Source organism: Coptis chinensis, chromosome 1 (assembly GCF_015680905.1).
Source record: "Coptis chinensis isolate HL-2020 chromosome 1, ASM1568090v1, whole genome shotgun sequence".
NCBI classification, from domain to species: Eukaryota; Viridiplantae; Streptophyta; class Magnoliopsida; order Ranunculales; family Ranunculaceae; genus Coptis; species Coptis chinensis.
Window position 1 is genome coordinate 39,341,401 of NC_141456.1, and position 72,089 is coordinate 39,413,489.

General features: G+C 38.2%; 3 pseudogenes; all 3 read right to left on the bottom strand.

Annotated features, from left to right (window-relative positions):
- Positions 1–13,687: 13,687 nt before the first annotated feature.
- Positions 13,688–18,882, bottom strand: LOC147523929 (uncharacterized; annotated as a pseudogene).
- A 5-nt stretch (positions 18,883–18,887) lies between these two features.
- On the bottom strand, positions 18,888–36,460 carry LOC147523930 (uncharacterized; annotated as a pseudogene).
- Positions 36,461–69,432: 32,972 nt separating this feature from the next.
- LOC147523931 (small nucleolar RNA R71) lies at positions 69,433–69,528 on the bottom strand (annotated as a pseudogene).
- Between the last annotated feature and the right edge of the window lie 2,561 nt (positions 69,529–72,089).

Here is a 72,089-nt window from a genome sequence, read left to right on the forward strand (position 1 = left end):
AAGTGTAGTTAATGACCCATGTGATTATGAACATCATCAATGGGGATCCATAGTAAGTCTTGTCATGTCAGATATCCAAATACAATTAATGAGATGGTTCAATGTTAGAAAATACGGAGGAAAGTTTCACAGGGTAGTTAAACTTACACGTAATTTCATAAATGATGATCATAACTTCGGTAATAGAATATGGATAGAATAATCGATGGCGGCATGTGTGACAAGTGTTATCGTACCTTGTAGCGTCTTGCGATCTTCTCTCGAACACCATGTGTATCAATTAATTATTTTGGTGAGTTTTGGATGGCCTTTTTCTTTGTTATGGTTTGTTTTATTTATTTATTTTTATTATTATTTTATTATTATTATTATTATTATTATTATTATTATTTTTTTTTAGAGAGGAAAAGACAACTAATATACACAAATAGTTAATAATACTAAACTTCTCCATTTAATCGTAACCCATACAAATGTGTGAGAATTATTTAACACACCATACTAATATACAAAATGAAAGTCGAGAAAAAAGAGATGGTTACATAGATCTAGATGTTCGGATCATGTTATGCATGAGTGTGGAGAAGAATGATAAACACATTGTTATCGCGAAATTGTGATAGCCCATTAGCGTTGCTCATTTTCCCATTGCTCTATTTGATTCATTATGTTCAAGAAATTGAGAATTTGTGAAGAAGAATTTGTGAAGAGGAAAGAAGGGAATGAGTGAAAGTGGAAAAGGAGAGTTGTATTTATAACTTGATTTCGACCGTTGGGCATCGACCGTTTGGTTCGGGCTTTGAGAGCAGGCCCAATGCATCAAGGGACAACTAATATAGTAGAAATTACAATAATTGCATAACATAAATAATTTCTCATTCAAACCGTCTGGAGATACAAAATTATAAGAAATCAACCGATATATAATATTTTTATCACAAGAAAACTAAAAATGCAATGCATAAGGGAAATAAACAGCTACTGGGAATCCTCCGGGTTAGTAGAAGATGAACCCGGGTTTCTACGTCGTCGGACCACGACGAACTTCTAGCTGAGCTGACTGGTCTGGAATGTGGCCTATAGACTATAGCAATTGATCTTGGAATTGAAGTTGATTTGCCATCATCATTCTCTGGAAACGGCCTTGGCAATTTCGCATTTCTTGCTGGAAGTCATTTTGGGAAGTAATCATCTCTTCCTGACGAAGAAACATCCTGTGCATACTAGTGTTCATGTGTCTCAAGGCTTCCATGGGAGTGTTGATTCGGTGCATGGTAGCCTCATTAAAACAGTCGGGTGGTGAAGGGGGAGGAGGAGGTACGTTATCACGCTCAATGTCATCTCTAGCTACTGGGTCCCAGTGGTCCAGAACACAAGTCTCGAAAATTCCGAAATTCTCGAAAGACCTTGTTGGAATGAAAGGAGTAGCGGACTAGACCCTAAGTTAAGCATAAGCTGAGTAACAAGTACAGCAAGAGGAGCTGACCTGTTTGACACGGTTGTAAGAATATGGCCCAGGAAATGGACCATACAGAAAGTGTGCTTCTTCTCCTGGAGGATCCACAGCAGGTGCAAGAATGTCTTGTTCACATCAGACGTCTTTGAAGTTCCAATGACGTTGCAAGCCAGCCATTGAGTGACGACTAGTTGGTTTCGTCTGAGCGAGTGCTGGTACACGTAGTTCGAGCCATCATTGTACTCTCCCTCGAGAAGCGTGTCAAACATTAAATCCCTCGTAGTCGGATACTCGACAACAACTTGAGTCGGACTATCGAGTTTATCGGAATCATGTCTTTGTATTCGATATTAACTCCAGCGTGAGTTCACGTTCCAACCCATCCGCCGTAATCCAAAATTCATCACCCCGGAAACCTCCATTGTTGTAAAATTTCAACACTAAATCTTCGGAGTACTGAGATGGAATTCGATGCAATAGATATTCCCACTCTCTACTAGCAATTTCTTCATCGAAAAATGGGTGAAACATCCTGGAATTGTAGAGATTTTCGAAATTTCTCTCAACTGTGATTCTCCTTCGTGCTGCCATAGCGCGGTGTAGATGATATTTTGAGGGTGGAAATATCTAGGATTGGTGGAGGAGATGGTCTTTGGAGGAAGGATTTTTAATTTGGTGGAGTTTTTGGCCAGCGTCGAATGGTTGAATTCACACTTTCGCCGAAGAGCGTCTTGGGGAGTGTGAGGAGACCAAGATCCGGATTTTTAGGGGAAGAAATGAGAGGGTGGGACGCGTGGTTGCCCCGCGTGTGGGTTTTGTAGCGGGTCAGTGATTTTGGGTTAGGTCAATTTTTGCCCAAGCCCAAATGATTTCCAGAAATTCCCCTTATGTCCTGAATTGTTCCGAAATTTCAAACTTGGAATTTTGATTCGTTTTAACTCCAAATTAAACCAATGAGATATCAAAACGATCGGCATTAAAAATTCCATCCACTGGAATATGACATAATCACATTTTTTTTTTTTTTTTTTTTTTTTTTTTTTTTTTTTTATTTTTTTGGTTTTATTTATTTACACTTTTATATACAAATGTACAAGGCGAAAGGAGCGTGTCAACAACACCGAAATCCAAATAAAACAACACATCACAACAACTTAACTTCGGGCAACTTTCATGTCGGCTCACGAACCTTAATCAATCCGGCGTGGTGGCTTAACCTTTATGTTTTGGGGGCTTAGGGGTTGGGGCGGTACCATCCTAACTAATGTGCAATGGTCTAGTAATAATATTACCCTTAGTACATATGGTATAGCCTCAAACCGCCCCTTGATCTGATCACATAGAAAACCGATCGGGGTTGGCACGGTGGAATCCATTGCCATACGAACTAGGAAATGTCGATGTTGCATATCACGACTCTCTTTGGGCACCATGCTTGGTGCTAAGGGAAAAACGAGTATATACATGTTGAGTCTTTTTTACGTCTTTTAACGGATCCTCAAGGCGAATGTGAGTCTTTTAACATTAGATCCTCAAGGCGAATGTGAGTCTTTTAACGTGTGGGAACAACGGGAACAACGGACGACGAAGTTTATCTGGCTGAGCTGGTGTCGGATAATAATATACCTTATACCGGCTCATCTCGGATAGAAGATCAAGACACGGACAGAAAGGAGTTTGGCAGGTTCATACACCACCCCATCCTTTTCGCCCGTCGCTTTCGAGCAAAAGTACTACGACCATTACCTATTCGAGATGGGTGAGATTTGGACCAAATGATGAGTTGGAGTTCGCGAGGAAGAGAATAGAAAAGGGAGGAGAAAGAAGGAGTTGAAATTTTTGGTACCCATTGTTTTCCAGGAGGCACGTTTGCTCGATTATCAGAAGACATTTATACTCAGTTTTGAAGTAGAGTTTTTGTGGACTATGGTTCTGGCACTTGCAACCACACACTCTAGGGATTTTTAGAAAAGAAAATAGAAGAGGGCCCGGCTACCCAAATGGCGTACTTTCTCTGTTTAAACACATGGAAAGAAGTACACCATCGAATCTATTAGTCTATGTAGACTGGGTCATTGAGAAGAGTCTCTTTGACATCTGGAGAACGCAACTCATGATAATGTTTAAGGCGTTGGCCATTTACTTGAAATTCGTTGTCATCATTTACGTTTTTCAAAGAAATAGCCCCAAAAGGGGTGACAGGAGAGAGCGGTGAAAGGACGGACCATCGAAGTCTTTAATTTTCTGGAAAAATGTGTAATCTTGATTTGTACAACAAAACTTTTTGACCCACTTTAAATTCTTTTCTCAATATGTGTTTGTCATGCACTCTTTTCATGTTGGCTTTATAGGATTTCGAGAGATCATAGGCATCACTCCGAATTTCCTCAAGCTCATTTAACTGCAATTTTCTCTTCGCGCCTGCCGCGTTAGTATTATAATTGAGGCTTTTGATGGCCCATAGAGCACGCGGTGCTCAAGTTCAACCGGCAGATGACAAGGTTTTTCCAAATACGAGGCAATAAGGAGACATCCCTATAGGTGTCTTAAAAGTCATTCGTATGCCCACAATGCATCGGATAATCGTAGAGACCGATCTTTTCTAGATGGATTGATGTTTTTTTTTTCCAAAATGGATTTGATATCTCTATTAGAGACTTCTACTTGACCACCTTTGGTTTGAGGATGATACTGAGTTGCCACTTTGTGCGTGACTCCATATTTCTTTACTAATGATTCAAAATTTTATTGCAGAAATGTTTTCCCCATCACTAATTATATCACTAAGAAAATATTTTCATTTTATGATCGTTAGCATGACATGCCAATGCCTCAATCCATTTTGATACATAGTCAACTACTACTAGAATGTATAGGAAGCCATGTGAATTTGGAAATGGACCCATGAAGTCGATGCCCCATACATCAAAGATTTCCACAATTAAAATGGGATTTAAGGGCATCATATTTCATTGAGTAGTAATGTCGTCCAAGCTGCTGGCAGCGATTGCATGCATGCTTTTTGCAATGCTCATGTGCATCTCTAAATAGTGTTGGCAATAAAATCCACATTGTAGAACCTTGGCGCAGTTTTCTTACCACTAAAATTACCACCACAAGATTGTTCATGGCAGAAGGATAACCGTCATTGTGTTCCCGGTCGGGGAATGCAGCGGATTAGTTGGTCGAAACAATACTTGAAGAGGTAGGGATCATCCGAAATAAAATTTCACAATGGATAAGAACTTTTTCCGGTCATTCTGAGACCAAGATGAAGGGACTTCTTCGGTAACTAAGTAATTTACTATGTCGTACCACCAAGGGATGAAAAAATAGAGTACAAGTGTTCATCCGGAAAGGAATCACGAGGATAGGTTCGGTATTAGTATCAACATCATCGACAAGTCGTGATAAATGGTCCGCAACCACATTTTCACAACCTTTTTATCTCTAATTTCTAGAGTAAACTCTTGCAAAAGGAGAATCCATCGGATCAACCTTTGTTTTGCATCTTTTTCGCTAATAGATAATGAAGTGCCGCATGGTCGGTGTAGACAATAGTTGGAGAACCCACTAGGTAAGGGCCGAAACTTATCCAAAGCATATACAATGGCGAAACTTTTTCTCGGTGGTGGTATAGTTACGTTGAGCTTCATTAAGGGTTTTACTCGCATAGTAAATGACAACTCCGGCTTATCTTCACCGGCGTTGCCCTAGTACAGCTCAATAGCATAGTCGCTCGCGTCACACATTAATTCAAAAGGTTTAGACCAATCGGTGGTTGAATTATGGGGCGGTAGTTAATGCGGTTTTAAAATTTCAAAGGCTTGTTTGCAATTGAAACTGAAATAAAAATGGCATCTTTAAGCAGGAGAGATTAGTTAAAGGTCGAAGCAACCTTTGAGAAATCTTGAATAAATCTCCTATAGAAACCCCGCATGTCCTAAGAATCGCGAATGTCTTGAACTGATTTTGGTATAGGAAGTGAAGAAATTTTTTCTATCTTAGCTTTGTCGACTTCAATTCCGTCTTCTGAAACGATATGTCCTAAAACTATTCCTTTTGTAACCATGAAATGACATTTTTCCCAATTAAGAACAAGGTTTTTCTCTTCATAACGTGTAAATACCTTTTCAAGATTTGACAGACAGCTATAGAAAGAATCTCCATATATTGAGAAATCGTCCATGAATACTTCCATAAAACGTTCAACCATATCACTGAAAATGTGAAGCATGCAGTGTTGGAAAGTACCAGGTGCATTGCAAAGGCCGAAAGGCATTCGTTTATATGCAAATGTACCAAATGGACAGATGAACGTGGTCTTTTCTTGATCAGCAGGGTCTATGACTATCTGAAAATAACCTGAATAACCATCAAGAAAATAGTAATATGCATGACCCGGCTAAAGCGTTCGAAAGCATTTGATCGATGAATGGAAGTGGAAAGTGATCCTTACGAGTGGCGGCATTAAGTTTGCGATAGTCAATGCATATTCGCCATTTCATCGGGATCTGGCGGAAATGCATTCATCTTTATCATTTCTCACAACTGTAATGTCATATTTCTTGGGAACAACGTGTATTGGACTCACCCAAACACTATCGAGATAGGGTAAATAATACCCACATCGAAGTAATTTTAAAACTTCATCTCGTACCACATCTTTCATGGTAGGGTTTAGCGCGTATTTGCGGTTCACGCGACGTCTTAGCATTTTCTTCAAGGTGTATGCGATGGGCATTACACGAGTAGGTTCAATGCCTTTAATGTCATCGAGGGACCATCCAATAGCGTAACGATGTTGTTGAATGACATTAATTAAACGAGCTTCGATCGTCGGTTAATTTGAAGAAATGATAAGCGGGTGGCGACCATTTGGATCAAAGGCATGCGTATTTTAATTCGAAGGAAGAGGTTTTAAATCAGGGGTGGGCGGCGGTGGGTATTAAAGATTCTTGAAGAAAGTCATCATCCATGCAATAAACAGATTGATGTTCATCAAGTTCTTGGACATCGGTCGTAGAGGTCAAATAATGGTATTGACTCTAATAACTCATTTACTTCTTGTGTATAATCATCATCCTCAAACTTCGGATTAAGCTAAAGGAAAGAAATTGGTACACTTCATCTTCGGAAACGAGTTTGTTAAATACTCTTGCGGAATGATGTCAACCCTGTTCACCTCACCATCAATGTCAGGCTCTGGAATTTGTTTCATCAACTTGAACACATTTACTTCTACCGATAGATTTCTGAAGGACATGGTCATTGAACCATCCCTACAATTAATAAGAGCATTAGCAGTTGCTAGAACGGACGTCCTAAGATGATAGGAATGGAATCACATGCAACTTCTGTATCCAAAATAACAAAGTCTACAGGATAGAAAAAGTCTTGGACTTTTACAAGGACGTTTTCCACAATTCCTTTTGGATACTTAATGGAACGATCGGCTAATTGTAAAGTCATGGTGGTAGGTTTGAGCTCATGAAGACCTAGTTGTTTAAATAAGTAATATGGAAGTAAGTTCACACTAGCTCCTAGGTCTAGTAGCGCAGTAGCCGTATATTTGTCACCTAAGGTGCATGGAACCGTTGGTCTACCAGGGTCTTTGTATTTTACTATACCATTGTGTTTCGGTGATGGATGGAAACTGTCGGGTGAGGAACGCTTGTTGAGGAACATTAGTTCTCCTTTTTGTGGTGCACATATCCTTCAGAAATTTTGCATGTTTTGGTAATAGTTTTAAGGCATCGAGAAAAGGTAAGTTGATCGTCAAATTTTTAAAAGTCTCTCGAATTTCAAAGCAAAATTCTCATCGGGTTTATTCTTTGCCAAAGCGTGCAGGAACGGTGCCTTAGGGGCGAATTTGGAAAAGGGTCTTCTTGCTTATTTCCTAAATTCTGAGATGTTAACTTTGTTTGATCTAGTGAATCGTCCGTAGGGTTCATTATTAGAAATAGATTCATTGGAACCTTCGTTCCTTTGGTTGATCATCCGCATAACGTATTTTTGATTGTCTACCATTTTTCAGATCGTAGAGTAGTGATTGCATGCACCTCACCTTGATTGGAGGTGCTTGTACCAGGTGCATTAGTAAGTTCAAAGGCTGTGTTTGCTGGTTTAGGGTTTGGAACTGCTTGTCCAGGAAACACGCCTTTTTGACTCTTTTCTTGCACCAATTGTTGAAGTGATTGTTGGATAGACGTTAAAATTTGAGACTGTTGGTTCATGTAAGCTAAAAAAGTCTTGTTTGTCCTATCCAAAACGGGTTGCTTGAGGTCAGGCAGCGGTGTAGTAGTTCACGATTATTCTTTGAGAAGTTGTTGATTATAGTTGGGATCTGGATTAGCTGGAACAAGGCTGCGGTTGGTTTGATAGTTAGCATTGGAATTATTTTGAAATTGACCTTGTTGGTATTGTTGATTATTTCCTTGGCGGTATGGAATAAAGTTGTTGCATTGGTTGGTCGAATAGGTGGATTAGCGAAACCTGGAGGAGCCCCCATTTGTTGGTTATTTTGGCGCCAAGCGAAGTTTTGATGTTGTCTCCACGGTGCATTGGGAATGTTGAAAGCACATGCCTCCTCCGACTGTTGAGAAGGGGAGGCATATAACAAGGGACAATAAACATCAGGATGGTCAGGACTGAGACAAAGAACACATGGGGATGTGTCAACGTTCAGGACCTGTTTTGGTATTTGATCGTTTACTTGAACTGCAAGGGCATCTACTTTTTTAGTTAGGGATTCTATCAAATTTTTATTTTGGGATCGGGTTTTACTTCAAAAATAGATGTGGCCTTTGTAACATTGTCCTTTGATGACCTAGGCGACTTCGGTGTTACCCAGTGTGTACCTTTTTTCGCTTTGTTTTTCAAGAAAAGTATATGCTTCAGTAGCTCCTTTGTCCATGAAGCAACCTCCGTTCATTATATCAAGAGTTTCTTTTTGATGATCGAGAAAAGACCATTAAAGAATGAGCGAACAAGGACAGCTTTATCCTAGTTGGTGATGAGGACATTCTAACGTAAGATCAAGAAACGACTCCATGCTTCCGTAAAAGGATTCATGAGGATTTTGACGAAAAGAATTGAATTTTTGAAGCATTTCGGTTGTTTTCTTCGAGTGTAAAATTGAAGCATGAAAGCTTGAACTAGTTTATTCCATGTGTCTATGGATTGTGGCTATTGTCTGCTAGCCAAATTGGACGCTTTTTCGCTTAAAGTGAATGGAAACAATCCGAAGCAAGAGTTGTTCCTTAGAGACTGCTGGATGGTGAAATGTTGTTGCCACTTGTTGAAGCCACGAAGATGATTGTAAGGTTTTTCGTGCTCCAAACCATGATATATAGGTAACAAACTAAAACGCGTTTGGTGGGATACGAAAATCACCAACAATGTCCTCAAGTTTGATGCACGGGGAAGAAGGTCCTTCCCTGTAATGCAAAGATAGAAGTCCGAGAGGGGCTTCTCAGCTGGTGGAGGATCGTCGGCCATAATGACAGTAGTTGATGGCGACGAAGGATCGTGATGAAGGTAATTAACAGAAGAAAAACAATTTTTAGGTGAGAACTTACGCAATTGCTTATCGTATTTTTTTCGATGATAGGTATGTTCAATTTCTATAGTGGAACCAGACCTTAATCTCATGCAAGCATAAAATTAGATCTAATTTACAGAAGGAATTTAGTAGTACTCGAATTTTATTATTATCTTAAGCATTAGAGCTGAACAACATAGGCCGAAGCTGCTGCTAACGTAGCAGTGAAGCTAGGAATACGTGTGCATAAACCAACAGCTAGGTCACAAGACAGATATGAGGGAGGCTTTCCGTGTGAGCACGGTTCTAATTAAGTAACCTCAATCTTTCAAGTTTCCTAGAAACCGTTGGAATATGATTAAGATTTATGGAAATAAAATTTATGCAAAGGCGGTATTAATTTTAATTTAATTTGTGTGTGTTTTTTTTTAAAGATTTATGCAAGGGTTAAAATACAAACATGCAAATACGATCTACTCATACAATACTAGGTGCAGTAGCATGTGAAGATACTCTACTCATACGTATAGCTATACGAATAGGCAAACTTGTGTCATTGATAAATACTTCCATATGTACAGGCAAATATACATCAGCAATACGTATATGTACGCTAATTTGTAAATCGATATTACTTAAACATATATCAATAGTAACAGGCAAATTTGAATCACTCATACGTATCTAAATACATTAGCATGCGAATATAGTATACATACGCAGATAAATACGACAAAACTAAACATACAAGGTATTATACATAAACTAAAATATGACTCTTGTATTGCATAATAATTCGATTTCGACAATACTCATTGAGATTGCGAGTGTCATATAGAGAGCATCTTCACCCCGTAGGATTTAGAAACAACTTACCCAACTCAGATTTTAACCCTCGTTGGAATGTTCTCCTCTTTCTTGACAAAATCGACTTATTAGACAACACCGTGTGCGAATACGTAGAGAAATACTAAACATGCAAAAATAGACACTTATACATATAAATATAGATAACCATGCAAAACAGTACCATTGGTATGTACATATACATTAATATGCAATTCATACCCACTTAATCGCATATAAATATTTACGGGCGTATTAACATGATTCATGCATATTTCTAGCCTAAGACGTAAATAATAATCCATAAACTAATTTATAATAACTACGTACATGACATTCATGCAACAAAATAAAAAAAAATAGTAAAACTTTGGAACCTGTAGCTTCCCGCTATTCCGCCAAAAAAATTGAAAAAAACGTTTCAATTCGTCGACGTGATTAATCCCAATAGAATAGTCGAATTTTCAATTACAGGTCCAGAGATTGAGGCCTGGATATGGATCAAGATAGATCAGGGGATGCTGGAGGTAAATTATTAGCACCAACAGAACAAATACACCCGCGGACGCGTGTCCAATACCGCGCACGCGTGTCATTGATGTCACAATGAGTTCAACTTTTCACAGAACTCTTATAATCGCATGAAGTATACTTTCCCAGTCCTAACTTTTGGTACTTGGAAGTACAGCCAAAATCCATGAGCCGAATAGGTTGTTTTGAGACAAAATGAAAATAAAAAAAAAAAAAAAAAACGTAAAAAAAAACGAAAAGGAAGAAAGGAAGAGATTGTGGGCTCCCCCTTGATGCAACTTCCAATCTGTAGCACAAGTCCTATGCTTTTAGAACAGCAGCGGCGCCATTTTGATATAAGCTTTTTACTACGTTAGAGATTGACTCTCTAATTGATGAAAAGAGTTTAATTCAAAGTTTCCTTACTCACGATCTTCATGTTCATAAAGTTGAAATAAGGATTCGAACTAACCTAAAGTCTAGGACAACTACAATTTGGTTTTTACTCTTAGGGAACTAGTGAGTAAGTTAATAGAAATACTAAGTTTCTTTCCTACACAAACATTAAAGAAGAACATTAAGATTATAAATCATGAAACTAAGACAAAATACAAATTGCTAAAGAAAAAGGTGGAGAGCCAATCCTCCTCATGTGAAACTAACTTTTTGATGTTAATTTGAATAGGTTCATTTGATTCTTCCTAGACTCATAGACAAGCCATAATGGAAGAAAACTTGATCCCTAGCATGTATGACTCATCTCTAAGCTCATACATGTTAGCAAGTGGAACCACGCAATGACTTATCTCTAAGCTCATCACTTTGATTCCTAACTAGACACTACACCAACTATCATTTTGGGATAGGATGTAGGTCTAGTTGTTCTTCCTAAACAACTAACCAACCCAACAACAAATATTTTCCCTCACATGAGTTGGATTAACTCCCCTAAAGGGAAGTTAGCTCATGATCCTTGGGACAAAGGATTACTAGTTAGAAATACAAAAAGAGAGAGAGAAAGAGGAAAAAGAAAACTAACTATCTAAACTCACTTGATTTTTATTTATTTCTTAGAAGAAAACCAAAGTTTCCTCCATTAAAACTATTACAAGCTTTTCTTACAAAACTAAAACTAAATAATAAAAATGCCTAAGGAACTAAAATAATACAAGGTAAGGAAAAGAAGTCAAGGGAGTAAATGGAGTGTCCCCCACTTGTTTTGTTTTCTTCTCCATATGAAAGACATCTCATTTCCTCCCATGTGAAACATCAAACCACATTTACTTCATTTTTATCCACCACATTAAAACAAAGTGACACCTTGCCTTTTTTTTTCACTATTAACACCTAATCTAATTAATTACATGCAAGGTGTCAACTTTGCACCAATAATTTGTCATTTTTGTCTTGACATGCTCCATGATTGATGACGCATCCAATCTTGGGGCCCGCATAGTGGGTCTTATGTGTAGTCTAGTGGCGGTCCGGTCTTTGGGCAATTTTACAACTTCCCGCCTATGCGTAGAGTTCATCGCCCTGATTGTCTGAGCAGCTCACTTGTTGCATTCAGAATCCTGGTTCAAGAGGTAGGAGCTTTAGAAGTTTGATGCTTCTGTGCGGATTTGGAAGAATTCATATATATGTCGTTCCTCGTGCTTTATCGTAGGTTTAAACCATATTTCCATGTTTACTGCGAATACCTGCAAAAGTATGAAAACATATTTATTTCATGATTATTAAACACATAGTTAACCAAATTTATATGTCTCAACGGGGTTTCATAATACACTTTTGGGTGCTTATCATTGAACTTGTCCATTATATACAAAAAAAAAATTAATAAATTATTACATTATAATAAAAGTATATGAGAATCAATATACAATTTCAATCCACAAATCCCCAAATTTTTCGAGCTAAATAAACTAAACAAAAGGGATGACTCAAAGGGAATAACTTTGATTCTAATAAAAACACTTACTGAGACAACCTAACAATCAAGGTTCCTTAAAAGAGCTTCAATTTATTCTTTGTCTTCGCTTTGATATTCAATTTTAGTTTTAAGGGTTCACACTTTCTTGGGTACTCTTTTTGGTTCAACACTTTACTCTCTATTTTTTTCGATTTTTTTGGGTATATTTGTTTTTGGTATTTTTTTTTGGGTATTTTTTGGGTATTTTTTTTTATTAAGTGGAAATTTTATTGATCATGAATGACAATGAATTTTACAATTAATTATGACAAGCGTGAAACAAGCTGCGTCGCAAGTCCTTTCTGAATAGCAAATCCTATCCTTCTAAAAACAAACTCGTTAGAACCAGCTGTCATAATGTTACAGTCCATAACTTTTCAAGTCTCTTGAGTAGCTCAACGTGATTTGTTGTTCCAAGAACCCAAAAAGTGTCTAAACTGAACGGAATAAAACAATGCTGATTAGCCCTACAAGCTTCCTCATGCTTCTCCATCTTTCCTGTTGCTGCCCTCTTAGCAGCTTCTCCTACCTCAAAGTCACCATTCCCCAACCCTACCAACGGAGAGACTCCAGTTACATCAACACATGCATGCTTTCCCTCGGACCAACTGTAAATCAAGACATCCGCAGGTCGAAGTGTCGATCTGCCCTCATTCGGATCAGTGAGAAAGTTAACAGGAGCCTATTTCTTCACTTGTACCCCAACCCTCCAAAATGCATCACACAAAATGTCTCTAACATGATCATGTCGGTATTTAAAACCAGGGAAATGTCTACAATGTACTGCATGGTCCCCAAAAGCATCTAATCTACTTTTTTTGCATACAGGGCAAAGACCCCCGTCAGAGTACAGAGGAATCATAAGACGGTACCTGAGAATGGCACGATACTCTACCTGTGACATACGTTGTCCAAGTCCCTCCATTGGAATAGCAAATAGAAAATCTTTTGCATGTTCCGACTGCAAGCATCCCATGACTGCTTTCTGACGAGTAGAGAACTCAAACTCCCTCTCAAGACTAGCAACAATCTTACCGTAGAAAGCTTCCGCCAAAACTTTTTGTGGTTTTGAGGGGACGGTAGCATTCACAGCCAGAGAATCAAGGTCAAAATCAGGAAGACAGAGACGCAATACACTAGTAGCATCACTAAGGATCTAACCCATAGGCACTGGACCACAACTCCTAAGAATGTGGTTCTGAAGCTCTAAAGTCTGAAAACGGGAGGCCACAAAAGCAAAAGCAGAGACATCAGAGGCACAATAGATACCTAACCTACCAAGGCGCAATGGAAGCGTCGCTAAACGCCAGCGCAAATCACGAAGCCGGGACCATCGAAACTATAATGCCCTGCAGAACCATTAATGATCAAAAGTCTTAGCTGCCTCTCTAAAAAAAAGTGGTGGACAAGTACGAACTGCAAAAACCAACTTGGAGAGCCCAGCACAAGCTCGTAAAAGTGCTAACTCACACTGTGGATCCTCCAATGCAGCTAAACGGTCCATCGAAGTCATAGCCTTTTCAACACGCTTACGAGCAAGACTCATGACAAAAGAAGAATCAGTGCTAACCGCCCCTCCAAGTAACCTGACCCCCTGCTGAGGACAAGATAAATTTGAAGGAAACAGACCAGGAGTGGAACGACGCGGATCCAGTGATGGCCAAAATATCTCAGTCTTGGCCACATTAAGAACCAACCCATAAGAAGGCCCTTCTTCCTGAATGATACGCAGAGCTGACGCCACTTGTTCTGTATCCCCAACTAGAGTCCCATCATCTAAATACCAAGCTTGGAGCAATAACTGACAACTTGACTGGATCTGTAGAATCAGAGGGTGTAACACCAGTGCAAAGAGAAGGGGACCCAAAGGATCACCTTGTTGAACCCCCAGAAGCAGACCATATGTAATCATCCCCCAAGTATAATCTTGCAGGCTGACAATACAAATACTCGACCCAAGGGGAAATAGCGGAGCAGCAAATGCGAACCTCTCTCAACATAGTAGTCTGATCAACCATATTAAAGGCATTCTGAAAATCTACTAGCAACATAGAAAGAGATGTACTGTCACCGTTAGCATATACCATGCGATTAACAGCATGCAAAATCGCCTCTGCTCCTCCAGGGACACCGACTCCATACTGGAAATCCTGCAAGTACCCTACCTCCTCTTTGGAAACCCCTTTCATTGCAATTTTGGAAACAAGACGTCGCCAAACCATACCTACAGCTATCGGATGAATGCTATTATCCGGCTTAAGAAGTGGAGTGAGCGGAGCACTCGCTATGAATTCTGCTAACGGCTACGGACATTGTCCCTCTAACCACAGATTCACCACGGAAGCCAAGGCATCTAAAAAGTCAGACGATATAGCTGTTGCAGCACCACTCATGACATCTAACAAGTGCTGAGCACGGAGACCATCACGACTACAAGAAGTACCTTTCGGAAACGACTTAATACATGAAAATAAGGTGTCTCTCTCTACTAATAAAGGGGGCTCAGCAAAAGGAACAGTTGGTCTCACAGGTGGTTGTCGCATCGGGTGTTTCTCCTTTAATGCATGTACAGTCTCTGCATTATTGGAGGCAACCCCTGATGATGATAACACTTGTACCGCTGCAGCAAAATGTCCATCAGCAACTTTCTATAAGCATCGACGCATATTCTGAGTGGGGACGGATTTCCTAGTTGACTGGATTGAAGGAGGCTCTATTATAGACTCTAAGAGGCGAAACATCCCACTAGGCTCATTCCATGTCGTCAAAGCATGGAGAATCTGTTTCTGCTGAAGATTTTTTTGAGTACCAGAACGGCGTTCCTGACGATTCTGTGGTTGAAAAACTTGCAAAGTACAACGTGGCAGCAGGAGAAGACGAACCCAAGACATAACTGAACCAGGATCAATCGTAATATCCCAGAGAGCAGATTTAAGTGCACCAGAAAAAGCCAAACGACAAGCGCGTGGTATACTTTTCACGCGATCTAAAAGGTATAATGGAATGCACTATCAAGTAATGTCTCATCAAGATGCGAAACAACACCAAGCAGATTAGGGGTATCACCGTCACCCCTGTGTGCCGTGGTGTAAGATTCGTAGTGTTGGGCTTAAAGGGTGGCTGCGGTGTTGGGCTTAAAGGGTGGCTGTGGTATGCCCACAATAACACATGTGAGTTCTCCACTCTCCATCAAAACATGTGGTTCTATGGTATCATCTGGGTGACGACATGGTATACCAAGTGCGTGAATGCAAAGACAAATGCCACAAACCCATTTGTCAACTGACTTTAAGAAGTTCTCTAATGACAAATACAAGTTACGATCATCCTTAATATCATCTCGTACCCTTTCGATACTCAACTGGCAATCCAAGTGTTGTTTATCGAAATGTGTTTTTTTTTGGGGTTTTTTTTTTGGGTTTTTTTGTTGGGTTTTTTTTTTTTTTTTTTAATGTCCGTCGTAACTAATTGGGCTAATTGAGTTATTTAGCGCTAATTAGAGAAACCTAACTCACGTGCTTAAACATGTGAGGTCCCCATTAGACAAATTGGATGGATTGAGATGGAAAACACACGGAGGTACTAAATTGAAACAAATTAAGAGTTCATGGTACTAATAGGCGAGAAACAAAGTACATGTACCATATAGAAAAAAAAATGAAAGTACGTGGTACTAAATAGTCATAAACTCTATATTTTTACATATTAGTTTTTGAAACTAAACATATCGGTAAAAACTTAGATAACCTATGAAAATTTATATTTGCATAGTTGTTTAACCTATGCAAATTTGTATTTATATATAAAAATTTATATGTTCATAGTAGATTACTAAAATAAAGTAATTCTAATATCGGACGTATGCTATGAAAATTTTAATTACACAGAAGATTAACCTATGAAAATTGTAATCCGCATAAGATGTAGGAGTTCCTTTTGTTCAAGATGGATAATGACTATTGAAAAAATTAAAAGGTTTACAATAATAACACTTTCTTTTTGAAATTTGACTACATTTATTTCCACAAAGATGAATAACAAATACTACTCATGAATCACCATTGTAATCATACAACTTTCACCCAAATCAAATGCTTAAACCCTCGCATTTTCTTTGTATGTGATGACCTTGGATTTTTTGTTGTCAATTTCTCCTTTGTTAGATTCCCAATAATTTAAGCTTACGCGACATACCGAAAAAACTCAACATTAGCTAAGCATTGGTACTATGTAAACTTAAAGATGCATAGTAGTAGTATTATGCAAACTTAAAACTACATAGTAATATCACTTTGAAAATTTTAATTTGCATAGTTTAACTCTCTAATTGTTGTGAAAGCTAGAACCAAAAAGAAAAAGATCCCTAACAAACCCAAACAACCAAACACAAGTTTTTTTGCAAAACTTTTACAACCAATGTTAACATTCAATCTTTAGTATTTGGATTTCTCAATCTTTTTGAATAGGAAATCAACAATGTCTATAATTAAATTTTCATTATCTTCAACTTGTTTCAATCTTGGAAATCGTCGTTCGAATATGAATCTACAACATTTTTTTAATTCTTCCATCCTGAAATCGAGATTAGATTCTTTGAATTTGGGATAATTTTGGGTAAGACAATACCATTTGAGATGGAGATGAGTTTTTTAGGGAGTTTTCTTTGGTTTATTTCTTTTTATGGCGAGAAGTCCACAAAGAGAGAGGAAGCTGGCTCGGATTGTTTTAATTATGTGAGCATTTTGGTAAGTTAGTTCCAGACATAATTTTATTTTTGAAAAAAATAAGGGGATTTTATTTGTTTGTTCGTGAGGAGGGAGGGTGCATTGACCGGTTTAAGGACCAGGGAGATTTACCTCAAATCTTGGTTTGTTTTCATAGTCTACCATGGCTCCTTGTCTGCTATGGCCCCTTGGCATACACCACCAGTAGATCTACTTGGTTGTGTACAACCCTGGTGTCCTAAGGCTCTCACCCAGCACAAATGTGCAATGAACGCTTCTAGGAACTAGGAAGATTACCAATAACAAATGCCACAAAAGATCATACTTCGACGAAGGTGTCTGCACTTCAACTTACAAAAACCGAACATGATGCACATGATGAGGGCCCTAACCCCATGTTCACGTTTTCTTGTATGTGGCCAAATGTTGTAGAAATCAGGAGTTGAATTAAATTTTGAGCTATTTAGATTTTGGGCCACATTTTAATTGGATAATTTGCAGTTGGTCACCAATTGATCATTTATTATTTGCAATTGGGCCAAAATGGATGGTTGACTATGTTGACTTTGTGTTGACCGTGACTAAACCAGTGGTTTGAAAAACAGACTAAAACACCCAGGGGCGAAGCCAGGATTTTTATCCGGGGGGGGGGCGGAGTTTGGGTTAACAAAAAAACTTATAACAAATCACATACATTAATTATATAATATATTCTAAATTAGTCAAATAAGTTTTCACAGACATTGATAATAGTAAGAAAAATAAGCTTGTAACTCAAAAACATTCAACAAATTATAAGCATACCAAGAATCATAAATGGCCATGTCTAAATGCAAAATGAAGGCCAACAAAAAAACATCAAGTTTTAACTTCAAACTTAAAAGAATTTTCCTTTACGAGACTTGACATCAAAGTCTATAAATCAATGAATCAGTGCTAAATTTTCTTGCAATCTCTTTTTCAATATACACTGTCATACTGTCTACAAGAAATTCATTCCCCATCTTGTTCCGAAGCCTAGTTTTAACCAATTTCATTGTAGAAAATGCTCTTTCTGTTGTTGCCTGTAGAAATTGAAAGAGTCAACACAAGACGAAGTAGTCGATCTACTAGAGGGTAGATTTTTTACTTTCTCGTCTTCACAAGTCCTTCACAAAGCTCTACAATTGTTGCCATGTCTTGTAATTCAGCACATTGATTTAAATCTAATTAAGATATAATGTGGCAATTGATATCTTAGATGAATTTTTTCTTGACTTGAAAAATCTTGTGGATAGAACTTCTCCACCAGAGTACAAATATCATCAACCTTAAATGATTTATAACCATCTCTCAGGTCTAAGGCCGAACTAAGAAGAAAACGCTCCAATGTGTGCTCATTGAATCTGATGTTTAACTCTTGTAATTGAGAATCTATTGTTGTATAGAAAATGTCGACTCGATAATGGTGTTCAATAGTGATATGGTCTTGCTTCTATCTGCCCCTACCAACAATATAACTGTTGCTCATATCCGGAACATCAATATCATGTCGGTTGCAAAAGCATATAACATTTTCAAGTAATGTACTCCATCCGCTATCTCTTAACTCTTGGATAAGAAATTTCGTAGTTTTCACAAGTTGCAAGGCATTTAGAATATCTTGAGACTGACTTTGTAGTGCTTGGCAAAGATCATCAGTAATTCTCATAATATCCCGAGTAAGGTGCAAGATAAAGATGAACTCAAAGGATGTCATGGCATTGTATGCTGCATCCACATCCCCTCTTGAAGAATATGTGCACCCATCTTTCATAATCTTAGTAAGAACTGTGCAAGTTGCATCAAACATGTTTATCAAACTGCAAATAGAAGTAAAATGAGAGCTCCATCGGGTATCGGCTGGCCTTTGCAAAGTGCCAATCTGATTAAGTCCCGAGCGGCCGAGCCAGACTCAATTTCATCAATAGCAAGTAATTATTCAATTTTATTTGCTTGAGCAATTTGTAATTCATCGCGATGTTTGCAAGAAGCGCCAACTATATTGACAACAAAAAGTAGCTTAGTGAAAAAATGGTAGACTGGCTTCACTTCTTTGGCTGTAGCTACTAGTGTTAGTTGCAAACGGTGGGCTAAGCAATGAACAAAATAGGCATATGGGTAGTCCTTAAAAATTAAGTCTTATAAACCATTCCATTCCCCACGCATGTTGCTTGCTCTGCCCTCGAATATTTGAGACGCTAAGATTCAAGTGAGAAAGAACTCTACATATTTCAATCTTCAAAGTCGCAGCACAAGTATCAGAAACATGAACAACATGGAAGAAACGCTCATGCAAAATGCCATCTCTATCCGCAAACCTTAAAATAAGAGCCATTTGCTCTTTCATGGACTCATCCCGTGTTTCATCAACAATAATACAAAACTTTGACTATCCAATTTCTTCACGAATGGCATGTCGTACTTTTCTTGCAAGATATTCAAGATCTCCTTTTGGATCTGCGGTGAAATGTATTTACAATTCTTCTTAGCTTTTTCCAAAACAACATTAACAACATCACCATTGTAAGAGGCTATGATTTTAACCATTTCAATGAAGTTACCACGATTTATAGAGCCAGGCTTCTCATCATGGGCTCTAAAAGAACATCCATGATATGTTAGCCATCGAGTACTATCAATTGATGTCTTGAGTTTCAACCTATCATCTGCAATTTGTTGAAAAGTTTGTCTCTGAAAAACTCTCTCAATGTTATGTGATTGTCGCATTAAATCTTTACATGCTCGAACAGAAACATTATGGGCATAATTAGGATCTCTCCCAATATGAGTTAAGAAAGCATAGTTTATACCATCATGGACCTTCTTCCAATTCTGAACTCCTCCCACACTGAATACATGAGACCCGAAGCGATCATTCGTGTTTTTGTTGCAAATAAAACATGGATGACAAAAGGCTGTGTTCTTAGAAGGTGAATACTCTAACCATGGAAACTGCATAAACCAATTATAAATAAAATGGCAATGATACTTTCCCGTTCCCTCAGTGGATATGAATAAAGCTTCGGTTGATACAACCTAAGTATTAGATAATCACATCGAATTCCGTAACGTTGATCTGCAGGATACTCATATATTTGGCGACGCAATCTTGGATCACGCACTAGAGAAGAACTATCACCATCTATAACCGGTACCTCGAGTCTTGGAATTTGAGGAGTAGTTTCATGACTTGGCACCCCCTCAAGTCTCCGAATTTTAGGAGCGTGTTCTTGAGTAGGCACATAAGGGGAAATAAGAGAGGACGAAGTGGCCTCTGAAATTTGAGGGGTACATTTCCTGAAAAATGAGTCTATTTTGGATGACCTTGACGACCATGGTTAACTAACAATTCAAACTCCTAATTAAAGAAACCAATATGAATAATATATTAGTTAGTAATTTAAAATAAATTCATTCAGCATGAGAAGAATACTTACCTTGAAAATTGAAATAATGAAATCAGATGCTATTAGAGTAATGGAGTTGGGTTGTTACTCTACTAGAGCATGAGAAGACGAGATCGAGTGGGACTTTGAATATTTGTGGAATTGTGGGAATGAACTGAATAATGGCTGGACTTTGAATATTTTGGACTTTAATTTTGAATATTTTTTATGCCAGGGGCCCATGGATTTCATTCTCACTTTATATATGTATATATATTTCATTTTTTCTCTTAAAATTTTTAGAAACTGAATCCCTCAAGACGCCACCCCCTTGGCTCCGCCACTGAAAACACCCCTTGCATCTGTCTATCACGTGTAATTTTAAATCAAACAAATAACAATTTAATCTTAGATTCGATCCAACATCTCCAATTCAATCATATAGTCGTTAGAAGTTGTCTTATTCCACTTTCTATATATACTAGTACTTGTGAGTGAGTGGACTGTTTGAGTGTGTACTTAGTACAACATGAATAAACATGCTTTTCTAACATTCCTATCTAACAAAAATAGAGCTACTCATCCACAATTGATCATTCACAATCACTGGCAAAAGTGAACTTCCATAACTTAGCCATAGGTTTAAAAACATACAAACTAACAAAAATAACATGCCATTATCACCAAATTCAACAGTTAGTGTATCTCCACCATCAAAATGAAATGACATAACACAAAAGCATCATTGGCTAACAAACAAAGTATCTCAAATAAATAGATCTAGTTAGAATGATCGAAAGAAAAACAGGTGAGAATTATGTATGTGAGAGAGTTTTGTCTGAAAGAAGTGAGGGTGAGAGAGTGGTTAACTAGGTGTTTTTCCCACTAATAGGGTCAGTAGTGATGATAGTTGGGAATGGATTGTTACAACAAACAAACATTTTTCGGTCAAGTCTTTCTACCCACTACTACAATTAAGACACAAGAAATGATGTGAGCAATATATGATATTTCCTTACAAGATAGCGTGGGAAGCCGACGTTCCCATGAATGTAAAGTTTTTTATATGGAGCTTCCTTTGGGATAGAATACTCACAACGGACAAGCTCATTGAAAGAGGTGTGACACTCAAAATCCAAGGTACGGTTCCTCCTAATAGTTTTTGTGCTTTATGTAATGCTATGGATGAATCTCTTCCCCATCTTTTCTTCTCTCGTCCAATCTCTATCATTATTTGGAAGTCTCTTTTGGGAGATTATGTGGAAACGGTAAACTTGGTTCTTACATCCCCTAGTGCTAATAAAGGATTGTTGATGAATTGGCTGAATATAAATGTGAGTGGTTTAGGATCATGCATATGGTAGATCCTTCCCTACGCAGTTTGTTGGACACTTTGGAATACAAAAAATGAAATCATCTTTTAGGATAATAAACGAAAGGTCAGTCAAGTGGTCGCTCGAATAAAAGAAACAATTTGGGGTTGGTTATGTTTGAAAGCGAAAAGCTATGAATCTAGAAAAGAACACAACTTCAAATATCTCATTTGCAGGGGGGAAGAATTGCTTAAAGCTCAATGAATCGTGGTGTAATGATGTAATGGGCGTTGAATACATACTTGATGGATCATTGATAAGGTTTGGGTGTCTCTACGAATGTGGTTATTGGTGATAAAGTGGAATTAGTATAATAGTCAATCAGATGGATTTTACTTGGATTGTCACCTTTGTTTCACTCTTAGTATCATTATACTTGACACTAGTTGAGGATCTCCCTCATACATAGATCGACTTCCACCCAAGCCATAGAAAAAGGTTGTGATGACCCAAATGATCTATAACAACCCCAGTTTTTAAACAACATAAATTACATTATTTGAATTGAAAATAAATATTATACTATGAAGTCTAGCTTGTTCTAGAATTTGTTTGGTTGTTGTTGATTTTTCAAAGTTATTTTTATTTGAATTTGTTGTTAGATCTTTTGTGGGTATTTTAGAATCATTTTGGGCTCCAAAACATTATTAAAATGTACCCATTCATATAGGTATGGACCTTGGGTGTTTTTATACCCATTTGAGGCCCATAGGTTAACTTAAACAAGCTTAAAACATTGAATAAACAATAACTGTAAATTTCCTCTATAAAAATTATTTTTATTCAAAAACAAAATCTTAACCTCCATTAACAAAAGAAACTTGGTGATATTTTTGATTGAAATAAAGAGAAAAAGAAAAAGAGTAAGGATTAGAGAAAATGAAACATTGATATTCATTTACAAATTCAATTTCAGGTGAGTAGACATATTTTTATCAAAAAATATATATAAATCATTTTTCTGTGATTTTTATCTTGTTTGCTTCATAAATGCTTCATTATCATTTTATAAATGCTCCATCTTTAATTATGAACATTTTCTATTTGTTTTGAAATTTTAATTGTCGTTTGGAAAGATGATATGTTTGAAGAATTCTGCACAAATATTGACTTGTGACTTGAATTCGACTAATTAGATGATGTAACTAATTTTTTTGACATAACTAAATAATTTTAGTTATCTGAGTCATCTTTCATTTCCAATTAGCCTTGACTTGTGATATGAATGTTAATATTGGCAATATATTATGCCAGATTATGTATACCCGTGATGGTTGCAGTGAAAGCTAGTGAAATACATGTATACTTTAAAGGATTGCGTTTGGGAAATCTAACTTTGTTTTGAAGGAGGGTAGGATTTATTAACTTTTTATGCAGAGACGTTGTCCTACCATAACACGTAAGCGGTTATAGGTAAGATTTTAATTAAGTTAATTTACTAGATATTGGGATTGAAATCTTACTTGGGAAGAAACTACACGCCGTTTTGGAAAATGGAACTATCTTGTCTTCCAAGTTGAAATGGTTGGTAATGTTATATTTATTTATTAGAAGATTGAATGTAGTATTGCATATTTTAGTTTAGTCTTACTCATACTAGCAAATTTAATTTGCTGACCCATGTTTGCTTTCTTTTGCAACGTGGGTGTGTTATTGGAAACATAGATGGTAGAATGCAGTGGATGACGACGCTTGATTTGGATTCGCTCTTGGAGTCTTAATGGTTTAAGTTTTCTGGAGTGGACAGTTTTGTTTTGAGACAAATGTAATAGAGTTGGTTAGTAATTCTTGAATTCGTGATTGAAGAGTTGTTCTTTCGGTTTTAATTTGATCTCATTTTTAATGTCGTGTTTGATAATTGGTTATTAGGGTTTCGTTTCATCCTGGGTTTTCAGAACATGGAATATATAGGGTGACGATTGAGATAATTATATCTTGGATAATTTTCTATTTTAATTTTTTGGAAATTTGGGGTGTGACATGATCGATAGCCCGACTGATAACGGGATGATGGGGAGTGCATGGCCTACGGAAGGGGGTAGTGTATACTTGTGTTGCCCATATTTAATGTACTATGTATATGTACTATCTTGAGTGGATATTAATGAAATATTTTTACTTTCATCAAAAAAGAAAAAAGAAAAAGAAAAACGAGATTAGGACGCGTGTCAAAAATAAACGGTAGAGATAAAAAGTCATGGTGGCCGTTGATTTGAAAATAACTTTGATCTTAGCCTATTTCAATCACGTGCAGTACGTGTGCAAAGGTAAATGTGCCAATTTATTAGAAAATATGGACGGATCACCGTCAATTTTGGCCCAATTGCAAATAAACGATCAATTGGTGACCAACTACAAATTATCCAATTAAAAAGTGGACCAAAAGCTAAATAGCACTTAAATTTTTTAAGAAAAAAAAAATTGTTCAACAAAAAAATAAAAGAAAATAGAAGATATTGTTGACACCATGTGTCACACCTCGAATTTCGACAGAATTCGGAAAAACAATATTTGTTCCCGACTCTTCGATTTTCGAGGTGTGATGCACTCCCAACTTCCAAAAACCCATAAACAGTTTAAATATGCGGATAATTAAAAACCAATAAAAATTTTAAATTAAACAAAAGTCCTCTTCATTACAAAAATTCACAAATAAGATTAGGTTACAAATCAATTTTCAATAACTCTTTATTTAAAATTAAAAATGAAAATACAAATAATGTTGTCTCAACTGAAAATCTATTTCACCTCAAGAGAAAACAAAACCTATATTGAAATGCGACGCTAACGCAAACCACAAGCAGCAACCAACCTTCTTCAACACTAAACCTGTCAAGACTTATCAACTATGTTCATTTAATGAACACACCCGATAAGCAAACATGCAAATCGGGTCAGCATTATAAAAACGCTTGTGTGAGTAGCTCTAAAATATAACAGATACATATACATACACAATCCATAAGGCAGTTAGTTCCTCCACCGATGCGCCATAACTTCCAACAACTAATACGACATTCTTAACTACAATAAGTAAGGCAGGTAGTTCCTCCACTGAGGCGCCTTAACTTCCCACTAACCACACAATAAACCATACGCATAATAAAAAGGCATTTAGTTCCTCTATGAGGCGCCTTAGGTTCTAACTAAACTAATAACCAGCCAAGCATATTCTATACTTACCGCATTTCATGCTCAATTACAGAGTGGGTCGTCTCCGCACAAGTAATTAGTTTGACCCACACTTCTGCAAAACCATATACAATCATCTATCTAAAGATATATCATTAACCAACATATTACCATAATTATATTATTTAAGGCTTTCTTTGCGTGTCCCTAAAATCACGTCATATCTATGTCTTACTTAGTTTCCCTAGCTACCACAATCGCTACCAAACGCCGAACATGTACATCCACATGCCTCCCCTCACATAATGAACCACTCCGTGCGTAGCTACCCTAAGCGGGATATCGCATACTAGGTAACCCTCACACGGAAGCCATTATGTGAGTACTGCCACTATTCCGCATAAAATATCGCGCGTCTAGTTCTAATTTTGCGAACGGAATAATCAAGCCACTATTCGGCTATGCCAGAAGGGCCATTCAGATTTACTGAAACGCCAGAAGGGCCAATCAAATTACTTTCGCCCAAAGGGCCATTCAGAGTTACTGAAACGCCAAAAGGGCCAATCATATCACATACGCCCATCACAAGGGCCAAATCACATGAGTTGTGGTAGCTAGGTTCTAGGATTTTCGTTACGTAATTTATTCAGGTGTCATACCTTCATGTCTCATAACCATTTCACTCTATCACGTGCCAAATAAATTATTGCACTAAGCCACCATATTTGAAAATATCTCAATAATAATACTTGTTCTATCTCATGTCAGTATACTTTATTGGACTGAAGCTCAACGTTTCTCGTTATAATAAAAATCCACATTATCACGTGCCAATGCTATTCATTGCACGATATCCAAGCATCTCTATATCAAATCTCAAAACTTATTATTTCACGTGTCAATCATATATTGCACTACACCGTATGGAAGGTATCAAGCCTTCATAAATACTACAATTCATTTAAGTAGCAACTCATAGTAGTAATCAATCATATAACGTATTCGTTCAATATATTTATGTGAACTCAATTCACAATCAAAGGCACACATTATTTCCATTTGTGCACAATATAAATAGTATATAAATAATCAAAATATATGTCCATTATACCAATGTCAAAATGAAACGACTTTAAAAAAAGAACAACTCAAGTCCAAATATCACGCATAATTATTCGAGTCCTAATCACAAGTCAAGTCAAACTGATCAACCGTCAAAAGCCCAATACTAAAGTCCATGAATCTGAGTCCATATGTAGTTTAATTTTCATAAAAACGTATATATCAAAGTCTTATAAGAATTCCACTCTTGTTACGTGCCAATATTTATATGCTTTACACACTACTTACGTCAAATCTTAATTAGATAATGACAAGCAAAGTTATACAATTTTTGACAATATTTTATTACTACATTTGTCCATATTTTTAAATATGTGAAAATCTGGAAAAAGTCAACATTCCATAGTCAACGGTCAATGGTCAATGTCAAAGTCAACCTGTCATTGTCAAAGTCAAACTGTCGTTTCCATGTTCAACAGGTTCAGGGTCATAGCCATGGTTCATGGCTAAGGGCAAAGGTGCATGGCTCATGGGCTCATGACTAAGGTCATGGTTCGGACCTAACCAGCCAAGCCCATGACTCAACCAAATATTCAAATAATGTTAGTCGGATCCACATAACAATAATGAACCAGCCTAAAGGAAACAAAATAGAACCGGCCCAAAGGAAAACCAACTAAGCCCAAGCCCAAGAGAAACCAACAGGTTGTCTTCTTCAGCTGGTAACCAGCTCTCCTCCACCGCCAGCAGCTCAAGTCTGGCCACCACAACCTCCACTCGTCCCCACACAAAACCTAACCGAAATTTCTCCAAATCAAAACCCCTACCACTTTAATTAAGGCAAAACTCTAATTAATGCACTCGAAAATCACTCTCCCAGATCTCGACTTCCATTCACCACCGTCCGACGGCTTCCCACAGCCCCACTCGACAGCCCTCACACACCCCCACTACCACCCAACATCCTCCAACCAAAACAATAATAGTTCACCTACTTTAATCTACTGGGCGATTTTCTCTAGCCGCCATTAACACTTTTACAGAGCTTCAATAGAGCTTGAACAGCCCCACTCCTCTCCAACACTCAATCACCCAAACCAAACATCAAACCAACAATCCACAATCAATACAACAATAGGAATTTAAAACCATAACAAAAAGAGTAAAAACTATGCAGGACGATTTCTGTCTCCTGGGCTTGCGCCACCATTAATGGGCCTAATCAAGCTTCTTCGACAGTTCAATTATCATTTCTGATATTCAACAGAGTTTAATAATACTACAGGACGCCGAAAATAACAGGAGAATGAACAGTAAAAATGGACGGAAACATTGGACAAACAAATATGTCTGTATACATGTAAAACTAAACTATAGGTTCGATGAAAAATAGCAAAATAACTACTCACCTGTATCGCGAAAAACGTATCTAGAATATGAAAGAAAAACGATTCCGAGCCAGCTAGAAGAAGCATGATCCGTGCTCCGTTCTTCTTTGTTTTAACTTGTCTAGTTCTAATGAAAAATTGGTTTTTCTTAAAAACCTCCATTTTTTAAAAACCATACCATTCTAAAGAATTTTGCCATATTTTACTTTAAGAAACTTTCCATATTTTCTCCCATAAATTTCAGAATCATTCTCTCCCTGTTTCCTTATTAATACAAACTATACACATTATTTTAAAACTTAAAAACTTTCCTATTAAATCATTTTTTTTTAAATCAAACAAACTATTTTCCCTCTTTTTTTTCCAAAAAATCAAACATACATATTCACTCCACTTAACTTAAGGCTTAATCAATATTATATTATTATTATTATTATTATTCTGCAAAATAATTAATTTTGGACATTTAATAAAATGAGGGTGTTACACCATGATATAACAAAGGGCATACTAGAAAACTGAAATGGTCCTGGGATTACCATATAATTGTTTGTTCAATTAATGCCTCTAAGTCAGACTTCCTTTATTTAGCCGCCAAAAAACAAAAAAAAAATGATGAAATGGAAATGTGAGGAACTGAATTATATATGACTCTAGTCTCTGCTAAAAACATAAATAAGTATGAAGGAAAACTTATCGCCGATCAAGGATTGTGCTAGGCATGATTTTTTTAGGATGAAAAACGTCACAGGTATGAATGTTGTCTGCTGTAGTAGCCATATTCATAGATGGATCATATGTGTATTGGGCTAAGAGATAGGGCCAACACCATAGTATGTATTGGGCTCAGAGAATAGGCCCAAGACCATACTATGCCCTATGAAGTAAACCTAAAGAGAGAAGGTGAGGGGAGGAGAGAGGGATATAAAAGGGATGAGAGGAGAATAGAAGAGGGGGCAGCTCATAAGAGAGGCAGAGAGGGGTGAGGGGTGAGGAGACCGGAGTGAACTATGACGACTTGATCCTGAAATGGATACGTAGGCAATCTAATTGGTGCAGTCGATAAAAAATAGAGCTTTAATACAAGTAAAGTTATAGGTCGCAGTAAATGGGTGCGACAAATGGCGCCGTCTGTGGGGAACATGAAAAATAAGTTGGTGGTCGAGAAAGGAGAATGTAGTGGTGGCAGAGATCTGGTGGTGTTAAAGATAAAGCGGCGACAGTTAATAACGAAGTTCCTGTTTTTCTTAAGTTTTGGTTCTCTAATATTTCGTAAAGTTCGGTTCTCTATGAAGTTGATTCGTAATAGCTAAACAGAAAGGAATATTGGGTATTCTCTTTGGTGGTTGAAAGGAAACATTTTCTCAACAATGGCACAAGATATTGTTCAAGTTGTTTCAACAGATCTTCTCGGTTCTCGGTTGTGGGCTTGAGGTGCGATGGGACCTTCGTTGGGTCTCCCTTTTCTTCGAGGCTTGTGAGCATCATAGTTCGAGCTCAGGTCGTGGAGGAGGCATATGCAAGCAGTGGATCCAGCTGACTTTGCCTATGAAGGCGATGAGAGAACACAGAACCAAGGATCGAACCAACCTAAAACAAATGGGCAGCACAGGTGATCCTCTGGTTAAAGTGGATGTGATGACGATAAAGTTGTTGCAGGCATTTAGAGTTAAGGTTGGTGGCGGAAACTGTTGAGGAAGGAGAAAGATACTGCCCTATCCAGTGCTCTCGGATGTTGAGAATTTTTTTGAGATAGTTGGGTTTGGTTTAGTTGTAGGGCCGATTCCTAAGTTGTTGTGCGCTGGGGCCTTATCACTTGAAGTGGAGAGAGGGTGGGAACGAGTGGTGAAGTGTGTGGGTTGGTGGAGTAGTGTGTGGACTTATGGAGTGTGGGTGATGACATAGTGTGGGAACTGGGGGTAAAGTGTGGGCATTAATTGGTGGAGTAGTAGGGTGTGGGTAGTGGTAGCAAGATAGGTGTACCACCTCAGGTTTGTGCGGGGCTGTTAAAAAAGGGTTGACAATCACGCTGAGTATTACTAGAATGGTGACGGGTCAAACAAGGGGCAGCATAGTCCCCTCCTTTGTGTTATTGGTGATTTTAGTTTTTGTAGAGTATTCAGCGTAACAATATCGACGGCAAGGAAGTTGAAGACAGAAGAACAATGAGATCAATAGATTGGGGCTGAGATTAATGACTTGGAGCATCTGAATATGGATGGTAAGATGATTACAAAAAATGTAAAGAGGTATACACCGCGGCAGGTAACTCGTTTCTTTTATCATCATGTACATAATAGACTGACGAGTAGTGACTCGACCGTCAACCATAGTTACACTGGGGGCAAGCAAGCCTTGTCCCCGTCCTTGGCAGAGATGTATGTGGGGACAGATTGGGATTGTCCCCAGACCTCATGGTATTCCGTAAACCTATTCGCTCTAGGAGGTCGCAGGCCATGATTGAGAAACATGGTTGTACACTTTTAGGTAAGACAGATTGTACACTGTTTGGAGCATATGATCGCCATTATATTTGTATGCAAATACTTATGCTGAATTAATGTTCTTCATTAAAACTCACGTGTTATTTGTGCAACCTCAAGTATGAAAGTTTCAGGTTACAGAGAAAGAGAAAGATCCGCGGTATAACGGAATAGAGCTGAGTCGATTAAGCTAGTATTGAGAGATGGATCCATCTCACCTCATTTACTACCTTATCTGCATACACTATATTGCCATCAAAGAGTTTACTTTCTGCATTAAAGGTTTATTGCATGATATAACATTGAGTAAGACCGGGGTCGATCCCCGTACTAGCTATACAAGGAACCTCAGAGTCTGCTGGTGTCTCTATGTAGTGGTGAGTTACAGTTCACATTAAGGGCATGATATCTTTGCATTGAGTTACATACATGTACACTATTATCTCTTAATGCCTTGAGAATTTGTCCGCACATATTTACTAGTGGATGTTTGGTTTACTCTTATGTGGGAAGAGATAGAGATGAGTTGCCTCTAAGCCAGAGAACAGGGGGGATGAGCCCTTCGTGGACCGCAGTGTCCGAATCAAGCTTGGGGAAAAATGAGCTGCCTTTAACCTAGAGAGCAGGGGAGATGAAACCCTTCGCGAACATGATGTAGAGTTTTACAGAGCGCCTAGGAGAATGGGATGAGACCCTTACGGAGATGTTGAGTGTTACTAATAAGAGCGAAGGGGTTGGGACCCTTTGCGGATATACTGTTGAGTTCTATAAAAGAGAAATAGAGGGGATGAGGCCCTTTGTGGACGGGATATCGAGTTCCATGAGTAAGTGCAAAGGGGATGAGACCCTTCGTGGATAATATATTGAGTTTGAAGAATGAGAGCAAAGGGGATGAGACCCTTCACGAACAATATGTTGAGTTTGAAGAGTGAGAGCGAAGGGGAGGAGACCCTTCGTGGATACACTGATGAGTTCTATGTATGGGAGCCAATGGGTTGAGACACTTTGTGGAGATGACGGTTGATTGTGAAGAGTGAGGGCTAAGGGGAAGAAACCCTTCGCGGACATGATGTCGAGTTTTAGGAGTAAGTGTGAAGGGGATGAGACCCTTTGCGGACAAGATGTTAAGTATGAAGAGTGAGAGCGAAGGGGATGAGACCCTTCGTGGATACAATGTTGAGTTCTACGAAAGAGAAACATAAAGGTGAGACACTCTGCGGACATGGTAGTGAGTTTTATGAAGGAGAGCTTATGGTTGGGCTAAGACACTCTGCGGACATAGTAGTGAGTTCTATGAAGGAGAGCTTTTGGCTGGGCTTAGACACTCTACGGACATAGTGGTGAGTCCTTGAAGGAGAGATGGTGGCTGAGGTGAGACATTCCACGGACATGGTAGTGAGTTCTGAAAAGGAGAGCTGGTGGCTGGGGTGAAACTCTCTGCTGACATGGTAGTAAGCTCTGTGTGAGAGGTGTTGGCTGGGTTGAGACACATCGTGGGGATTGTATTGAGTTGAAGAGTGAGTGCGAAAGGGAATAGACCCTCCGTAGACATGATAGTGAGTTTTATAAAGGAAAGATGGTGTCTAGATCGAGACACGTCGTGGACATGGTAGTGAGTTTTGTAGAGGAAAGTTGATAGCTGGGTTGAGACACTTCATGGACATGAGGATTGAGTTTGAAGAGTGAGAGCGAAGGGAAGAAACTATTAGCTGATATGTGAGCAAAAGGATTGAGGTGAATAAAGATAGGCCGATCGAGATTCGTCCACAAAAGTACAAGGGGCGACCATAGAAAGCTTATTCCAAATCACGAAGTAGATGAGCACACTCGAGAATAATATGGTGGCAAATTAACTATGTAGAAGGAGCATTGAGTCTGTGGGATTAGGATATGAGATGCAAATCACCGAGTACAAGTTGAATAAGAGTAGAGGTCGTGTAATTCAAGATACATACATTTGATAGACTGAGGATTTGGCAGATAAGGAAGGTCGAGGACTTCTCGGATCCGCAGATTTATAGAAGTCTGCACACCCTAGAGGGGGCAATGTAATAGCCATATTCATAGATGGATCATGTGTGTATTGGGCTAAGAGATAGGGCCAGCACCATAGTATGTATTGGGACGAGAGAATAGGCCCAAGACCATACTATGCCCCGTGAAGTAAACCTAAAGAGAGAAGGTGAGGGGAGGAGAGAGGGATATAAAAGGGAAGAGAGGAGAATAGAAGAGGGGGTAGCTCATAAGAGAGGCAGAGAGGGGGGAGGGGTGAGGAGACCGGAGTGAACTACAGTGGCTTGATCCTGAAATGGGTACGTAGGCAACCTAATTGGTGCAGCTGATAAAAAATAGAGTTTTAATACAAGTAAAGTTATAGGTTGTTGTAAATGGGTGCGACACCTGCCTTAAAACGTATGCAAATGATACGACAACATCTCCCACGAAAAAAAAACATTAGAGTCAATCACCAGCAAATGATAGACCCATTAGAACTCTCAGTATACTCCAGACAGTAGTAAATAATTGATAAAAAGAACTTTTCATATAAAATTGCTCGTGTACTGTAGCTTTTGACGAGGTCAAAATTAAAACGCATTATATAAGAGGTGAGTGTGTAATTGAAGGGCTACAATCACTCCCACTAACGCCTCTACTGGCTACAATCCGCAACCATTCACTTTACTTGTTCTCAAGCTCTATTTTTGATCGGCTGCACCCATTGGGTTGCCTACATACCCATTGCGGGATCAAGCCGTCGTAGTTCACTCCTCACTCCTCACCCCTCTCCCCTCTCCCCTCTCTCCCTCTCTTCTGAGCCCCTTTCCCACTCCTCTCCTCTTCTCCTCCTTTTTATATCTCTCTCTTAGGTTTACTTCATAGGGCACAGTATGGTCTTGGGCCTATTCTATTGGCCCAATACATACTGTGGTATGGATCCTATCTCTTGGCCCAATACCTATGTGATACATCCCTGAATATGGCTACTACATTTGCCCCCTCTCAGGTTTGGCAATAAAGACAACAGACTCGAGAAGTCCTTGAACCTCCTTGTCTCTCTCTTTGAACTCTAGATATCCGCAGCTTCATGTGTCTATATTCATTCTTCTTATCCTCCGAACGTTTCATATCCATGTACTCTGCTATTGGACCGTATGTCTGTGAAGTACTCAGCCCCTACTCTCCTTTATAGAACTCATTACCATGTCCGCGACGTGTCTCAACCTAGCCAATAGTTCTTCTTTATAGAACTCACTACCCTCTCTGCGAAGGGTCTCATCCCCTTCGCTCTCACTCCTCAAACTCAACACCATGTCCACGAAGGGTCTTGGCCCTTCCGTAGAATGTAGTCTTCCGAAATATGATACTGGAAATTTGATCAAACTTTGTAGAATATCCAGTACCAACTCAGTTTGCCCCCAAGTTTGATTCGGACACGAGGGTTCGCGGAGGGCTCATCCCCCCGCACTCATTTGGATAGCACCACGACATAACCACGCCCCTCCGCTCTCCTTCGTAATGCACATCCGGTAACAGCTCAACCTACCCCATGTTTGATTCGGACATGAGGGTTCGCGAAGGGCTCATCCCCCGCTGCCTTGGAGATGTTGGGGGCATCTCAGTTTTCCCCCAAGTTAAATTCGGAACTCATCGTCCGCAAAGGGCTCACCCCCCCCCCCCCCCTGCTACCTTGGAGATGTTGGGGGCATCTTAGTTTGCCCCCAAGTTGAATTCGGACCTCATCGTCCGCGAAGAACTCATCCCCCCGTTACCTTGGAGAGGGGCAACTCAGTTTGCCCCCTAGTTGAATTCAGACCTCATCGTCCGCGAAGGGCTCATCCCCCCCGCTGTCTTGGAGATGTTGGGGGCAGCTCAATTTTCCCCCAAGTTGAATTTGGACCTCATCGTCTGCAAAAGGGCTCATCCCCCTCGCTGTCTTGGAGATGTTGGGGGCAGCTCAGTTTGCCATCAAGTTAAATTCGGACCTCATCATCCGCAAAGGGATCATCCCCTTTGCATTTACCCATGGAACTCGATATCCCGTCCGCAAAGGGCCTCATCCCATCTCTTTCTCTTTTGTAGAACTAAATAGTATATCTGCGAAGGGTCTCAACTCCTTCGCTCTTATTCGTAACACTCAACATCTCCGTAAGAGTCTCATCCCATTCTCCTCGATGCTCTGTAAAACTCTACATCATGTTCGTGAAGGGCTTCATCCGCCCCGCTCTCTGGCTTAGAGGCAGCTTATTTTTCCCCAAGCTTGATTCGGACACCAAGGTCCATGAAGGGCTCATCCCCCCCATTCTTTGGCTTAGAGGCAGCTCGTCTCTATCTCTTCCTACATAAGAGTAGACCAACATCCAGTAAATATGTGCGGACAAATTTTCAAGGCATTAAGAGATAATAGTGTACATGTATCTAACTCAGTGCAAAGATATCATGCCCTTAATGTGAACTGTAAGCCACTACTACATAGAGATGCCATCAGACTTCGAGGTTCCCCGTATAGCTAGTACGGGGATCGACCCCGGTCTTACTCAATGTTATATCATGGAATAAACCTTTAATGCAGAAAGTAAACTCTTTGATGACAATATAAGGTATTCAAATAAGGTAGTAAATAAGGTGAGATGGATCCATCTCTCAACACCAGCTCAATCTTAACTCTGTTCCGCGGTACCACGGATCTTTCTCTGTAACTTGAAACTTTCATATTTGAGGTTGCACAAATAACACGTGAGTTTTAATAAAGAACATTAATTCAGCATAAGTATTTGTATACAAATATAATGGCGATCATATGCACCAAACAGTGTACAATCCGTCTTACCCTAAGGTGTACAACCACGTGTCTCATTCATAGTCCGCGACCTCCTAAAGCGAATAGGTTTGCGGAATCCCACGAGGTCTGGGGACAATCCCAATCTACCCCCACACACATCTCTGCCAAGGACGAGGACAATGTTTGCTTGCCCCCAGTGTAACTATGGTTGACGGCCGAGTCACTACTCGTCCGTCTATTATGTACATGACGGTAAAAAAAAACGAGTTACCTGCCGCGGTGTATGTCTTTTCACCTTTTTGTAATCCTTACCATCTGTATTCGGCCGCTCCAAGTCGTTGATCTTAGTCCCAATCTATTGATCTCATCGTTCCTCTCTCTCCAAACTTCATCACCGTCGCTGTTGTTGAATATTTTCCAAACATGATTGCTCCACCGTTGTGACTTGTCGATCCACTTACCGACATCATGTCTCTTACGCATAGAGTGGCAATGGAAGGTCGGCTGGTGGGTCGTAGCCACGGATGGAGCTCTTTCACACACTTCATCAAACACCTACGATATTATTTTATGGTAGTAGCACCTTTGGAGCTTCATTCCAGCATACCACATCACCATCTCTCACTACCACACAGCCCTAACAAGCATCTTAGCCATCTCCACTACACACAACCTCACAAATAGCTCGTAAAACATCCTCGAAACCCCATCATCTCCATTTTGGCTGGCGACATATCCCAAGTAACTTTCTTGATCAGCCATGGTAGAACAATCAGGAGGCAGCCATTCCGCCTTTTCTGTCTTCCTTGGCTCACTAACACATCACGAATTGCTCCATGACCTCCTACCCAGTAGCAAACAACTCAGTCCACCACATTGCCTCCATTAGTAGCTCCTCCACGTCCCTCTTCACAACCCCATGCCCCAATGGGGACCGAGTCTCGACCTCCATCTCCAGCCCGGACAGCATCTCGAATACCATCACCAGCAAAACAAGTCCCTTCTAGACCTCAGGCTACACCTATAAGTGAGTCTGAGCCTCCCTCACCAAATAGGACAGCTCGAGCGGCCTCTCATCCATCAACACCATCTCAAACAGCTCTATCCCAACCCCAAGTCCCTACAGAAGCGCAACCTCAGCCACCACCACAAACTCCAACATACCCTCAATCCCGAGTGTCTTCTCAGCCTTCATCACCATCTAGGACAACTTTTTCCCAACCTAACATACCGGCAAAGAATAGTTCTCTGCCCCCTTCTCCATCTCTAGTAACTCCAAAATCACAAGTTGCATCCCAGACACCACCTCCATCTCGAACATCTCAACCACAAATAACAACTCAGACATCCTCCTAGACAATCTCCTCTTAAGAATGACAAGTCCCATAAGAGTTGCAGCGACAGAGACACAGCTCAAAAGGCAGTTTATACCAAACCACTAATGCTTTCCCCTCCTCCCCGGAGTTTAATTCGTCTACAATTGCTCTTGGCTCGATTTAATCATTTCCCATTTCTGATACCTCACTCTCCGAAGCCAACAAACTTTCCCCATAATCATTATCGCTATGGACCTCCACTACTTGAGCCTCACCAATTGCTTCAATAATACACACATCATCTTTCTTACCATTTTCGCAATCCAATTCATTATTACTCCCTTTAAACTATTCAGAAAGCAACCCAGAATCCTTAGGCGGATTATCTTCACAACTCACGTCTTGTTTCTCTTCAAAGTCGATAACTTTAGGTGAAACCACCTCCTCAGAGCCTGATTCTGACACCATGAGTTGAGAATTGGACTCAACAATGAAGTAGTCCGACCTTATTATTAAGCTTTTAGAATCACCTGAAATAACGAAACTAGTTATTGGGCTTTGGAGCACTTCCTAGTCTTCGAACTCTCCCATGGCAGTGGTGTTCATTAATTAATTTGCAACAGCAGAGTGAGTTGGGAGAGAATGTTTACCAACAACATCCAAATAAGCCCATTTTACCAAGATTTGAAATAGGTCCAAATCGACCCATTTCCCCATCTTCTCCACTCACCACCATATCTGATCGGAGCACCACTACCCAACATCAACCACCAACCCTAATAGCAAAGAGGCCCAATAACATCCAACTAAGCCCATTTTACCAAGATCTGAAATGGGTCCAAACTGACCCATTTCTCCATCTTCTCCACCCATCTCTCCACTCACCACCCTCTAGTAGTTTCGTGCTATTTTCAGCATAAGCCATCTTTGCACGCTTCCGCAGATGTGCAGTTCCATAGGTTATAGTAACAAATCGTTGATATTGGCTGTAAAGGGGATTTCCCGTCATTGAATAGATGACACGTGTATGAGAAATAACCTTAGACTATAGATGTCCAAAATGAGACGAGGACCATCGGATCAGTTCTATGAATAAATGATCTCGTGCTTAGCACGAGTGTTTAGTTGACATATGCTAGGCACGTGGCTGACCGCCTCTAAGTATGACAGCTCTCCAAGTTATTACGAACTGATATAGACCATTCGTGAACATAAGGAAACTGAAGATGGTGATCTCTGATGATAAGGAAGGAATCGTGATGACATATCTTAGGAGTTACTTTTTAGATATAATCTTCCCATACACGATGGGACATTATGATCAACAAGGAAACTTACCTATCATAAGATATGGTCTAGATTAAGACTTTCATAAGGAGAGGAATCTTAATAGGAAGGCAGAGTCCAAAGATGGAAGGGAACTCATAAGCGGTGAGGACAGTCCTAACCTTAGGACTCTCGTAGCTCTTCCTATATAAACCAAAGGGATTCGCTCTTAGGAACTACGCAAAATAGGGTTTGATTCTTCTAAATAAACAAGGATATACATAGGCAGTTGCCAAGCGGTTCAACCCTGAACTCACAATCATCTCATCTCTTCTCTACTCAGTAAAACTTCTAGATCACAAGGCAGAAAGGAAGATTAGGGGATACTCGAAAACTCCCCTACATCTTTTGGCACCGTCTGTGGGGACGAAAGTAGGTAAATATTTGTTCCAAATGACTGATCACGCGCAACGTCGCTGTGAGAGAAGAAGAGCACGAGATACCTAAAGGGGGGGGAGGAGAATGTCGATCACCACGATGCGATTAATTCCCTCCAAAGACCTATGACCAGCACCGATGGACCAGTAGCTCCCGATGCAGGCCCCAGGAATAACGCTCAAGAGGAGCGTCAAGATGGTGAGAATATTGTCCTCACCAACCTAGAGTCTATTCAGGCAAGCCAAGCAGTACAGGCTCTGGAATAGCAAAGAAGCAATCTTGAACGAGAAGTACAGCTACTGATGCATTTGTATCAATCTGACACAGGGAAGGAGCCACTTATCGATCTCGATGATGACGACCTTCCAGGAGGTGGTCGTGCAAGGAACCCAAGGTGTTAGGGCCCAACTCGATGCTAGACATCTGAGTTGGAATACAGCAACTCAGATGAGGACTCAGATACAACATCCGAACCAGTGTCAACTATCCAGGATCATGACGTCAACCTTCGACATAGGAAAAGAGCTCAAACCAAAAAGCATTCTACCAAAGAAACTACATGGGAAACTGAGAAGAATGACCTGATCTGTTAGATGCATCGGATGATAGGCAAGGGGAGAAAAATGCAAGACTCCCTTGTTCAATCCGCCATAATGGGGGCAGGCAGATCTCCTTTCGCATATCGAATAATGAGAAAGCCTTACCCTCTCTGAGATACCTGAAGGGGGGGGGGGGGAGAATGTCGGTAACCCTTTTGAATGATTTTGAGAAGTAGGATGAAATGGAGAAAAGAAAAGAGAAAGACCTGTGGAAAACCAAGAATTTGTTAGTTACTTCAAATAAGAAAAGACAAGAAAGTTTCCATCCAAAGAAAAGAAAAGAAAAGAAAAGAAAAAGTTAGAACTCTAAAAACAAAATCAAATGAGTCAAAAGCCAAAAGAAAAAAAAATGGCTATGGATGGAACAAAGTGTGGAAGAAAAGTAAGAACAAGGTTTCCTCTAGTTACATATTTTGAAGATCCTATTATCTTGGACTTGTCCTTTTGAATATCCATTTTCTTCCTTCTTAAACCATCACCTAATCCCTGCAACACCTAATAAAGATCTCTAGCTCAATTAGGAATAGGTTGATGTGATAGTAAGTGGCAGATGTGTCTGATCGACCTCGGCTCCCTTGTACGTCATTGAGATTGTGAGGAAAAGTGTGCGCACAGCACATTGGAGTGAGCGAAACTTGAGTGGAAAAATCAGAGTATTTTTATCTTGACATATTTGTGAGGACCTACTTAAGGACGCTATTCCAAAGTTTCATAAACGGATCTGTTATTGCATTTCATAGCATAGTTCATTATATATGTGTTTATCCGTAGATGATTAATTATTATGCACGTATTAACTTAGGTTTCGAATTGATTATTCTTTATTCATTGCTAGTGAGATGTATAGATATCTGAGAATAAATAAGGAAACATTAATTTTATTTCTTAGTCATTGTAGTATAAATGAAGTTTGTGAGTATCTTCTTTGTAAAACTCTCACGAGGCTATAACTCGTCCACTAGGGAAATCCTAGTGGTTTTTATTGCATATGGTCAATGCAATTGCACTAGGCGAAACAAGATTAGTTAGAACTCCATTTTTGGTCACTTATTTTAATTTCTCATCTTTACTTGAAGACAAACAAAATGCTTGCTTGAGGACAAACAAAATGCTGTTTGGCGGTGGTTTGATAAGAGCCCAAAACTGCAGTTTTAACCCCTTAATAATATTACATTTAGACCAATTATGTTTATAATAAATAAGAGTTAGTACTATTTATGCACTTTTGTGTATTTCTAGTCTTGGGGCCAACTATGTGAACAAATATGTTACTTTTGCAAGAGAAATGAGCAAGATTGGTTGCTGAGAAGTTCTATGGTTAAAGCCCAAGTTTCAAGGAGAAAAAACATTTTTAAAACCCAATCAAAGCTTAAAAGTCAAAGTCAACGTGGGCAGAAATAGAGTATAAAAGTCAACAAAACTTCTGTAGGATATATCTTTGGACTCAGACTTCAAAACTGGGCCTATTATATGTCAAAACGACTGACTTGGAAAGAGCTTTCTAATGGTCCAGGTCTTTATCCAATCAGAGGAGTAAAACTAGACAAACATGTTGTTGCAGAAACAGAGAAACCCTTTTTAGACTTACGTAATTAGGTTTTGGGCTTGATTTAGTGGCCCAAAACATAGCTCCAAAGCTCATGCATGAAATTGTAAACCTAGCCCTCTCCTATATAAAGAGGACTAAGGCAAAACTCTAAAAAACTCCTACCTCTTCTTTTTAGTTTAACCTAGTTTATGTTTTATTAGCCTAGTGATAAAACATAAAAATTGATAGTTTACCTACGAAATGAACGATGAACTCAAAACGTAAGTAAACTAAAACTATTTACGTGCCTATATTTTATCAAAGTTTCTACTCTCAATCCTATGAGATATAGTGGAGTAGAAAGTTCGTTCCACTCTTAGTCCTTCCTTTGTGTTGTTCTCTACATTATAAGTACTCTTAACTCTAAAGTCTAATGAGAGATTTACGAAGTGGCAACTAGACTACGATGCAACTACCCACAAGATGCAACTAGTCGACTATTAGAACAACTATGGAAATGCTACGTTGATTCTATGATAAGGAGTTAGAGGGGATTGATTCCACCTTAACTTCGACTTAATCCTACTAATCTACCTAATCGTCAGTAATCCGAATAAACCGCGAGAACAATATGGTTACTCCTAATCCCTAATTACACATGACATTTCTACCAATTCATAACTAGTATGTGAGCGATTAAACCCATTCTCATGGTGAACTAATCGTTTCTAGAGTGGAAAGGAAATTTACGGCGACTTCTACGATAATCGAATCAAGCTTTCATCAAGGCTTCTCACCCCCCTCAATGGAGGTTTAGCCGAGAATCATCACGCTATTATTCCCAATGGAATTCAAACAAGACATGATATAAAGATTAAAATTTTGCTTGTTTAAACCCAATTCAAAACTACTAATGCAATAATTGAATTAAACTAATAATGGCAATTACTTGAATCTACGAATTGAAACTAAACAATTAATGGAAATGAAACTAACTTATGGAGAACACTATTTTATTAATATAATGAATAATAAAACAATGATTCAAATACTAAATTAATAATCTAACTAATCTAAGTCTAGCTATCTACGTAATAATGGAAATTAGATCTAAACAATTGTAAATGACAAGAATCGAAATTGACAAATAGCTATTTTATTTATCAAACTAATTAAGAACAATAATTCTAAGAGTTTAATCTAAAACAAGAATTGAATTTAAACTAAATTTAATTTTATTACATGAAAACTAGATCTATATTTATCTATATTTTTAGGTCTAACTAACTACCATTAACTATCTACCATTAAGAAAGAGCTAAGCTTTGGTTTTTATATGTTCAAATCCAAAAATTGTGCATGGGATTGGAGCCATGTTTTGGGCCAGAGAATCAGGCCCAAAACCCAATTCTTTCAGTCCAAAAAGGCCTCTTCAGCTGCAGTTGGCTTCAACAGACTTTTCATCCACTTCTGCTCCTCTGATTGGATCAAGGCTTATACCATTGGACAGCTCTTTCCGAGCCGGTCGTTTTGACATAAGGTAGGCCCCATTCCGAGGTTTGAGTCCAAAGATACGGCCTTCGAAAGTTCTGCTGACTTGTGTCTTTGTTTTTACGCCCAGCGTCGACTTTTCAGCTTTGGCCGGGCTTTAGAAAGGCTTTGTCTTTTGAATCTTGGCCTTTAATCACGAAACTCCTTAGTAACCGACCTTTGCTCCTTTATCTAAGCTAAAGTGGCACATTTCGCACATAATGGACTTTGAAGCCCGAAATGCATAAAAACACGTGAATCAGTGTTAACTCTTAATTATTACTCACATAATTGGTCTAATAGTATGACTGTTACAGGGTTAAAACTACAATTTTGGGCTCTTATCAAACCACCCCTAAACAGCATTTTGCTTGTCCTCAAACAAAGATGAGAAATTAGAATAAGTGACCAAAAAATGGAGTTCTAACTACTCTCGTTTCGCTGAGTGCGATTGCATTGACCATATGCAACAAGGCCTTAAACCACTAGGAATTCCCTAGTGGACGAGTTATAGCCTCGTGAGAGTTTTCTTGTGAAGGTACTCACAAACTTCATCTATACTACAACGACTAAGAAATAAAACTATTGTTTCCTTATTCATGCTCTAAATCACCTACCTATACATCTCACTAACAAATGAATAAGAATAACCAAGTCAAAAACCTAAGCTAATATATGCATAATAATCAACCATCTATGATACAAATATAAATACTATGAGTAATACTATGAAATGCCTAGCAGGTTCGTTTCTGAAACTCGGGATAGCGTCCTTAAGTAGGTTCTCACAATAATAGTCAAGATACAACACTCTAATTTTTCCACTCAAGTTCATTTACTCCGGTGTCGCGGTGGGCACACTTTACCTTACAATCTCAATGACAACAAGGAAGCCGGAGTCGATCAAACACATCTTCCACTTACTATCACACTAACCTATTCCTAATTGAGCTAGAGGTCTTTATTAGGTGTTGCGGGGATTAGGAGATGGTTTAAGAAGGAAAGAAATGGATATTCAAAAAGGACAAGTCTGAGATAATAGAGTCTTCATATTATGTAACTTAGAGAAAACCTTGTTATTTTCTTTTTCTTCTATACTTTCTTTCCATCCTTAGCCATATTTTTTTTCTTTTTCTTTTCTTTGGCTTTTGACTCCCTTTTATTCTATTTTTGGAGTTTTTATTTTATTTCTATTTTTAATTTTCTTTTCTTTGGATGGAAACTTCTTTTCTTTATTTTCTGAAGCCATTAACTAACTTTTGTTTACACAAGTTTTTCTCTTCTTCTTTCTTCCTCATTCAATTTTCAGACTTATCTAAATTGGGTAGGTTGAATTTTTTATTTTGTTTTTTTTTGTAACAGGGTAAAGGATTTGTGGTTTATGAAAGGCTAAAGAAAGGCTCAGAGGGGCGACTAGCGGAAAATAATTCATAGGTTTGAATTTCTAGCTATATCGATCCAAAGAGGGCCTAAATTCTCGCTTAGGGTATGGCATAGTGATCAAGCAAGCGGACGTGTGATTTCTCTATCCGGATTTTACTTCTCCCTTGTGTCATTTCTCAAATGTTTTAAGCTCATATAAGGTTTTAGGCTATATTCTCACAGGATTTGTAGAATAAGTACTCTAGCCTAGATTTTAAACTTATCAAGCTAACAATCATCGATACTCATGTAATATATTTATAGATAGATGCAAAGATTATTACCTATATATTAACATAAGTTTCTAAAATTATTCTAATGCAAAATCTACGTGAGACTTCTAGATTATTAAGAGCATAGAGAAGGAAAACAATACCAATATTCCTAAGTGTATAGCATGAACTTATTTATTTATATTTTTGAATTTTTGAAATTTTAACTAGAAAACAAATGCATATTATCTCTATCTATATCCTAACAGATGCCTTAATTACACGTGTTTCTATCCCCCAAACAAGAAACATGCTTTGTCCTCAAAGCATTTTAAATAAAGAGGGTAGGAAAAATACCATTGAATCGCGTGAAATTTAGGAACATCTGCAAAACAAGGTTAGAACGTACTAATATAGGAAATAAAAACTGACTCAACTCTATACGAGTTCTACCCATTATGGGGTTAACAAGAATGAAATTGCTTGGGACATAAGCAGACACTAACTAGAATTAAAACTTACCTTATCTCCCGCTTTACTCATCATCTTCCTCATCCTCTTCTTCTATAAAGAAGTGAGGTTCCTTCGCGTCCTGCCATGCCATGATAATTTGCCAGGCTTCCCGCCATTTATCATCTATTATTGCTAACCTATTAAGAGCCACTTGGTCTGACGGGGTGTAGGGTGCAACCTGATGAGGTTGTATCCTCCACCCTTGCCAAGTCATTACACGGAAAGATCGAATAATACTATTGGTGGGTCGTACAGTGTCGACCGTAATCCAATCCATGAAACGTGTACAAAAAACAGGAAAGAAACATAGCATAATACGGGAAATTAGAACAGGCATAAGAAGGTACTTATGCCTCATGCTATGGGATCGAGCTAAACTAGACATCAAGGTTCGGGGAAGGTCATGACACATAAGTCCCGTGGTTAAAGCAAGGAAGCGGCGCAAGTGGCATCATTCACGTAAGAAAAACGCCATTCCCCTAAAATGTTTAGCATGATCCAAAACATAACAGTTCCTATGTTCATGGACGGCTACCAAAGCGCGACGTTATATTCCCCCTTGGTCCTCGATACGGAAAATGCCCGCCATAACGACTCATGCAAAAACTCGTAAGTGTAAACATACATATTATCTACCCAATAGCACCATGGGTCTTGTATTTCAAATGGCATAGCAAGTCCAAGAACAAATGCTAGCAAGAACACGGTAATTTCCATTGGTTCATTATCAATGTTGATGGAGAACACTTGTTCTCCATCCGGTCTCTCAAAGAAAATGCAGTTATCGTAAAAATAAGATGCTAGTGTTGGAGAATAAAGTGCATCGTGTCTTACCATAAGCGGTTCCCAATTAACGATGTGATCGCCTTCACAAAACCAAGCACCATAAGTAGTGTTTTGGAACAAATCTTGAAAAGACTGTTCCGTATCAAGGTAGGAGATGTCATCTCAAAATTACGCTGGAATAGCCGCGGAATGATCCGAAACAACCCGCGAGAAAACCGGAATTTTTCGGGTCCACGAAGTCGTATGAGCGAGCTCGAGCCTTGATGAAAAGCGCCTGAAGATTTTGGAATTCCAGTGTTTGAGCTGGTCGAGTTTCACCTTGAAGCGAAAAGCGCCTGGCGACAAAAATTCTGAAAATTGCGCAGCGCTCCGGAGTCTTCAAGATCGGAAATTGAGAAGAAATGTGGGAATCGTGGGAGTGAAAGGTGAGTGATGAAGGTTAGGTGTAGTGTGAGTTGTGAGTGTAGAATGAATGAAGTTTATATAGGTTTAAAGTTGCTAAAACGGATCAGGAAGTTGCCAAAAAGTTTTTACGGCAGTTTCCAGAAATCCTAAACTTTCCAAACCCGAAAACGGAAACAACTCATTTTCTTGATTCTAAAACAAACCTAGTATCTTTTAGGTTGAATTTAGGATAGAATCTACCTATTTAATCGAGATTTCATATACTTATTCATAGATTTGCCTAAATGGCCATATTTTCACCTTGACTCCGCAATAAATTCTAAAACAAGGGTCATATAAAAATCATGCTGGAATAGATAACACCACCCCCAAACAATTTGGGAAGGTGGGATCAATATTAAACAACCACGCACAATGAAAATAACCTCATTATATTAAAATTTTCATTCGAAGTACATTTCACTACAAAATTCAAATTACAGAATTAAACTTACATTAAAATAAACAACAATAATGAAACTACAAATAAACATCAAACGATACTATCCCTAACTACTTTCGCATCGTAGCGGAGGGCACACGGTCAGGAGATAGCTCCTGAGCTCCCGATGGGCCAGCACCATTCGTCTTTCGGCGACGATGCTCGTGCCTCGATGGTGTGTCCTTAGAAGGAGAATCCCCGTGAGGTGGGAATCGTGCAAGCATGTCGAGTCCGGAGGTCTTCGCAGATAGTGTTGAGTGAACGCATGCGACGATGAATTACGGCTATGCGTTCTGCATCTGACCAACACCTCTCCAGGGCATCCGCATCAAAACAAGTCAAGTCCTCCTCATCCTCCGAGGCATTCTCATTTCCCCCATCCTCCTCGGCATTCTCATTTCCACCATACTCCTCGTCCTCTATCCTATCCTCAGGCAACCTCCAAACTCGTTGGACACACTCCTTATAGATGCGAGGATTTCGGTATAGGGTGATGTAAGACCTATCAGACGCCTGAGCTGCTCTCAACTTCAGCATGATCTTGGTTATCAACACAGGGAGAGGTGTAACAGACTTCCCTACTCCCCTAATCATGCTAAGCAAAAACTCCAAGATATAGAACTTGTACTTCTGCTCCTGGAGTATCCATAAAATGTGGAGGCAGTTCAGACCGATGTCGCTGACCTTCTCCTTCCCCCAGGGCGTTAGACCAATCCATCGAGCTGCGGCCAACCGTGGTTGGTTCTTAGGGATGCTGGCGAACACAATGCGATCTCGATTGTAGTTCCTTCTTCGATGCTTGTCCACGTTCATCAATGGCTCTACCCCATTATATTGGGACTCCTGCAACGTGACATCCAGATGGATTCTACGCGGAATGCCTAGAATCTCAGCCAACAACCCAGTAGTTACTTCCTTCCTCCTCTTCGCCACCATAACAAAAATTCTAGTCCCCTCCACCTCCTTCGTGTTGTAAAACCATCGGACTAAGTCTTCGTGGTAAAAGGCTTCAGTCGAGTACCACAAGCTATTCCAGTCTCTACTGATCATTTTGTCACCGTAAAACGACGCGAAGTGGTCGCCAGTAAATGCTTGCTCCGGCAAGATTCGACGTTGTTGAGCCATTTTAGAGTTTGGAATGTAGTGGGGGTTTAAAAGGGATGTGGTTTTAGAATTTGAGTCGACCGACTGAACCAAACAGTGGTGGTGGCGCGGCAGCTTAAATTTTTTTTTTTTTTTTTTGAAATTTTCGTGGGTTTTTTGGTGGTGGTTTGGTTTTAAAGGAGATTTGAATTGGATTTTTGATGGTTGGCGTGGGTTAATTTGGTTTCTTGTTTAATTTTTGGATTTAGGTTTTTAAGTTTTGGTTTTGTTTGATAATGGCGGTTTGAGAAGATGGAAGCGATTGTTGGGGCAAAGGTAAGGGTGGGGTGTCTTTGCCACGGTATGAGTTGGGCCCAAGCCCAATTCGAAATTTTTGAATTTTTCGATTTTTCGCGAAACTTCAAATCAAAATTGCCGCTTCGTTACCAGTCCGATTTTTGTGAATGAGATATAGAAATGATCAGGAGAGAATTTCCAATCTAATGATCCATAAAACACTCTATTCCGACCGTGGATGACATATAAGATAGTGGAAAACGCCTCGAAATTTTAACTCTTAATTATTACCCACATAATTGGTCTAATAGTATGACTGTTACAGGGTTAAAACTACAGTTTTGGGCTCTTATCACCTAGCCACCATTAATACAATTCAAGTTATTTTAATTAGTGTTCTGAAAATTGCTAGGTGGTATTCGGGTGATGGGAGAGCGCCTAGGCCTTCTAGGCAATGCTTAGACGGGCTAGGCGCTAGAAGGTTTTTTTCCCTAAAATATATAGTAATATACACCTATACTATAAGAAATGAATAAAATCATTTACCATAACTCAACAAATAAACACAAACAAATATACTTATTACAAAAATGCGTTATAGTTGAAGAATATCGACTTCATATAAAAACGTACTATTTGTTATAGTGGCATATAATTTACATTAGACTTTAGTATTTTAAACTCATTCAAATCTTAAGCCTACACGAGCCTTTAATTTTCGACATTTAATCATTCAAAAAAAAAACTTGACTGGATCGCCTATGCCCGCCTAATCAGTCCACCGATTTTTTAAACAACTTGGGCATAGGCAAGTCGGTTGGGCACCGCCTAGCACCTAGAGACTGCCTAGGCAGCCGCTTAGACCGATTTTTAGAACAGTGATTTTAATACAAGTATTCCTTTAATTATATCTTCTTCTTCTCATTATTTATTCCATGATAGTCTAATGAACCATAGCTAAACCTCCATTAGAGGGGTTTGATTAAAGCTTTGATGAAAACTTGATGTGTTGCTATAGAATAGTTGTATTAAAGAGCTTCAAGTCTAAGGTTTTCTATTTAGCAATAAGTAAAATAAACCTAGACTAAAGGGTAGTTCATTCACCATGAGAATGGGTTTCAACTTCCTCTCATGCTAATTATTAGTTGGCTAGAGATACCATGAATAATTAGGGATAAAAAGACCTAACCTTTATGTTGAATCTTGTGTGAAAACATAAAAATTAGGGTTGCAACAAACTCTATACTAGCATGTTAGGGATTAATCAAGGTAGATTTCAAATCTCCCTAATTCCTTCTTCATATTCACATCATAATATTTATTTGTCCTAGTTTAACTTAGATTATATTCAATATTAGTTTTCACCATATTAGAACCATTACTCTCATGATGTTTAATTGTTAATCATTAGTGGAATCAGTATTATCTAATATATTAGGAGTGGAATGAATTCTTACTCTAGTTTATTACATGATAATTAAGAGTAGAACTTTGATACAAAAAGACATGCAAATTGTAGTATACTTCTTCCTAGTAGTATAATTAGCTAAGTAGGAGTAAAAATATAATTTTTATTTTATTAGGTAAATTGGGCGCGGGTTGCGTCTAGGGTTTAATGCGCGGGGAGCGCTATGTAAGGGCAAAATTAGGGCGCATCCGCGCTCTCAAGTAAATAATGAGGGTTGAATTTTTTAGGGTCAGGTCACGGAGGTGCAAGGAGTTGGTTGCTCAACTCGTATACACTAAAACAGCAGCAGAAATATTTCAGAAAATCGTGAACAGTGAAAACAATGTTTTGGTTAGTGAATAGTGAAAATAGTTTGTATAATCTAAACACGTGATACGTAACAAAGCAAGATGGCAAGCGACGCCATTTGATAACTAAATTTTGATAGTGTAAAAACAGTAGTTAAAACAGTACTAAAATCATACTATCAATCAATATATTATTCTCTCAAATTCATAGAATATATGGAGTAATCGTGTTCTCCACTCTTGCTTGCACGTACTTGACATGGATTTAGACTAAACAACTATTCAATAATGAGAGATCAATTTATAATATGAAAACAGCAGATAATTATGCTAAAACAGTAGATTTAATGATGAGAAGAGATTAGAGAGAAATTAATCCACCATGCAACTCGATTAGCTATTAGTTTAGTCATCGATTCGCCTTTCTTGATCCCTAGCAAACAACCTACACCTCTATAGTCATTTTTTGACTATCAAGCGAGATTAGCACCCCCACAAATATCTTTGATGGGGTTTCTAATCTCTAGCCCTTTGTTATGATTTATATTACTAGAAACTCACAACAAAAGACTTGAAACTCTATTGCAAAAATAATGAAGAACTAAGAACTAATCATCCTCATATGGCTTCATAAACCCCCTCTAATGGAGGTTTAACCTTGTTTCATTGGAATCATACTAACTAAATAATAAACTAAAGACATAATATAAAAGACAATAATTGAATTAATAACTAAAGCTTTTATTGAAAGGTTTTAATGGTGGCTACAAACTAAACCCTAATTACTTAACTAAACCTAACTAAACTAAAGAGGAAGAGAGAGAGAGAACCCTAATTTGCAACTAAACTAAAGAGGGGAGTAGCCAAGTTTTGTTTAGCCTTAATCCTCTTTATATAGGAGAGGGTTAGGGTTATATTTTCTTGCATGGGCTAAAAAATGGGAACTCTGGGCCTTTAATGTGAGCCTAAAGTCCCTTAGGTTAAGTCTAAAGAGGCCACATTTGCTAGAAATTACTTTAATACCCTTTTTATATACTTTTGCAGCTTTAATTGGGCCAAGATCATATCCATTGGAAAGCTTATTCTGAGCTGGTCATTTTGATATAAAGTAGGCCCAATTCTGAGGCTCGAGTCCAAATATACGTCCATTTGAAGTTCTGTTGACTTTTATGTTATTTTTCAACCCGAATTAACTTTGACTTCCCAGCTTTGACTGGGCTTGAAAAGACTTTTTATTTTTGATTCTTGGGATTTAAATATATAACTCTTCTAGCAATCATCTTGACTCATTTTCCATGCAAAATAGCGTCTTTAAGCACATAAATAGCTTCAAGACCTAAAATACACAAAAATACGTAAATAGTATACTAACTCTTATTTATTATAAACATAATTGGCCTTATTATAGTTTTGGGTGTTTATCATAGCCAACTTGGTCTACCATCGATCAATGATGTAAACTTCATTTTCAGTTAAAGTGGCACTTATTTAATTAGCAAGCAGGTCTGTTATGAAGTTACCTTCCCTCCATATTGCCGAAATTTTCCACCTGTGTAAGCTCTCTGTACATGTTAACCACCTAGGTTGTAACCTCCATGGAACAATTCCAGTTTCGAATGCCTTCGCTGCTACGTCAGAGTTAGTTTCAATCCACTAATTCTTCTAACCTTTGCTCATTGATGTCTCTACACCTACAAGGATAGCCATACACTTGGCTCTGAAGGTATCTCCATTGACAATTAATGTTCATGATGAGTGTACATCGAAATTAATCCATTCTTCCTTTGAAAGAGACTCCAATCCCTGAAGGACCAGGATTGCCCATTGATGTACCGTTAGTATTGAGTTTAAAAATATATGGCTCAGGTGGGATCTAGGTACATTGCTAAACTTATGGTGCCTTTCGTAGCCTTATAACAACATTCTAGAAACTCAAAATCACAAACTCAAAAGGAGAGTTGTAACGATGACCCCTTGAAAGTTTACCTGTAATCTTGATCTGTAATCGCACAAAGTGTTTGCAGTTCCAGAGCTTTGGCTTCTTACCATCGAAGTGAACCTTGTTCCTTTCTTTCCAAATGCTTACCAAACATGAGACAACACAAGATATCCACAGATCATGTACCATTGGACTCCAGTTCTGGTTAATCTTCATTATGTCTTGAAAATTATCGATGCTCGAGTTGGAGTTAAAAGCTTGTTTTACCCAGTTCCACAGCTGTCGAGAGAATTAACATTTCTAGAATAGATGTTGATTGGATTCAACAACACTTCCACATAGATGACAACAAGAAGATAAATGAACACCTATTTTTCGTATTCTGTCATCAGTTGAAACCCCTTTTCGAATAATTTTCCAGGCCAGTGTTAAAGTCTGAGGATGGATACAACTAAAGTAGACTAGAATAGAGTGTCTCAAAGTTTGCTTTTGATGTGGTTCATCCTATATTATTTAGAGTTTGAATGATGGGAGTTTGAAGGAATAAGGTAGACTCTTAGTTTAGAACTAGTTTAGTTTTTTAGTTTCTGAATGAAAAACATTGAAAGTTTAAGTTGTTGAATATTGAAATGACTCAAAACATTAAAAGAAAGTATTGAAATGAAGATTGAAACAAAGAACAACAAAATAAGATTGATTGATTGATAGAAATAAACAAAATAACAAGATTGAAATGAAAAGAAAATAAAGAACAATAAAGTAAAAAGACTTTAAAAATAAATGACTAGAAATTAAATCCTACATGACACTAGATAAAGTCTAGGTGCATTCTACTCCTATAAATCAATTGGTTTGGACCCTAAATGCAATGGATGCCTTCTCTCTCCTTCACTTTTAGTTTATATACCCCTATTTTATGTCTTTTTACTGATTTGCCCTTCTCCATTACATTTGAGACACCCCACACCTCACACTTCACTTTATGCTTTTGCTTTTTGATTTCTTCTTGACCAAGATAGGTTTTGGAGAATGCCATAATTTGAGATAAAGACATCCATCTCTGGTATTATGAGTTGAGAGCTTTGACCTTGACTTTGACTTTTTTAGCATTTTTTTGTAGTAGCTTATGGTCTTCATAATAAGCATGATTAATGCTCCTATTGGTGCTAAGACGCAGCTTTTATAATAAGTGGTCAGAAATTCTCTGTAACCTGAAAAAGGCAATAAAAGCTATGAGTTGTCTTTTCATTAAAGCAAAAAAAAGGTAATACAAGAATACAAAGGGTAATAAACGCACATTTGGGAGCTGATCACCACCTCAATAGCATCTTGCTTGTCCTCAAGCAAGGATGAGAGAAAAAAAACTAAGATCACAAATGAGTGATTTATTATACGTTATACTAATCTCGTTTCGCAGAGTGCGATTGCATTGACCATATGCAACAAGGCCTTAAAACACTAGGAATTCCCTAGGGGACGAGCTTTAAACCTCATGAAAGTTTTCTAGTGAAGGTACTCACAAACTTATTCTATTTAGTACAAAGGGTCTTGTTTCCTTATTTATTCTCAGAAGTCCATACATCTCATTAGTGGGGAATAAGGACAAGCTCCTTTAAACTTAGAATAACATATGTACAATAATTTAATCATCTAGAGATAAATGTGCAAAATATGAGCAATGAAATGGAAAAGAAGAGTTGTTTTCGGGACTTTTGGAGAGCATCCTTAAGGTGGGTTCTCACAGGGGTGTGTTGCAATCACAACTCTCTGATAGATTCACTCAAGGTTCGTTCTCTCAAGTGTAGTGGGCACTTATATTCCTCATATACTCAAATGATGTCCAAAGAAACCAGGGTTGATTGGTCACACTTGCCACTTATTATCACACCATCATATTCCTAATTGAGCTAGATGTATTTTATTAGGAGTTATGGGGCTAGGGTGATGGTTTAGAAAGAAAAAGGAAGGGAAAACAAAATCTAATAAGTTAAGAAACTGGGTCTTCAAGATACTTGTAACCAGAGAAGAACCTTGTTTTGTTCTTTGCTTCCGAATTGTAATACATTTAGCTATTTGGCTTTGTGACTCCATATGATTTTGAATTTTTGGGAGTTCTAGCTTTGCTTTTGTTTTTTGTTTTTTTTTTGTTTCAGATATCGTCTCCTTTTGATTTTGACTTTTTGGGAGATTCGATTTTTGACTCCTTCGACTTTTTAGGAGTTTTTGTTTTTGATGGGTGATAAAAGTGAACTAAAAATTGCTTACTATATCTTAACTGATTTATGCTAGGAAGAAGTACAGCTATAATTTGTACTCATTTTAATCAAAGTTTCTACTCTCGATTATCATATAATAAAACTGGAGTCAAAATTCGTTCCACTCCTAATTGCTTAGAACATAACTAATTCTACTAGTGATTAACAATTAAACAACTTGAGAGTACTTAATCTAAATATAACTAATATGATGAAAACTATGATTTGGTGTATTCTAAATTGCACTATGACAATTAAATAAAGATGTGAATATGAAGAAGAAATTAGGGAGATTTGAAATCCACCTTGATTAATCCCTAACATGCTAGTATAGATTTGTTGCAACCCTAATCTTTATGTTTTCACACAAGGTTCAACATAAAGGTTAGGTCTTTTTATCCTTAATTATTCATGACATCTCTAACCAACTAATAATTAGCATGAGAGGAAGTTGAAACCCATTCTCATGGTGAATGAACTACCCTCTAGAATTGAAACTCTTAAATACAACTATTTTATACTAACACATCAAGTCTTCATCAAAGTTTCAATCAAACCCCTCTAATGAAGGTTTAGCTATGGATTATTAGACTATCATGGAATAAATAATAAGAAGAAGAAGACATAATGGAATAACTCCTTTATTAAAAATAACTTGAATTGAATTAATGGTGGCTAAGCTAATAAAACATAAACTAGGTTTTAACTAAAGAGAAAATTAAAACTAAGATATCTAAATTATTTAATTAATGGGAGAGAGTGCTAGAGTTTTGCCTTAGTCCTCTTTATATAGGAGAGGGATAGGTTTACAATTTTGTGCATGGGCTTTGGAGCTATATTTTGGGCCACTAAATCAAGCCCAAAACCTAATTACTTAAATCCAAAAAGGGTTTCTCTACTGAAAATTACTGCAACAACCTAATTTAAGAGCTAACGTGAAACTTCTAGACTACTATCATCACAGAAAAAGAAATAATACCAATATTCCTAAGTGCATAGTATAAATATTTTTTATTTATATATATATATATAATATATATATATATACTAGAAAACAAGTGCATATTATATATATATCCTAATAGATGCCTTAAATTTTGCGTGTTTCTATGCTACCCCCAAACAAAAACATACTTTGTCCTCAAAGTATAGAAATAAGAAAGATAAAAAATATTATGAAAAGGCGTGAAAATTTTAAAGCACCTGCAAAACAAATTTAGAACATACTAATATATGTAAAGAAAAGCAGACGCAACTCCTATATGAGTTCCACCCGTTATGGGGAATAACAAGAATTAAATTGCTTGGGACATAAGCAGACACTAACAAAAAGTAAAACTTACCTTATATCATGCACTACGCGTTGTCCTCTCCTTCTATAAAGAAGTGAGGTTCCTTTGCGTCTTGCCAAGTCATGATAATCTGTCAGGCCTCACGCCATTTATCATCATTATAGGCTGCCATCCTGACTATATAATCAAGTTGCGGAACCAGTACCCATAGGTGTCACTCTCGAGTAATTCGTCAAAGGACTGCTCCGGTATGATTTGAGGAGATTTCATAGCAAACAAATACACTACTGAACTCTTGGAAGTGACTACAGAAAACCCCAGAAAAAAAAAAAAAAAAAAAAAAACTGGATGTATGTTGAGGTAAGGGCGCGGGCGCGCTCAGAATGGCTTATGTCAGAAGGCAGGCATGCTCTCTTCTGACTAAAGGAAAATATGTGATACTGGAATTTGGGCGCAGGTGCGCTCTATGTTAATGCAAAATAAGGGCGTGCTCGCTTGGAACAAGACCTGTGGTATTAATATGAGAGGTACAATGTGAAGTATATGGTGTGCCATGTATTTATAGAGCACTAGTTTCTTAAACAAAAGTCCCCAAGGTTCCCAAATTGATAAGGAAAGAGATGGAATAAGAATAGGGTTGCTAAAACCAAAATAGAAACAGCCGAGAGTAAGCTCACATCAACAATTCCATATGGTTTTAAACAACATATCAAATAGCAATCTTAATGCCTTTAATCTTTGAGGTTGCACCAAACAACAGTAGATAATTCTAGCTACAGCACATTAGCAGCATGCTCATATATAAACTATATTCCTTAAACATTGCAATATTAATTCAAAAACATGTAGATATGGTAAAATACAATGCTAAACAAATAATGTCACCCCCAAACAAGTCAGAAAGATGGGATTCATGAAAAATAGATAGCATGCTTTGATAAAAAATTAAACAAACTTAAAATTCAAATAACAACCAACTTACATAATCCAATATTAACTACTTAACTAAAAAACTCAGAAAGAAAAATTCTACTAAAACAATGATATATTCTTAAAAATAATACAAAAGAACTAGCCACGAGATGAGGAAGGGCCAGAGCCATTCGTCCTGCGTCGACGATGTTCACGCCTTTCGGAGTCAATAGAGGATGAACCATCATGAGAATGCAAAATAAGGGCGTGCTCGCTTGGAGCAAGACCTGTGGTATGAATATGAGAGGTACAGTGTGAAGTATATTATGTGCCATGTATTTATAGAGCACTAGTTTCTTATACAAAGGTCCCCAAGGTTCCCAAATTGATAAGGAAAGAGATGGAATAAGAATAAGGTTGCTAAAACCAAAATAGAAACAGCCGAGAGTAGGCTAACAGCAACAATTCCATATGGTTTTTAACAGCATATCAAATAGCAATCTCAATGCCTTTAACCTTTGAGGTTGCACCAAACAACAGTAGCTAATTCTAGCTACACCACATTAGCAGCATGCTCATATATAAACTACATTCCTTAAACATTGCAATATTAATTCAAAAACATGTAGATATGGTAAAATACAATGCTAAACAAATAATGCCACCCCCAAACAAGTCAAAAAGATGGGATTCATGAAAAATATATAGCATGCTTTGATAAAAAAATTAAACAAACTTAAAATTCATATAACAACCAACTTACATAATCCAATATTAACTACTTAACTAAAAAACTCAAAAAGAAAAATTCTACTAAAATAGGGAAATATTCTTAAAAATAATACAAAAGAACTAGCCACGAGATGAGGAAGGGCCAGAGCCATCCGTCCTACGTCGACGACGCTCACGCTTTCCGGAGTCAATAGAGGATGAACCATCATGAGATGACACTTCTTCTTGAAACGTGCACTGCTATTCCATTAAAATATCCATGGCTTCCCAATGCTCAGTATTCATATGAGCGAGAGTCTCCATGTTAGCCTGGAGGTCCTTGTGACTATCACTGAGCAATTGAATATTAGACTGAAGCTTGTCTTGGTTACGGAGAATGGTACCTTGCCTAGTCTGGATAGCCTCACAAAGGTCACTAAAAGAACGTTGGCCTGTACAAATTGTCTCATACTGGTTATGGAGAGTTCACAGGCCATGATGAAGCAATGAGCAACGAGCTATCTCCATAGTAGCCCTTTCCGAAGCTCCTACATCAAAACAGGCTGCATCTTCCTCCTCTTCCTCTGATTCCATCTCAGCAGCCAAAACTTCAGGCAAATTCCACTCTTTCTGAATATACTTCCGATAAATATATGCATTCTCATACAACTTCAACTTAACCTTAACAGACTCCGACACACATCCCCAAAACAACATAATCTTCGTAATCAATGTAGGGAAAGCTGCGGTAAGTTGACCAACTACTATAATCTCATTCAACAAAAATTTGAGGATGCAAAACCCATACCTTATGTTCTGAAGGGTCCAGAGAATGTGCAGACAACTCAAATTGATGTCACTGGCTTTCGTGGTAGCAATAATATTCCTAGCAACCCACTGAGCCACTGCCAATTGGTTTCTTCTCAGAGACGTCTGTCGAACACAATGCGACCCAGAATTATAACGTCCCTCCAATATTGTCTCTGTCATCAGTGGACCTATACTCTCGAGTTGAGATTCATGTATGGTGATCACAATGTCTCGTTCCTCAATGCCAGTAACCTTAGCCAACACTACTATAGTCAACTCCTTACGACTACCATTCACATCAAGAAAAATCATCCAACCATTAATCTCTTTCTTCTTGTAAAATGCCAGAACCAAATCAGTGTGGTAAAAATCCTCAGTAGAATACCATAACCCTTCCCACTTCCTAATACGTATCTCGGTATCAAAGAAGGGTGAAAACTGTGCACTGGAGAAAACTTGTTCAGGAAAAAATTTTGGGGCTTTAGGGGTCATGGAGGTCTGGAAACAAAATTTGTGGTGTTGGTTAAGGTGTTGAAGAGTAGAAACTAACTCGGTTGAAATTTGAACTGGTGGTGTGTGGAGGTAAGGGTGCAGGCGCGCTCAAATTGGTCTGGACACGAGGGCGTGCGCGCTCTATATTTTTCTTTGGCTAGGTGGTGACCTTGAGTGTGGAGGAGAGGAAGAGAAGAAGAAACATGTGGGGGGTTTTTTTTTTTAAATAGGGAGTCACGTGTGTGGCACGTGACCTGGTAGGGTTTTAAATTTCGGGCCCAAGCCCAAAACAAATCTGTAATACCCATCCTGTCATTTGCCTCGTATAACTTAAAAGTAAAATTCCTAATTCGTTAACGGTTTGATTTTTGCGAATGAGCTATGAAAATGATAGGGAGAGAATATGCAATTCAATGATCTATAAAAAAAAACTCAAATCTAATCGTGGTTGACACATAAGGAGATGGAAAACGCCTCGAAACGAGTGAAGACATAAGTTATATGATCGAAAGAAATCTAAATTTATAGATAGTGTCAACCTGAATCAAAGTACGACTAACGGCATAAACGACAAGAATAGGAAGTTGAGCGATCAAGAATGGAAAGACCAAACACCCCACTCCCAAACAAAATTTTGAAAACAAGGTTTAGAAAATTTGTTTTAAAACGTGGGTCTTTTAAAGTCAGATTCCCGAGACTTACTAGACTAATGTTTATAAGATTTTAAAATTTTATACTTTTTATGAATAAGGTTTTATATAAAAGAAACAATAAAGCAATAAGGACGTAAATTACTCCATAGAGAAACACGACTCAGAAATGAGAAAACATGCAAGAGTGGAAAGCGTGAATTACGTTATATGTGGACTAAAGATTCGGTACTTATAGCCACACACTTCAAAGGGAGGGTCCGGTTATCTTAATGGTACATAACCAATATATATGGAAATGAAAGGAAGTACACCAACATCAAAGGTCAGTCCTCATAGACAGGGTCCTGTAAAAGGTCATTCTCCACATCTGGGGATATTAACTCGTGAAAATGTTTTAAACGTTGGCCATTAATTTGGAAGGTATTGTTGTCCTTGGGATTTACTAAGGTGATTGCCCCATGAGAAGTGACATCAGTAACCAGAAAAGGACCAGACCAATATACAAACGTGAGTTGTAAAACAAAACCTTTTGACCAACTACAAACTCTTTACACAAAATCTATTTATCATGAACACATTTCATGTTAGCTTTATAATCCTTTGCAAGACCATAAGAATCGCTACGGATTTCTTCAAGCTCATTTAATTGCAATTTGCGCTTGACACCCGCCTCATCAATATTGAAGTTTAGGCTTTTTATAGCCCACATGGCATGGTGCTCCAATTCAATGGGCAAGTGACAAGGTTTTCCAAACACAAGTCTAAAGGGAGACATTCCTATAGGAGTTTTAAAAGCTATCTGATACGCCCATAAGGCATTTGTTAGACGCTTAGACCAATCTTTCCAATCAGGATTGACTGTCGTTTCTAATATTTTTTTAATTTCCCTATTAGAGACTTCTACTTGGCCACTAGTTTGCGGATGATAAGGAGTTACCATCTTATGGGTAACTCCGTATTTCTTAACTATGAAAGCAACAACTCTATTGCAAAAATGCATTCCGCCATCACTGATGATGGCTTTAGGGATGCCAAAATGAGAGAAAATGTATTATTTAACAAAAAACACAACTGTTGTATGGTCATTACTACGGCAATCCATAAACTCTATCCATTTGGAAACATAGTCCACGACAACAAGAATATAAATAAAACCGTGGTAAATCAAGGCCCCATACATCAAAAAATTTCACTACCATAATGGGATTTAAAGGCATCATATTACATTTTGTGATACGCCCAAGTTGTTGGCAATGAACACACGTTCTGCAGTGTACTTGGGCATCTTTAAAAAGGGTAGGCCAATAAAAACCACATTGAAGAACTTTAGCTACATTTTCATACCACTAAAATGGCCACCACACTCTTTGTCATGGCAGAAGGATAAAACCTAATTATATTCCCATTGAGGAATAAAATGACGAATAATTTGATCCGCACAATACTTAAAAAGGTAAGGCTCATCCCAATAGTATAGCTTAACTTTGGCAAAAAAAAAATTTAAACATCAGGAATAATATCAGAAGCTAAAAAATTCACAATGTCGGCATACCAAGGTGTATAAAAAATAAAATAAAGGTGCTAATCAGAAAAAGAATCAGGCATGGACTCAGAGTCACTATCAGTGTCATTGGTTAGTCTAGATAAGTGATTGACAACTACATTTTCAACCCCTCGTTTATCCTTAATTTCAAGGTAAACTCTTACATGAGAAGGATCCATCAGATCAATCTCTGTTTTGCATCTTTCTTGGTGAGAAGGTACCTAAGAGCTGCATGATTAGTATACACTAAGGTCTTTGTACCAACCAAATAAGGATGGAACTTATCTAAAGCATAAACCAGAGCTAAAAATTCCTTTTTGGTAGTAGTATAATTTCTTTGAGCATCATTTAAAGTCTTACTAGCATTATAAATAACGGTGGACTTATCATCTAGTTTCTGGCCTAACACAGCACCAACAGCATAATCACTAGCGTCACACATAAGTTCGAAAGGTTTAGACCAATCGGGAGGCTGTATAATCGGTGCAGATGTTAAAGTGGCTTTTAATGTTTCAAAAGCCTGTTTGCAGTCATAATTGAAATCAAATATGACATCTTTTAAAAGTAGATTAGTTAAGGGCCTAGCTAATTTTGAAAAATCCTTGATAAAACGCCTATAGAAACTTGCATGGCCTAAAAAGGCTCTAATGTCATTGATAGTCTGTGGTATAGGTAGAGATGCTATTTTATCTAATTTGGCCTGATCTACTTTTATGTCGTCACTAGATACAATATGACCTAGAACTATTCCTCTTTTAACCATAAAATGACATTTTTCCTAATTTAAAACCAGATTCTTTTTCTCACACCATGTCAACACCTTAGAAAGGTTAGACAGGAAGTCACTAAAAGAGTTTCCATAAATAGAAAAATCATCTATAAAAACTTCCATAAAGCGCTCCACCATGTCACTAAAGATATGAAAGATACACCGCTGGAAGGTACCAGGAGCATTACAAAGGCCGAAAGGCATTCGTTTATAGGCATATGTTCCAAAAGGACATGTGAAGGTAGTCTTGTCTTAGTCATCAGGATCGATAATAATTTGAAAATAGCCAGAGTAGCCATCTAAAAAGTAATAATAAGCATGACCAGCTAGACGATCGAGCATCTAATCTATAAAAAGTAAAAGAAAGTGATCCTTTCGTGTCATAACGTTTAAGCATTTGTAGTCAATATAGATCCTCCATTTCATAGGAACTCATGTGGAAACATATTCACCAGCTGCATTACACACAATGGTAACCCCCGATTTCTTAGGAACTATGTGAATGGGGCTTACCCATTCACTATCGGAGATGGGATATATGATACCCGCATCGAGTAACCATAAGACTTCTTCCCTGACCATATCTTTCATGGAAGGGTTCAAGCGACGCTGAGGTTCGCATCAAGTCTTCGCATTATCCTCCAAATGTATGCGATGTGTGCATACACTAGGGTCAATCCCCTTAATGTCGTCTAGAGACCAATCGATTACGGAACGATGTTCCCTAATCACCCTAATCAAACGTGCATCTTCATCAATAGACAATTGAGAAGATATGATCACCGGATGACTACCATTCGGATCAAGCTGGATATATTTCAACTCATCAGGAAGAGGTTTAAGCACAGGGGTGGGAGGAATGGGTAGAAAGGCTTCCGAAGGATCTTTGTCTTGAGTAGTAAAGACTTGTTTAGGTAAGAGGTCTTCAAACTCGGAAGATGGAGCTATAGAAGGATCTAAGATAGGAGTAGACTCGAAGAGAGCATTGACTTCCTCTACGTAGGAGTCGTCGTCGAAGTCGGAACTTCCAAAGGAAAAAAATTGATGTATCTGATTTTCTGGAAACGTGTTGTTGAAATAATCTTGAGCTAAGCTCTTGATCATGCTAACTTCTCCATTGATAGTCGTATCATGTAATTGTTACATCATTCTGAAAACATTCACCTCAACAGAAAGGTGTCCAAATGATATGGACATCGAACTATCGTAGTAGTTTATGAGCGCGTTGGTAGTTGCCAAGAAGGGATGCCCTAAGATGATAGGAACAGAGTCGTTAGCAACTTCTGTGTTAAGGATAACGAAGTCGGCTGGGTAGTAAAAATCTTGAACTTTAACCAACATATTTTCAACAACACCCTTAGGATACTTAATAGAACGGTTAGCCAATTGCAACGTTATTTTAGTTGGTTGCATATCTTTTAGACCTATCTGTTTATATAGATAATAAGGGAGTAAGTTAACACTCGCCCCTAGGTCTAATAGAGCAGTTGTCGTGTAGGTATCCCCTAAGGTGCATTGTACAGTAGGACGACCAGGGTCCTTGTACTTAACAATTCCATTATGTTCAGATAGAGTGGAAAATTGTTTAGTTAAAAAGGCGTCTTTCGGAATGTTAGTTTTCCGCCTTGTAGTGCACAACTCTTTTAAAAACTTAGCATGTTGTGGTAATTTTTTAATAGCTTCAAGAAAAGGTAGGTTTATTGTTAGATTTTTAAAAACTTCCCTAATTTCATCAAAATTTGTATCCTTGTTTAACATGGCTAGTCTCTGGGGAAATAGTGGTTTCTCTCTATATTTAGCATATAGGTCAATAGGATTTTTAACCTTAGCAATTTTTTTCTTGGGTTGTGGTTTAACTGGTACCTCTACAAGGGTAGGATCTTCAATTTCTATATTGGTATCTAGTAAATTTTCATTTTCAATGACTACTGGTGATGTATCAATGGGCATAGTGATGGCATTATCAACCACTCTGCCAGAACGGAGAGTGGTGATGGCATTTAACTCACCTACATTTAAATTTCTGTTACTAGTATTACCGGTTACTTCTAAGGCTGTGTTTGGCATTTTAGGATTAGGTATAGCTTGACCTGGAAACACACCTTTTGGTTGGGCTTTCTCTTGGGTTAACTGTTGTATGGATTGTTGAATGGATTGTAGAATTTGTTGTTGAGCTTGCATGTAGGCATCAAAACGATCTGGTTGTGAAGGTGTAGTGGCCACAAGTGGTGTGACAAGAACTATCTCATGTTGATTATTAACGGGTGGGTTGTGATAGTTGTTATTAACCAGGATGATACCTCTATTATTATTATTATTATTATTATTATTATTATAATTACCTAGTCTTGTCCTTGTTGTGGTGGAGCTGGGTTATAGTTATTAGCTGGCCTAACATTTTGATTATTAAACCCTGAAGGTGTGACTGGTTGATTATTTCGCCAACTGAAGTTGGGGTTTTATCTCCAAGGTGCGTTAGGAATAGGAAGGCTATTTAACGATCAAACATTGTCCTGCTATGCGGGTGGTTGTTCATAGATGATAGGACAATGGAAGTCGGTATGCTTAAGACTAAAATAGAAATTACATGGAAAAGAGTTGATGGTCATGACAGGAATAGGCTTATTTTGAATAGAAATGGCTTCTACCTTTTTTGTGAGGATTCGATTAGAGTTCTAAGCTCGGGATCAGATTTAACCTCAAACATACTGGCAGCCTTGGCTGTGGAAGAAGAAAAAAGTAAGGAGCGGGGATGTCCTTACAGTTATTATTATTATGCTTGGATTGATCTTCTAAAAACCTATAAGCCTCTGAGACTCCTTTACTAAGGAAACTACCCCCATTCATTATATTAAGAACCTCCTTATGATGATGTGAAAGCCCCTTGAAAAAGGCATGAACAAGCATGTCTTTCACAAGGTTATAATGTGGACACTCTATAAGAAGATCAGTGTACCAGTTCTAGGGCTCTGAAAAGGATTCATGGGATTTCTGGCAGAAGAAATGAATCTTTTGAATCATCTCATCTATCTTCAAAGGTGGGTAAAGCTGTTCCATGAACAATTGAACAAGTTTGGCCCATGAGTCCATGGAATTAGGCGTTTGTGCAGTTAACCAAGACGCCGCCTTATCGGCTAGGGTGAAAGGAAACACCCTCAGTTTAATTTGTTTAGAACCTACGTTAGGATGATGGAATGTAGTGAGAACACTTTTTATCCTACGCATATGCTGATAAGGTTTTTCGTGGTCTAAACCATGAAAAATAGGTAACAAATTAAAAATATTTCGGGGGAATTCGAAAATCCCCCACTGGGTCTGCAAGAATGATGCATGACTTAGGGCCATCATTTAGGGCTTTGTAAAAATCAGAGAGAGGAGTCTCTACTTCTTCAACCATTGATGCAGGTGTGGTGTGTGATATTCTAGATAGGCGTGTGCGTTGACGTTTACGATAGAGAACGTTAGATGGTTTTCTCTTATCGGACCTTAATCTCATGCAAGGCTAAGTCCAATATGAAAGAAACACGAACAGCAGTCAAATAACAACCTGATATACTAGAATTAAAACTCCTCTAACAGAAGAAACGAGGAGTGAAAGAACGAGAACTTGAATGCCTCCTTGCTACGCTTATGAATAGCGTCTTTAATACAAACCTACTTGTCCTGTGGATGCTTGGACCACTGAAGAAACAAGAATTCCCAACGAAAAGAGGACCTGTAACTAACCTGTGTATATCGAGCTTTATTCAAAGCAGGCGAGCTCAACTATAAGGCAACAAGGGCGCGTGCGCGCTCAGTCAATATTTAGAAACAGTCTTTGCGCGCGGTTTCTGAATAGGCTGGGCCTGAAAATTAGAAATAAAACTAGAAATTAGCTTACTGGAAGGAAAGGCGGGGGCGCGGTTAGAAATAGAGTAAATAGGGCGCGGGCGCGCTCCGAGTTACAGATCTGACTTCGAAGATTTCTAGTAGACTTCCAGGAGCAAAATTCTATTTTTTCAAGAAACAGAACACACAATCAGATTCGAACCAAAGGGTGAAATGGGCTATTGTAGAATTAAAAAACTAAGAGAATTAAACTCTAAGGATATCTAAGATGGCAGCGACGCCATTTGATAAAAGTTAAATAATAGTTGTTTACTTTATCTTAACTGATTTATGCTAGGAAGAAGTAAAGCTATAATTTGTACTCGTTTTAATCAAACTTTCTACTCTCGATTATCATATAATAAAACTGGACTCAAAATTCGTTCCCCTCCTAATTGCTTAGAACATAACTAATTTTACTAGTGATTAACAATTCAACAACTTGAGAGTAATTAATCTAAATATAACTAATATGATGAAAACTATGATTTGGTGTATTCTAAATTGAATTATGACAATTAAATAAAGATGTGAATATGAAAAAGGAATTAGAGAGATTTGAAATCCACCTTGATTAATCCCTAACATGCTAGTATAGATTTGTTGTAACCCTAATCTTTATGTTTTCATACAAGGTTTAACATAAAGGTTAGGTCTTTTTATCCCTAATTATTCATGGCATCTCTAACCAACTAATAATTAGCATGAGAGGAAGTTGAAACCCATTCTCATGGTGAATGAACTACGCTCTAGAATTGAAACTCTTAAATATAACTATTTTATACTAACACATCAAGTCTTCATCAAAGCTTCAATCAAATCCCTCTAATGGAGGTTTAGTTATGGATCATTAGACTATCATGGAATAAATAATAATAGGAAGAAGACATAATGGAAGAACTACTTTATTAAAAATAACTTGAATTGAATTAATGATGGCTAGGCTAATAAAACATAAACTAGGTTTTAACTAAAATGAAAAACTAAGAGATCTAAATTATTTAATTAATGGGAGAGAGTGTTAGAGTTTTGTCTTAGTCCTCTTTATATATGAGAGGGCTAGGTTTACAATTTCGTGCATGGGCTTTGGAGCTATGTTTTGGGCCACTAAATTAAGCCTAAAACCTAATTATTTAAGTCCAAAAAAGGTTTCTATGCTGGAAATTATGGCAATCGCCTTTTCATCTATTTTTACTCCTCTGATTAGATCAAGGCTAGGACCATTAGAAAGCTCTTTCCTAGCCGGTTGTTTTGACATATAATGGGCCCAATTCCAAGGTTTAACTCCAAAGATATGGCCTGTGGAGGTTCTGTTGACTTTTATGCTCTATTTTTGCCCGCGTTGACTTTGACTTTTCAGCTTTGACTGGGCTTTAAAAAGGGTTTTTCTCCTTGAAACTTAAGCTTTAACCATATAACTTCTTAGCAACCAACCTTTGCTCCTTTCTCTTGCAAAAGTGCCATATTTCTTCACATAATTGATTCCAAGACCTGAAATACACAAAAGTACGTAAACATTACTAACTCTTATTTATTATAAGTATAATTGGTCTATATGTAATGTTATTAAGGGGTTAAAACTACAATTTTGAGCTCTTATCAATGGGTCTTTATTTTCTTCTTTTTCTTTTTCTTTTCCTTTCTTTTCGAAGAAACTAACTATTTTGTTTTTGTACAAGGTCTTCTCTTTTCTTTTTCTGATATCCATCTAATTCTCAACTCATCAGCTAGGTAAGCTTTTTATTATGTATTGTAATGGGTTAGGAATTTTTGGTGAAGAATAAAAAGGCTTTTAGAAAAGGTTGAAGGCTCAAGAAGGATAACTAGAGGAAAAACTATCTTTTTAGGTTTTTAACTTTTTTTTGGCTATATCGATCCAAAAATGGCCTAAATTCTCTCTTTGGATATGGCGTGGTGATCAAGCAAGTGGACGTGTGGTCTTTTTATCCGGACATCCTTTGTGTTATCACTCAATAATCATTAAGATGAGGCTTTTGGCTAGATTCTCACAGGATATGGAACTTAATTGTTCTAACCTTGGCTTCGGAAACTCATTGCTATATACAAACAAATGCTGATGCATGCCATTCATGAAAAGATGCAGAAACTATTGTATGTATATTAGTCTAAGTACGAAGAACGAATCCTTACTCTATTGCTATAATGAGACTTCTAAACTTTTTATTCATCATAGAAAAAGGAAACAAGACTTTTTAATAATAAACAGAAAAATATTTTTGTTCTTTTTTAAATTTTTTTTGAAAGGAAGAAATATACTATTATATCTACTACATAGAAAAAGTCTAGTTTTTGCAAAATGTTACTATACTACCCCCAAATAGAATTATGCTTTGTCCTTAAAATGCGGGGTCGAATCGAAAAAAACTTCTAATGGGGACCTCAAGTGAGAGAACAGGAGTAACTTAGGTTATTCTAACCCTACGATCTGGTGTACCTGTTTTTTTTCCTAAAATAGACGTTATTAGTTTAGGTTATTTGATCCTATCTTCTCCTCTTTCCACTTTTTTCCTTTTTGGGTAGCTTCAGACCACCTGAGTAGAGATTCGATCTTTATCCTGACAACCATTTCGTTATAGCTTCAACCTCCTCATCCCACCCCTCTCTCTCCCCACCTCCTCCTTTTCTTTGGAGCTCTCTGTTTCATGACCGTAACTTCGGTCTCTTCTTCAAGAACCATCGAAGTTAAATAGTTACGCACCCATCTTTGAAGATGGGGCTGCTGTAGTTCCACAAGATATCATCGATGAAGGTATAAGTGAATGGAAGGACACGGTGGTATGGTATTTCTTGGATAAGAGGTTGGGTTTCCCTTTTCTGAAGAGTACATTAGAAAGAACTTGGAAACTCAAAGGTACTATGGAGATAACTATGGACAGGGAACTATTTTTTATCAGGTTTGCTATGATTGAGGACAAACAAATGGTGCTGGAAGGTGGTCCCCTTTTCATTGCAGGTAAAATATTTGTAATTCGGCCTTGGTCACCTGAGGTTGAAGGACAAAGAAGCAATATTAGCACTGTTCCTATCTAGGCAAAAATTTTCAAAGTTCCAAAAGAACTCTGGACAAAGAATGGCCTCTCATATTTGGCCAGCTTGACTGGTGAGCCACTCTGTATGGATGGAGCTATATTGGAGAAAAAAAGGCTGGACTTTGCAAAGGTATGTGATAAGAGCCCAAAACTGTAGTTTTAACCCTGTAACAGTCATACTATTAGACCAATTATGTGAGTAATAATTAAGAGTTAACACTGATCACGTGTTTTTATGCATTTCAGGCTTCAAAGTCCATTATGTGCAGAAATGTGCCACTTTAGCGAGATAAAGGAGCAAAGGTCGGTTACTAAGGAGTTCCGTGATTAAAGGCCAAGATTCAAGAAGACAAAGCCTTTCTAAAGCCCGATCAAAAGCTAAAAAGTCGACGCGGGCAAAAACAGCACACAAGTCAGCAGAACTTTCGAAGGCCGTATCTTTGGACTCAGACCTCGGAATGGGGCCTACCTTATGTCAAAACGACCGGCTCGGAAAGAGCTGTCCAATGGTATAAACCTTGATCCAATCAGTAGAGCAGAAGTGGACGAGAAGTCTGTTAAAGCCAACTGCAGATGAAGAGGCCTTTTTGGACTGAAAGAATTGGGTTTTGGGCCTGATTCTCTGGCCCAAAACATGGCTCCAAGCCCATGCACGATTTTTAGATCTGAACATATAAAAACCAAAGCGTAGCTCTTTGTTAATGGTAGATAGTTAATGGTAGCTAGTTAGACCTAAAAATATAGATAAATATAGATCTAGTTTTCATGTAATAAAATTAAGTTTAGTTTAAATTCAATTCTTGTTTTAGATTAAACTCTTAGAATTATTGTTCTTAATTAGTTTGATAAATAAAATAGCTATTTGTCAATTTCGATTCTTGTCATTTACAATTGTTTAGATCTAATTTCCCTTATTACGTAGATAGCTAGACTTAGATTAGTTAGATTATTAATTTAGTATTTGAATCATTGTTTTATTATTCATTAGATTAATAAAATAGTGTTCTCCATAAGTTAGTTTCATTTCCATTAATTGTTTAGTTTCAATTCGTAGATTCAAGTAATTGTCATTATTAGTTTAATTCAATTATTGCATTAGTAGTTTTGAATTGGGTTTAAACAAGCAAAGTTTTAATCTTTATATCATGTCTTGTTTGAATTCCATTGGGAATGATAGCGTGATAATTCTCGGCTAAACCTCCATTGAGGGGGTTGAGAAGCCTTGATGAAAGCTTGATTCCGATTATCGTAGAGTCGTCGTAATTTTCTTTCCACTCTAGAAATGATTAGTTCACCATGAGAATGGGTTTAATCATTCACATACTAGTTATGAATTGGTAGAAATGCCATGTGTAATTAGGGATTAGGAGTAACCATATTGTTACCTAGCGAAGGCCGATTCAATTCGGATTCTGACGATTCGCCGGATAGTAGGATTAAGTCGAGTTAAGGTGGAATCAATCCCCCTCTAACTCCTTATCATAGAATCAACGTAGCATTCCCATAGTTGTTCTAATAGTCGACTAGTTGCATCTTGTGGGTAGTTGCATCGTAGTCTAGTTGCCACTTCGTAAATCTCTCATTAGACTTTAGAGTTAAGAGTACTTATACGTAGAGAACACAGCATGCGGAAGGACTAAGAGTGGAACGAACTTCCTACTCCACTATATCTCATAGGATTGAGAGTAGAAACTTTGATAAAATATAGGCACGTAAATAGTTTTAGTTTACTTATGTTTTGAGTTCATCGTTCATTTCGTAGGTAAACTACCAATTTTATGGTTTATCAAATGGAGCCGCTGCCATCTTAGTTTCACTTTCGCATTGTTTTTGTAGTACAAGTACTTTTCTTAAAGTCCCATTAAACCTACCCACCCTTGTTTGATTCATACTGTGGTTTTCCGAGTCAGCGTTGGAAAGTTCCGCAAAAATATACACGGAGCGACCGGCGCTTCTAACCGAAGCGCAAAAGCTTCAAAAGATCAGAACATCGACCGACCCCCATGGTGGAGCGACCGCCCTAAAACACCGTAACTTCAAGTTACACGGAGCGCAACCACGCCCTAAGTGGCGCACCGCGCCTACTAAGCTAGAGTTTTTCGGATTTCTACGGTTTTTGATTGAACTTTGATTTTTCAAGTTTTTCGTTGTTCTAACTTGTTATATACACCGAACACGCCGTAAACAAGACGCTATTCATAAGCGAAGCAAGGACGCAATCAGGTATTCCTTTTTTCCACACCTCGCTTCTCTGCGTTAGAGGTTTATACTAGTATATCAGAATAGTTTGGAGTGTTGATGTGTTTAGCTAAAATTGGTCTTAGCCTTGTATGAGATTAAGGTCTGGCCGAACAAAAACACTAAACGTAATTACACAACAACGTCAACAAACAAGTCTATCTAGTATACCACCCACTACACCTCTAGCTACTATTTCACACACACCACCTGACATAATGCCCGACGAAGGAGAGACTCCTCTCTCGGACTTTTATAAAGCCTTGAGCGATAGCCCCAAATCTTGCATCGTTCTAGCAGACCCAATGGGGGATTTCCAAATCCCCCCAAATATTTTTAATTTGTTACCCGTTTTTCATGGATTAGACCATGAAAACCTTATCACACATCGTAGGATTGAACAAGTCCTAACAACATTCCACCATCCTACGGTTGGTGTGGAACAAATTAAACTAAGGGTATTCCCTTTCACCTTAGCCGATAAAGGCGGCGTCTTGGTTAACGCCGCCTAATTTCGTGGACTCGTGGGCTAAACTTGTTCATTTGTTTATGGAACATTTTACCCACCCCTAAAGACGGATGAGATGCTTTCCAAGATTCATTTCTTTTCGGACAAAATCCTCATGAATCATTTTTCGAGGCTTGGAATCGTTTCACCGATCTCCTTATAGAGTGTCCACATCATAACTTAGCTTAAAGACACGTTAGTTCGTGCCTTTTCAAAGGACTTCTACACCACCATAAAGAAGTCCTAGACATAATGAATGGGGTAGTTTCTTAAGCAAAGGAGCCGGAAGCTTATAAATTTTAGAGGATCAAACTAAGTGAAATAACAACTGGGGGGGTAGTGATGATATCCCTCTCTCCGCTAGTTCATCAAATATAGTTAAGGCCACCGGGATGTTTTAAATTAAACACGATCCCGAAGCTTAAAACTCTAATCGAATCACTCACTAAAAGGTAGAGGCCATTTCGTTCAACAAAAGCCTATCCCCGTCATGAATGTAAATTCAAATCCATGTAGTTTGGTTGGAGCCCCGAGCATCCCGACTTCCATCGTCCTATAGCCTATGAACAGGCTTGTTCCATTAATAGTGAACCTAAGCGCCCTTGGAGACAAAATCCCAACTTCGGTTGGAGAAATAACCAACACGTCACACCTCCAAGGTACAATAATCAATATGTTAGGCCAACGCACAGTTTTAACCAAGCTCCACCACGACAAGGACAGGCCGGGTCAGGGTAATTTTAATAATTATAACAACCAAGTGCAACCTCGACAAGGTCAAGCACAAGGTCAAGGTAGTTATAATAATTATAATGTCAATAGAGGTATCGTTTCGGTAAATAATAATTATCAAAATCCACCCATAAATAATTCACGCGAAATAGTTCTAGTCACACCACCCATGACTACTACACCCACACAACCGGATCGTCTTGACACCTTCATACAAGTGAGCCAAAAACTTTTCCAAACCATGGCTCAATCTAACCAATAGCTTCTACAATCCGTTAATAATTTAAGCCAACAGTTGGCCCAAGATAAATCCCAACCCAAAGGTGTGTTTCCAGGTCACGAAATACCTAATCCTAAAATAACAAACACAGCCTTTGAGGTAACCAATAATACTAGTAATGAATATGAAAATGTAGGTGAGCTAAAGGCCATCACCACTCTCCGTTCTGGTAGAGTGGTTGATAACAAAGTAACTATGCCTATAGTTACCCCACCAGTAGCCCCTACACCTGCTATTTTACTAGATACCGAAAAAGAAACTGAAGAGCCTACCACTGTAGAGGTACCAGTTACAACACAACCTAAGAAACAGAAAGCCACGGTTAAACATCCAGGTGATACCATTGCTAAATATAGACAGAAACCACCGTTTCCACAAAAATTAGCCGTGTTAACTAGGGATACTAATTATGAGGAGATTAGGGACGTTTTCAAGAATCTAACTATAAACCTTCCCTTCCTCGAAGCTATTAAAAAGCTACCACACCATGCTAAGTTTCTTAAGGAGTTGTGTACTACTAGGCGTAAGACAAATATACCAAAAGACGCCTTTTTAATGAACAATTCCCAACTCTATCTGAACATAATGGAATTGTTAAGTACAAGGACCCTGGTCATCCTACTGTACAATGCACCTTAGGAGATTCCTATACGACGACCGCGTTATTAGACCTGGGGGCTAGTGTTAACTTACTCCCGTTTTATTTGTATAGACAAATAGGCCTAGACGAAATGCAACCGACTAAAATGACATTGCAATTAGATGATCGGTCTATTAAGTATCCTAAGGGTGTGGTCGAAAATGTTCTGGTAAAAATTCAAGATTTCTACTATCCGGCTGATTTTGTCATCCTCGATACAGAAGTCGTTAACGACTCTGTCCCGATCATCTTAGGGCGTCCTTTCCTGGCAACAGCCAATGCGCTCATTAATTGCCGCGATGGTTCAATGTCCATGTCTTTTGGCCATCTTGCTGTTGAAGTCAATATTTTTAAAACAAAGACACAATTACCCGATTCGCCTATGGATGGAGAGGTTAGCATGATCGAGAGCTTTGCTCGAGATTATTTCAACAACACGTTCCCTGATAATCATATGCCCAAATTTCTTTCTTTTGGAAGTTCAGACTCCAACATTTTCATCCCTACACTAGTCGATATACATATTACGGATGAGGATGAGATAGATGACTTTCTCAAAGATGTAGAGGACTATCATAGTAACGTGGATATGACCAATCTAGATGAGGAATTCGATGAGTTTCTTAGAGGAGGTGATGATTCACCCTATCAAGAACTACTTTGCACAACATCCACCTCGACTCCCCTCCTTCCACCCTTTCAAAGGAATCTCGAGTTTGCACTCGATCCTTTTGTTTCTTCTGTACTTCATAATTTTTTAAATCCACCTAGTAAACAAATACTTCAGAAGAACAAAGCATTTGACACCTTCATTTTCAGACTTTAAACAGTCCCTACACACACCATGAATGAGTTTTGTGCTAAACCCACATCCTCATTGTTTACATGCTTTCCTTCTACAACTTATCCATATCCACCATATTCTCCACAACCATTCACCTTCCCACACTTATTTACTAGAACACCCTCTCGTTCAAAAATGAAAAAGAATGTGCATGCAAGGTTACGTAATAGGGTTATCCGACTTCGCTTTCATTTCACTAGGTTGCGTCATAGGAAATCTTGGTGCTTGATTGTGTTTGGATATGTTT